Raw genomic sequence first — 69,568 nt, 5'->3', positions numbered from 1 at the left:
GCCCGGAGCGCCGGGGAGCGCTGAACCTCCCCTTCTTCCCCTTCCCCTTTCCCGGGCAGGGCGCGGCTCCTGCCCGGTCCCTGTGGGAGCATCCCAGCCCGGGAGGACCGAGCGGGACACCGGGAGCCCAGCAGCGAGCACGGCCCGGCCGAGAAGGACACGGAGGGCCGGAGAGACGGGAACGGGGCTCCGAAAGGGGCCGGAGGCTGAGGAGGAGCGGGGAGGGAGCTGAAGGGGCTGAGCTTGGAGACAACGAGGCTCAGGAGGGACCCGATCGCTCTCACAGCTCCCCGACAGGAGGGTGCAGCCAGACGGGGGTCGGGCTCCTCTACCCAGTAACAATTCACAGCACGGAGAGGGAATGGCCTCAAGAGGCAGCGGTGGAGGTTTAGATTGGATACTAGGCACAATTTCCTTACTGAAAGGGTTGTCAAACACTTGAACAGGCTGCACAGGGCAGTGGTGGAGTCACCATCTCTGGAGGGATTTAAAATCTGTGGCACTTGAGGACACAGCTTAGTGATGGGCTTGGCAGTGCTGGGTTGATGATCTTAGCGGTAACTCCCAGCCTCACATTCCATGGTTCTGTGAATGCCAGCGTGACTTTTGCCCCAAGCCCATCAGCAGTTGTGCCTGAGGACAAGAGGAGCTGGTTTGTGGTACTCTCTGTTCAGAGGTACCTGCCTAGACCCGTTCTGCTGGCGGCCAAGTCGTATTTAAGATTTGACAGACTCAAATAATTAAAATGATTGCCCATTGTGTACCTCAGTGTACTTACACTCAGAATTTACCTAAAATTGTGGCCACCATCTGAGGATGGCAAATGGCCTCCATACATCAGTTCTACTTTCAGTTTTTGAGGAAAATACAGAGAGATCAATAGATTGATATATACTGATGGTCTAAGGGATTCTGGCTGTTTCACTAAAGATCAGCAGGAACATTAGATCTACAATCAGGCAAAGTACAGTTTTATTTCAACCTTGTGATCTGAATAAGCCAAAGAAATTTATTTAAAACACTGCTCATACCTCTCTGATTTAAAGCACTCCCTGAAATATGCACAGCTCCATTTAGCTGCAACCAAGAGCCAACTACTCTGCCATGCAAAGTGAATTTTATTAACTTGATTCGGAGTCTGTCACTCACTTTCCAACATCTTACATGTACCTATAATATATGTCATGGTTAATCCATTTGATGGACTGTGTTTGTGCTTCTCTGATGAACTCTTGGCAATTTGCCTGCCAGTACACATCCTTTACAACAACCTATTGGGGACCAAATTAGCAAAAAGGCTTTATATAGCTTGCTTTATTAATAAGTAAGTAAAGAAATAAAGGCTACAAACTGTTTCTCTGTTTCTGCTGTCTATTTAGGTTAGCAAGGCTGCAGGCACTGATCTTTCAGTGTGTAAATGGTGCTTGGTACAATGGCCATCATTCACCCCAGCCTTCCTGGGCTTCCCAGTGCAAATCCAGTAACAAAGGATTTTTTTAGAGCAAGATTCACCTTATCTATCAGCAGTTGCACAAAAGATAAGTATCTCCTCCACACTAAATCATCAAAGCTTTCTCTCCAATTAACATTAAAAGCTATGCATAGACAATTTATCAGCCTTGTAATATATCTTTTAGGATAAATGGAACTTTTTATCACCTTTTTTTCTTCCTCAAAAATGAAATCCTGCCACATTACCAAAAAGGTATTATTCTTCCCCAATTTTCTGTAATGAGTTCTTAAATTCACATGGCAAACTTTTCATGTTAAGTATATTTCTGGTAATCAAAATCCAGATCTTTAACAAAGCCTGCAATTATCAGTTTCATGACTAAAACTATTTCTCCCTTCAGCAACTGACATTTTCAGACTTTAATGCAGGGAATAAGAACATACCATATAGCAGTCTACAGTAAAAGATTAAAACAAGGAGCAAAGGGAAAAGCATTTTATGTTTAATTCTCACTATCACTCTACAGCAAGTGGAAAAAAATTGCCTATTGTAGGAATCAAGGCAAGGTTGGCAGAACATTTTTGGCCATGGCCAGTGGTCCCACGCTCTGCTCAGACAAAGCACTACCATGGAGCACAGCCAGACAGGCTCTTGAGGTGGTCTGGCTGCAAAGGAAGAATCTGGGCAGCATTTTCACACTGTGTGAACCTTCAGTGTCTTCACCTGCTGGGCAAGTGCTCTCTCACGTATCGCCCGCAAAGTCCCCACAACCTTGTGAGTCAGGGCTCCTTCAGGCATAAAGTACAATTTCACTGCATGGGGCCGAAAGTGGATGCAACCAAACAAGCCAAAAAGGGCAGTACTGAGTACTGAGAGAATCACTGCCTTCATGGATCAGATTAGTGTCAAGGAAGGGACAATGGTTTGGAAATTTGGTTTGGTTTTGTTTTTTTTTTTTTTTTTTTTTTTTAATCTCTCGACCTTGATCATGTTCATAATAATAAAGTGAAATTACTATTTAGAAGGAAAGACATATTTAAAGCAATACAGCTGCAAAGGAAGATAGCTCTGGATTACGAGGGGCTCAGGAAATGTAGCACCAGTTTTCTCCAATATCTTTTAGGAAGTCTGGACTTAATAAGATCTACAAATATTACTGGGTTTGCAACAACAGACACCAGGGCCCTTCTAGCAGATATGACAGAACCCTACAAGGCAGGAGGCGAGGTCACTTTTTATTTTTTACTTCAAATGCAGGCCATCTGTAGCATGATTAAGTACATCTTAGGGAATATTCTAAGCACAGGGCACTGCAAGAGCTTTTCCCAGATCAGACCAGCAAGGTCATTCCAGACTCAGGTGTGCTCCCAGACAATGCAGACAGCTATTTTAGCCACAGGCCTGTCATGAAAAATCACTGGACACAAACCAAATTCTGCTGTGCCCTACTAATAAAACACAGCTCTCCTCTCTCCACAAGAATTCCATGGAAATCAGTTAATTAACAAATGAGAAAGAACATAATTACAAGATTGTAAGGTATCCTTATCCCTACAAATATGTCAGCATATTTACCACTGTTTCCTGTCACAGCATAAAAAGATCATGTCTTTAGTGCAGTTAGTGTAATTTACAAGCTCAAAAATAATAATGTCTCACCTCTATTGACATTTCTAGAAGTTATTTTTGCCTTAAAACGTCACCATGTGGGTCTGTGAGGCACATTACACGTAACAGCTTGAGGCTTTTATCTGCCTAAACAACCAAATAATGGTGTTAGAAAAGTGTCTTTTCTGCTCCCAAGCATGTTCAGAAGCAAATAACACAAAGAAAAAGAGTGACCCAGTTCAGCAGTGTAAATACATGTCACCTCACTGGCTTTCAAAGCATAGCTGAAATAACGTTCAGCTGCTGCAGCTTCAGACAGCAAAGTCCATAAATATTCCCTATGATTAACAGGACCAGATAAAGAGGCAGTGTGCTGGTTTTGGCTGGGGTAGAGTTCTGACAGTCAGATCACTGCAGGGGTGAACTGACAGAGGTCACTCCAAAGGCCAGGTTCTTATAGCTGAGGCTTTGCTAGGGAATCCTATGAGCTGTATTTCAGATGTCTGCATGGCTTCAAGCAGCAGGTCAGCAAGAGGCACTAAGGAAAGACTAATAACCTCCAACGAAATCAGCATCACCAGAGTGTGCAAACTAGTCCCAAAACCAGCCCAGAAATAATCCCCCTACATTTGCCTAAGAAAGCCACTCCAGGTATCTTCAATTTCTTCCTAACAGAATCTGTCTGCTTCACCTGTGCAAGTTATTAAAAAAGGTTATTAAAGCTGTATTAATTTAATTCATAAGGCCTTTTCCTATAACTGTACTGATGAGACAAAGATGACCTGCTTTTGATGTGTTTCATGTTTCTTTTTTGGGAACAAGCACCACAATGCCTTTGAAAACATGGACACATAAGACCTGCACATGAGTCTGAGGATCCAGCAGCCCTCACACTGTGAAACAGCTGGAAAGGACTTTTCAGTCCTCAAAACCTTTCCATTTCTCTACAGCTGTTTATAATGAGAGTAAAGGAACACATCTTTCCAATCCAGCCTGGATGATTAATTAACCGATGCAACAGCAACGCTGCAGCTGCGTTTGCCAAGTTATCATCCTCAGGACCATAATTAACACAGAGGAAGTTCCAGTGGGAATCAGGCTTGAATGACATCAGTGGTAACAATTAAAAAGCTTCTGAAGTTTTTACGGCACTTCAGAGCAGCTTCTTCTTCTCTGAGCCACCCTTCAGTTCTGCCAAATGCCTCTTGGAGGCAGCTAAGGCTCAGTTTGTTTTCACTAGACTCCAGGATCATTCTGGCCAGCAGAAACCTCTGACCTAAGGTTTTGCTTCTGAAGTAACAGTGCCTTGATTATACTTCCCCTTTATCCCCATTTCTTTCATGTAAGCAATGAAAGCACAAGAGGAAAGTGCACAACTGAAACAGCAATTGGGGCAGATTTCTCCCTTCAGCCTGCCTTTTGGATTTTATCCTGGTGAGTTATGCAGTTCAGGAGGCAAGAAGCCATAAAGCTGTCTAACTATGCTTAGCTTTACCCCAGTGCAGTTTTGGCTTTCTTCTGCCCTCTCTAAAACTTCATGGCTCTGAGCTCTGGATATTCACACCTCAGGGCATAAAACCCAAGCACCAGACTGAAGCAGTTTTATTAACATAATGGATTTTAATATTTTTGTCTTATCTAGTGGAGATATTCCCATTTCCACCCCACTGCACTGACCCAGAGTGCAAGATTTCCCAATTCCTCCCAGAGACATAAGTCTACCCACAGACAGCAGCTCCTAATGGGGCAACACAGTTTCTCTCTCTTTTGAAACAAATGCAAAGAGAGGACATCCTTGATCTTTTATTACCTAAGTGTTTCTGGTGCAATGATCTACTTGCAGCTGACATTTGAAATTTGAAGCTGCAGATGGGATTTGAAGGTCATCCAAACACAGCTTTAAACCTGCTCTATTTTGCTCCCTAACGTAGCCTCCATGCAAATCTCTGGTTGTAAATTATCCTTAGTAGGTTCTTTTCCTCCAAGTTGATCATCTGTTATATCAATTTGTGACTGGGTGGATAAAAGCAAAAATACTTTCACAGAGATTTTCCTAATTATGTCTCCATTTAAAGCAGTAAATGTGGAAAACTCAATTTTGTCTTTTGACTTACACTGTTCAAAGAAAAAATAAAATCTCTTTTTCCCTATAACCACATGACATTTTGATATAAATAGACTTACATCGTGAAATGCTGTGGTTAAGTATCTGTTGTATCTTTTCAGGAAAGTGTGTTCAAGATGTTGTGACATTCCCTAGGCTACTAAGTGGACTTAAAAGAATTTGTATTTCTAATTCAGAAGTGTAGGTTTTTATACCTATCTACATTTGAGTAAAAAGGCTACCTATGTGTTTGGATAAAAAACTGACTACGGTCCCATGCAAAGGATCAGCCCACATCTGTATGACACTTCAGTCCTACTTAGGCCTATTCAAAATATCATTAACATTCTTCTTATACAAATAAGACAACACTGCTCTGGATTAGGTCATGGGAGACATGCTTAGTGTGCTGCACTAAAGAACAGAGAAGGAACAACTCAGCATTTCTAGGTTATGCTATCACCTGTGCTTTCTACCTGCCTTGGATACACCAGCCTCTTCTTATATAACCTCTCCCATGTCATAGCCTGCACCTGCCCTCTTAGATCATGCTAACCACTGGAACCTGGAATGCTGAGCCCCAGAGCTGGAGAGAAGCTGTAGCACCAAGGAAAGGCTGAGTTGGCCTGTGCTTAGCAGTGGAGCATCACAGAGCTAGGGTCAGCTCTGACTGGCATCAGAGGCAACACAGACAAAACTTCCCAACTGTGGTGCTCTGAATGCCATTAAACACGCTCTCAATGACTTGCTGTAAAGACTTATTTATTTTAAATTACATACTTGCTTAGTAAAACATAAATTCAGGCTCACTTATCCCAAAAATCAAGTGATTCAAGACTTCACACATTAAGCTCCAGTATGAATTTAAACCATGAGAGAAAATGTTGCCAGACAAGGCCTTGAGCCACCTCATTTGTGCCACATCCTCTGCAGGCAGTTCTGTTCACTGGACAGGCTTGACAATTCACACTCAAAGGAAAAGGCCAACTTACAGGTGACAACAGATGGCCGTGATGGGGAGAGGCCATGTTCAAAACGTGTTCCATGACTGCTGTCTCAAATTATTTTCATTCCCCTACTTACTGATTTCAAGGCATTTGCCATTACCCAGTCTGACAATACCATTTCTGATGGTACATGTAAGCCTCAGGAAATGCCTGCTGACCAGATACTTGACAATGGATTTCTCTAACAGTAGGACAGGTGTCACCATGTTTTCTTACTGATTTTGTATGTGAGCTACCTCTGGAATTCTTCACCTCCCATAATTTGCACTTCTTAACATTTCTCCCACAGCAAATCTGAAAATCTTGGAAATACCAGGGAGGTGACTTTGCAGAGCAGCTTCTGCAATGTCCCTGAACATTTCTCAGAGCAGTTGAAAAGGGAAGTTGTTCCGCAGCTCCTGACCCCACCATATGGCAGTGGTTAAACTCAGCCCTCAGATCATCTGCACAGTAATAGAAGCACCTGTGTCAAGTCAAGAATGGCTCTTTTGGACATCAGGAAAGGCAGAAAACCACAATGGGCAATCATTTTAATTATTAAAGAATCTGGTCACCAAATGAGGGAACATTGATTTAACAAAGTTCCTTTACTGTATTGTGCATTAAAATCATTAATCATCAAAGCTCTGTAAAATGGACCAACACAGCTGTTTGTGAGCAGCTGTCTTCAGCAGGGAAACCAAAAGGCCAAGAGGAAAGAAAGTCACCAGGTGTTAGGTAAACTACATGTTAACAAAATCAAGGTAACACCTGACACTATATACATTTATAATCCTGCTGGTTTTCATTCTGTACAGCTATGCCACACATGGAGAAAATGTTCTGTGACAGGCTGGACAGCACACTGGGCAGCAATTTGCAAGAATGCAACCAAGAAAGATAGAGGAATTCTGAAATTAATCTCAGGGGCTTGTCTAAAACCACATCAAAGGCATAACCACGGCATACCCAAACTCCTATTGAGCCTGGGAAATAACAGCAATTCAGTCATGGTGATTGGGATTTCAGCTTAGCCTGTTCACCAAAACACACAGGTTCTTTGCTGGCAGTTGAGCCACTGTGACTTCCCTTGAACTGTTCCCCAAACTATCCCAATTAAAGATGTTATGTCATGTGGCATATGGCAAGTTACAATCACACCCCTGATGTGTAGACAGCAGCAACAGAAGGCTTTGATTCCTGCATACCTGGACTGCAGCAACAGAAATGCAGTTCACACTCCTGTAATGGCACCATTCCCAGTCTCCTAATCAGACTCTGTCTTCAAGCAACCCCGACGGTCTCTTTCTGGTTCTATCAAAACACTCATGGGCACAACTTAGTAGAGGTAAAGCACTGTTAAAGTAATGTTCTGCATACATGGAGATAGAACTGAGACACAGCATCGAGCTCAAATGGCTCAGCCCAACTCAAAATGGAGAAGAATACAAGATTCTCTGGAGTCAGCAGATTGCAGACACAAGCCCATCGCTGCCTTGCCTCCAGGAGGTACAAAATGCACTTATGGGCTGTTCATGTGACCTAGAGAAAAGCTGGACATCAGAGTCATGGAAGGAGGAAATCTCACCAACAATAATGCTGTGGAATATACACCTTTGTCCAGAAGTGTGTTGACAGCCTCATTTTCAAGGGGAAAAAAAAGTACTGGTGCACAAGGAGACTTGTCCACTGCATCTAATGCCACCCCCTGTACCCAGGACACAAAGTCAACTCACAAGCCAACAGTGAATCAATCAACCACCTAAAACCACTGTATTCACTAACTTCTGATTTTGGAGCCATCCCTTCTAGAAAAGCTGGGGCAGAGAGCTACAGGAACACAGTGCTTGGGGAGATATCTAGGGAGTAACACATACCATAAATGCAGCCTAAAAGTATAGGCTCTGCCGGTACTAGCTCTGGGCCATTTGCAGGTCCCAAGTGCCTTACAGAGCATTACCAAGAGAGAAATACTTATTATTTAGTTTAACCAGGATAGAAACAAAACTGGAAATTATATGACTGGTGTGCAGCGATTTAACCCAGGCTTCCAGGCATCTTCACACCAAGCTCCCTCAGTGCTGAGAAAACACCAAGGCATTTCTCAGCCACCTGACTGACCCAGTGCAACCCTAATGTAACTTTGCTAATTCCACTGTGCTGACTTTAGAGCTGGATCTGTCCCCTAGATGCTGCATTGCTCCACTTCACACAGCTAACGTGTGTGACTAAAGCTCTGCTCAGCTCCAGATGGCCAAACGTCAAAGAAATTGAAAAACAGCAATTGCCAAATCTCTGCTGGAAAAAAAAAAATATATATATATATACATACAGAAGAAATCAAAGAGGGATCATGAATTCAGCATTTGAAAACCTAATGCAAGGTGCTGTCCTCTGTTTTGTAGCTCAAGTTATATACCTTGTAAAAGGTAATGAAAAGATGCAAAGGTCATGAAAACTTGCAATAAATCCCTTCTCCTGGCTACTGAACAGCATCTCAGCTCTCTTCATCCTGCTGACAGTGTTTATGTCCTCCAAGACACAAAGCCACCATGCTCTAGATTAGGGGTAAGACCTCCATGCCCCTGCTGGCACACGAGCAATTCTGAAGAAGTATTAAACCTAAATAACAACTATATTCAGATACTCCATGTTCTTGAAAGAATATAAGGCATGACTACAAAGCAAACTATGCACTACACAAAAAAGGGGTTGCCTGTGGTTTAGTCAACTGGATAAAAGCATCTCTATACAATTTGGGGAGTTCCTCGTGGTTTTAGCAGTTTTCCAGTATGCCAGGATGGCAAGAGAATTCATTGGAGCTACTCAGTTCAGTGCAGGAGAGAGGAAAGGAGAGAGGGCGGAAGGGACAGCAATATTTTGATTAATATACAGAAATGAAACTCATTAAGACTAGGATCAATTTCCAAGTTTTATACAACTTCTCTGCACTAACCTACATCTGACATCAGTCATAACACCCCAGAAACAACTTAAAGTAATTTTCACACCTTCCTTCTAGGACATCATGTCCTAGATCAGATAAAGCAGATTCTATATGCAATACAGATTTTACCTAGACTCCTGTAACTGCCAGGATGAATGACTCCCCAAAGATCACAATGCCCACTGTCGTTCTTTCAAACAGGGGAATGCTTATTCAGCTTCATGTAGCTTATGAATCACTGTATACAATTAATATTAATTTAAACATTCCAAAGTATAACTACCTTCAATATCAGCTGAATTTTTTAATGATTATATATTCCTGAGGTTTTCTGTTCTGCTCACATATATAATGAATGTGCAAACTCCCCTTGTTTTGAAGCCTCCAAAACAGGGGCTCAGACTAAACACACCTGAACAAAACTGTATGTCCCTTAGCACAGAACCCTGTGTAGTAACAGGGCACTGGGTTTGGCTGGGGTAGATTTCATTTCCTCATGGTATCCAGTAGGAGACCATGCTTTGGATTTGGTCTGGAAGCAGTGTTGAAAACAGAGAGATATTTTCACTATTGCTGAGCAGTGCTCACACAAAGTCCAGGCCTTTCTGCTCCTCACCCCACCCCACCAGTGAGCAGCCTGGGGGTGCACAAGGAGCTGGGAGGGAACACAGGACAGCTGACCCCATCACCTTCAGTACAGAAAACTGAGGGAAGAAGAAGGGAGGGGCAGATGCTTGGCAGGGTGGTGGGATGCCTTCCCAAGTCACCACTGTGCATGACTGAGCCCTGCTTCCCTGGGGATGGCTGAACACCTGCCTGCCCAGGGGAAGCACTGAATAATTCCTTGATTTGCTTCACTTGTGTGTGTGGCTTTTGCTTTCCCTATTAAACTGTCTTTATCTCAACCCACGACTTTTCTCGCTCTCCCTCTTCCGACTCTCTCCCCATCCCACTCGGAAGGCAGCGAGGGAGTGGCTGAGTGGGGATGAGCTGGGGTTAAACCACAGCAATTACAAACTGCTAATGGTGAAATGGCCTTAAAAAGGCGGTGTGCCTCGTCCTGCCTCCAGGCAACTGTCCCTACAACCAGTCCTATGCTCAGTATCTTCCTCTGCTTCATACCATACCAAAAATCTGACCAATTCCTCTCTCTGATTGGCACAAATCTGGAATTATTCTGCTGGCCTCCACAGTTACTCCAGATTTACACAACCAAAGAGAATACAGCTTGTCTTCCAAGAGCTCCACCACCAAAAATTAGTTTTTGCCAATATATTCTTTGCCTATAAAATAAGCATTGCAGTTTCTAAACAGTTTTTCAGGCAAGAAACAGATCAGAAATAAAATACATGCTGATTATATTTTGTAACACTCAGGAAAGATCAAATTGCTGTGTCTGCCTCACCCCCAGATACTGCAGAATATGCTCAAATGTAAGCACAGTACTGCTGGACATTTTCAGAATGGGAAAATAACCATTTCAGAAAAGCTTTTAACTTCCAGTTCCTAGTGCAAAATGAATTTGATACCAAACATTTGTGGTTGTCCCAAGACCAACTCTTAAGAATAGAATGTTACAAAACCCATAAATACCAGTGGTAAATAATGTTGGATAGAATGAAAAGATGAATTAAATATTTCCTACTGGATTATTTTGCATTACAGAAATTAAGGAGGGTGGGGCAGAAAATTAAACTTAATAAGAGTCCAAAAACTATTTCAGTCCATAATGAGTATTGTTTCTGGAATTCAATCTGGGAAAGAAACATCAATTTATGTTTTACTAAGGACTCCACACGTTAAAGAAATTCTGAGTGGGCATAGTAACATGAACTATAAATGCAGCAATGCTCTCCCATTGTGGTGCCAAAACATTATTTTTTATCCTAGAATTTGGAAAAATCTCAGACAAACAACATTTGCTGCTGGAAATCAGAAAATGGGAACACACTAAGTAAACTGAGCTTTCCAGCCAGCATGAAGGAAGAGAGATTCTGTCTACAACTGTTAAATTCGGAACTGATAATAACATTACTGGTGTTTAGGCAGCAGCAGTGATTCTTGTGGACTTTATTTTCTCTTCCTGCTATTTCTTCTGTCTCCTCAATTTCATTTACATGAAGTATATTTCGTAAACAGAAAAACTACTGTTACTCTCATGGAAACACTTTTGATCAGTTTTGACTGCAGGTGTGGGTGCCTTTAGACAAGTCAGAAATCCGAAGTACATATAATTAACCCATTCCCAGTGAGTTAACACAGGACATCTGTTGGTGTATTTTCTAATTTCTTTACAGGCCTCAGCTCATGGGTTCTCCTCATTGCTCTAGGAAAACTCTTCATACTTCTGTCTGAAACAGCAACTTGCAGTGCAATGAAAGCATTAGTAGAAAAAAATTAAGTATGTATTCAAATTCAAGATCTTACTTTTAAGTAGACTGTGTAATTCAGGAGGATAGAAACACACCAGGTCTGGAGCTGTTGAGTCTCACTTAAGATTAGCCCTTTGCTAGGAAACATGGAAACATGACACCTAACTTAATTTTATCTTTTTCCCCCAAAAGTCATATGCTTGCACACGTGCTCCCCACTCCCTTTCCAGGCCCTATGCTTGTGTGGTACTGCTAGAAAAGCGTAACTTCATAAACCTAATTGCTTAAAAATAGGATCTGGCAGAGCACCAGCTCCTAGATCAGTCTGTGAAGCGTTCAGAGGTTTTAGGCAGCAGAGAATTTTACCTCGGGCTATTACATTCCAATACTTCCCTTCACTCCCTTCAGAAAATCACTAAAATATTTGCAGCAATTCCAAGGACAGTTGCTCCAGCACACACTCCCCTTGACAGACCGCTAGGCCACTTGGGGGGCCCAAAAATAAATAAAAACAAAAAGCTTTTTGACACCAGAGCACTTACAACTCCTTTCTGTAACTCTCTAAATGTTCTCTATTTCCATTTCTTTTAATCTTTTTTAGATACAGAGCCATTCTGTCTGTGTCAGTTCTGCTTCTGTACCAGTTCAAAGATGGATTTCCACACACACTCTCTTGCCTCTCTTACTTTAAATATGTTTATTTTGCTCACCATTCTCAGGTGAGCTCTTCCACTCTCCACAGCTCATGAGATCTCCGTCATCCACTGCTCTCATGGCTTCTCAGCCTCCAGAGGAAAGGGCAGGAAGCAAATTTAGTAGGGGTAGAAGGCTCAATCTTGACCTTCTTCCTTGGAAAACTGAGTCATAATCTAATAGCAACATACAGATCTCGCTGGATCTGTAAATTTGGAGGAAAGGTTCAGCTGTGGAAGCTGAGTATCACAGAAAAAACATTTCATGTAACTCCACTAATCTTTCAGGAAGAAAAATTGTGTGCAACAGAGCATGAACTAATCTCCTCCCTTCCTTCAAACGGCTGCACAGGTGGGTCCAGTTTCTTTAGCTGTTCTCCACACAGACTCCCACTGGGGCTGTGTGTGCACTGTCCCTGCACATGCACACAGCCACCAACGGGGACTCTGCTGGGGTCACCCCTTCCCTGCACTGCCAGCCACTGGACCCGTTAGTTCTGCCTGGCTGCTCCTGACCTACCCTCTCCTCTCCCAGCCATTCCCTTGGGCTGCAGCACCAACAACCTTTACTAAAAATACCTCCTGAGCATCATAAATAGCAAGATGGTAGGATTCTTAATCCCCCTTCAGGCACTTGGTCTTTTTGCTTTTGATAAATATGGAGTGGCAACAATGGACAGAGAATAAAATGCATCTTACAGTACTGGTCTGCTTGGTCTGCTCTGCCTTGCAGAAAGGAAAAATGAGGACTCCCAGTATCCACAAATGCTGTCAGCAGAGGACAAGAGAAAAAGGGGAAGATTGCTATTGCAAGAAGTCACAAAGTCTCCCAAACCTAAATTTTGAATGTTTTTAACTTAACAGGATTTATTGACCAAACCACAAGACCAGTGTTCCTAAAGAAAACCTCAGATCTGCAGAGTACCTGCGTCAAGCAGCGAGCCAGTCAGCAGGAAAACTCAAAGGAAGGGAAAGGTTGGCTCTTGCCCTGCTGAACTTTTGTACCACCACAAGCTGTACAGAACAAGCCAAATGCACAGTGCCAGGCCAGCCTGGCAGAAGGAAGGGCAAGATACAGCCCTTTCATGCCACTTGACTCCTGAAACACTTAGGCAAATGCTACAGGAACCTCTCTACACCCCTGCCACACAGATCTGAAAAACCCCTGCACTTCCTAAGGACTGAGGTCATGCTGTATCTGGTAATAAAAAACATGTTAAATAACCTAAAATAAACTGTCATTTGAGTTTAAGTTTTTAGCCATTTTCCTTATTGAATCTATTGGGGTAGAAATTCAAAAGTTCCAAAGAAAGTCTGCAAGCTTTGCTGTCACCTCTAATTCTAAATATTCAAAAATTCAAAAATCCCGACATACAATAAAATATGCTAGATGGCTTTTTTGGTTTTTTTTACATTCTCCTACAAGTTTTATAATAATAAAGCTAGACAATTTTGCCCTTTCCAGCTGCAGCTCTAAAGCAAGGGCATCGCAAGTGCTGTTTCCTGCATAAACATGTAGGAAAATATTTACTATGTTGCAAGCATGAAAACAAACATGGTATCACTGTGGCCACTATAATACAGTCATAGACACTGGCAAGTTAAAAAATTTCAATGGCATTTTCAGAAAGATAGAAATAAAGACACTGGTACTGGAATTTTGTTGCAAATTAATAAAATAATACATGAACATAATTGGTTAACCAGAACCTTTTTCTTTGAAACGTAAGACTCCAAATATGCACTGCACATCTAAGTACACAAAACAGTTTTGTCATTCATCCCAAATATCAAAACATCTGGCAACAGAAAATAGAAAAAAGTATTTATAGACATTTTTGGACAGAGATTACTTCAGGTCAAGTCCGAAAGCATCTTAAGCTGCAATCACCAAAATCTTTTATCAGTGATTTTGGATTTAGCTAGTGTTACTAGGAGAGAAATATAACATAGGCTTTTTATAGCAGCTGCCAATTCAACAATGATCAAAGTTTTATTATTCTTCCTTAGATCAAAGTCTGGACTGAATAATTTTGGGATTATCTCCGGCTCATAAAGTAGAATAAACAGTTTATTATATAACAATACAGTCTTCTTGCAATAACTTTTGCTCTTATTTACACATGCCACAAGTTTTTAATGGATTGGATTATCATTTAATTATTTTATTGGCTTATGAGGATAATAAAAGAGAAATTTATACACCAGCAGCAGCAGAAGGCCATAGAAACATTCAAATGGTGTCTTGTGCATCTACATTCATATGCAGAAGACATTCATCAGAAGAGGTGAAACCAAGATTAGGAAAGTAAGACTGGGCATACTTCCAGTGAGAGGTAATAGGTTTTACATCTCTGCTCATTATAAACCACTCAAGACATCGGGAGATCTCCTCTTGTGGGACAGTGGTATTCACACACACCTTGGCACAGCCTGTCCACACCCTTCCAGCTGGGATAAGGAACGTCCTAGGTAGAGAAAATCAGGATATTCACATTGTGTTGGCTTTCATTAGCAGGCATAAAATATTGCTACATGCTCAGCACAATCAGTTTTGCAACTAAACTTAATTGTGAAGGTGCTTAGATTTGAGTTTCACTTGAGTGTGCTTACAGTCAAGAAAAATAATGGTTTTCATGCTGAGAAAACCATTGATTTCCACACTATCTGTTGACCACAGTCTCAGTTGTGCTCCTGTTCCACTTATCAAGGTTTTTACTGTTATCTTCAGTGACACAGCCAGTCTTAAATTCACCTCTTCTTTTACACCCTAATTCTATGAAATTCATTAATCTTTCACAGTCTTTCTGGCAGTCAGCTCTCCCACAGGTGTTGATTAAGAGAAGCAGCATCCCAGGACACCAGAGAAAGGCATTACTTTGCCATAAACTGTTTTACAGGTTCTGTAAGCAGGGCCAAGAGTTAGAGCTGGAACATCTTTTTCAGACTTGTTTTATTACAGGCTCTTAGCTATGTTTCTTTATCATTAACTAGGTTTCAGCTCTTATATAACCTGGTTGTCTCCCAGACTTTCTAATGCCAAAAATAAACTGAAAGCTTTCATCACAAGTTAAAAGGAAACTGTAATTTGAACAGCAGTTTTGCTGACTTCTCTGTTGATCAAAGATGCCTCATACGAGCCTGATGTAATAGAAACAAAATCAGATTTATAATAACAGTAATTAAAGCAGAATCCTTTCATTGAGTGAAATCTCACAGTCCTTACTTGTATAAGACTTACACTGGAGGAATAGATGAAATGAGAGCCCATTTATTAAGTTGAGATACCAGTTACAGCAAAGGGAATGACAACTACTAAAAAAACGTTACAAAAATTGCTTCAGCTTCACACTTTTTATTAAAATGTGTCCATCTCTGCAACAATACATATGACCTGTTTTGCCATTCCAGAAACAGAATAAAATATATTTATTAGTGAGGAAGCAGTAAATCAGAACATGATTTCCTGGGGCATAAATCATGCCCTCCCTGTAGCCCTCTGTGCTGTGACCACCCCTCTGACTGACCTCCAAAAGGAACATTTCTTAGTGCCATGGCAATAGATTATCAGGAAAAAAGTCTGTAAGAAATAGAAAAAAACCACTGTTGGCTTCATCAATGAACAGTAGCACGTACTGCAGTCATCAGCATGCTCCAAAGAGAGCTAAGCACAGGTCTAAAGGCTTCAGAGAGTCTGAACCTCACAATTTGCTGGCTGGCTTGGACTGGTTTTCTTGTATCAGCCTCTCAGATGAAACTGCAATTACACCACAGGGGATAAAAGCACCTTTTGCCTCACCTTTGAGAACATCATCTTCTCGACGTTTCTATTTCACACTGCTGTTCAGAGTGCTCTCAGTCACAGATGCACAGAGCAGGCATCTCTCCATGGACTTCTCCCTGCAATCCTACCAGCACAGCAGGAAAATGCCAGCAGCCTCCTCTCTGGAGGCAGAGAGCATACTGGTGCCCCAGAACACTCTGGCTCATCACACTTTTTCATACCCCAATCTTTTTTTACAATTATGAGACCAGATCCTCCTTCCACTTCAAAATGTGGCATTCAGAGGAGCAGAGTAATAGTTTTCAACATGAAGTGCATATGAACTTTTCTATCCATGAAGAAATAACTCCAAGGATATGTAAGCTGGCCACAACAAACTTTGCAGCAGCACAGAAACCATCACAGGCTGCAGAACCCACACAAGAACTTGGGCAGGTAGTCAGAGGTAGCTCCTATTCAGCTCTCACTAAAGCTCTGCATTTAAACTCAAATATGTGCATGTGAACAGCAGGCACTGCACTGTGGCTGCAATTCATCAGTTACGTAGAGCAAAATGATTTGCCAAAGCCCTAATTCTGGATTAAATTCTGGATTGAAAATAATAAAAGAAGGATGTAAAACAACCCCATCACACTGGTGTACTTTTTTGGAGCCTGTCTGGCCCAACCTTGTTTACAAACTAAGTATTTCTCTCCACAACATATGGGACTCTTATTTCAGTGTGAGTTTCTTTTTCAGAAACTTTACTTATTTCTGAAAACATGACATAATAAAGGCTGAGCATTTTAAAAAAATGCATGTCTAACAGTTTTTCTCTGCTATTGCTGTATCATGTTTAGGAGTTTTCTTTAGGTTTTAATGAAGAACAACACCTAATTATAAAGATACTTTTGCCTAAACAGTATGTGGTAAAAAAAAATTAAGGCTACTTGCTGGTATCAGATCTCACAGGCAAAAGTCTGCTTTCCACAGTGTGACTCTGCCTTAGCACTGCAAAACTAAGAAATACCACCCCAGTCATATGAACTAACATATGTGGCTTTCATCTTCAATTACTAACAGATTAGATTAAAAAATAATCTGAAGTATTAAATTCAAACCTATTAAAAGAAAAAACAGAAATCCCCTTCTTGTTTTCAGAGACTGAAATGCATGAGGTTCTGGTGTTCTTCACTAAGAACAATTTTGCTGCTTTTAAACTTCCATAACCTGATGCTTATTTTCCTTCTTTGCAATTCCTTTCAAAACCATGCATCTAAAATAGACTCTACCTCATTGTCCCAGTTTCCTCTTGTTGTTGCCATTAGTCTATGCAACTTTTTCCATGCATTCAGGACTAATTTTCATTAATCTCAAAGCACAGACTAAGCTTTGTTGAGGGGGAAAAAAATTGGAAAAGGCATCAAACCTTAAAAAGAGCTTAAAAGAGATACTGCTGTTTAAATCAGATACCTCTGTAAAATATTCTTCTTTCCCACTGAAACAAAAGCTCTACCAAGGCCTAAAGATTCGGGTGCAGCTACTGGTTCTCATGTACAGACACACACTGCTTTCAGTGATTTGACAATCCAGGTGCTGATTCTGAGCTACTCAAGCCATTAAATTGAGGCTCAGACCCTAAAATGAGTAGTGAAAAAAGCATAAATCATCACATGTATTTAGAAGAAATAAACAGAAAGTACAGACAGGATTAAATAACAGAACAAAATCAGCACGAAAGAAATCTGAGGCAAAAGCTGAGAAGAGAAAAGCTCTCAGAGCCAGCTCCATATTCTGCCCTGCACAGGTATTCCGAGTGGGAAACAGCTGTGTTGGCAGGACTGCACACACAGCCTGCCTCAGGTAGGGCTGCAGAGCTCCAGAGCCTGCCAAGAACACGTTCCTTCAGGCTATGGAGCCTGAAAACAAGGAAAATGGGGAAAATCACTAGGACTGGAAGCATTGAAACTACAATACTTAACTACCATAAGCATGCTAAAATTCTCAGCTTCTAAAATGAAGGAAATGTCCAGCCAGCTCACACTGCCCCACTCTCCAAGTCACTCAGCCTGAGAGTGTTTGGTAACAGCCATGAAACAGTCACATCACAAATTAGGGACATCATGACATGCTTGAAGGAAATACCTCTGACAACAAATAGAAAAACACAGCACTGGATTTCAGAAAAGGATACAGCAGCCACCTCTTCAGTGGCTAGTTCCTTTAGATAAGAGCAATATTAACCTGAAAATCACAGACCATAATAAAACATTGACCAGAAGCTCCCAGCAGCAAGTTTTTAAATCACTCAGCATAGACTTCAATCAAAACCATTGCTGCCAGCAACAGCAGCCATGTCTACAGCCATCTGAGGAGAATGAGAAGATTTGGAAAAGAAGAATAAACACTGTTAATGGTAAGAACTCCAAGATTTAGTATGCAAATTTCTCATTGAAAATTTGATTATTTCTTCACACAGAAGTTCCCAACTGTGAGATAGATCAACCAAAAAAAGTGTAGTGTCCAGGAAGAAAGAATTACTACCAGAGCACAACATAATGAGTTGAAATTTCTCATCTGCTGTTAGAACTCTATTATCAACTTGTGTACGAACAAATGAGGAGCCTAAGAAGAGGCCCAGAAGGCAGAAATTCCCCTGTTCTGACCTGACCCTCAGACTCAGAGAAAAGAAAAAAAAAAAAAAAAAAAAAGAAAAAAAAAAAAAAAAAAAAAAGCCCAGGATTTGTCTCACCTGTAAAATGAGGACTCTCTCTCACTACTGTCATGGTGATTTATTTGTGTGAAATGAGGAGTCTTTGATCTACATTTGTTTAAAAATCATATCCGAAAAGACAAGGATTGTAGTATAAAATAAATTCCTAAAATAAAAAAACTCTACTACTTTGACTGTTGAGCAGGCTAAAAACTGCACCTGCCTTCTCTACAATACCCACATTAGCAGCATCAGGGTAGCATACTCCAACTTACTAAAACTGGACAGCAATAATATTTCTTCAACACTAGCTTCTGTCAAAATTCATTTTACTTACAAAAAACCCACACCAGTCTTCATAAACCTATTTCACAAGTCTTTGTTTTCTTGAAGTAGTTGCTACTGGATTAAGTACATCTCATGCTAATTCTTTCAACATTTGGGGAAAAAAATTAGCAAAGATCTTTGTATTTGATCACACCAAACATTCTCATTTGTGCCTGTTTGCTCTAGCATAACTGAAGATTATAATACTTAAAAATAGCCATTTTTCCATTAACTTAGACCTTCCTGATAACAAGTAGTTTTGACAGTTTTTAAGCAGTGTGAGATAACATGCACAAGTAGGTCACAGTTATACTTGGCTTTAGAAAAATGTCTTTCATCCAGGGAATTTACAGCTCTTTGCAAACAAGCCCTTAGGTAAGCAACAATCTATAAGGCTTACTCCAACACCCAAATTCACTCATGTATGAGTCCTAACAGCAACTACTTAACAACAGCTGAAAGTAGAATATTAAGCCTTTTGCAAACTGCAAAACTAAAAAGCCTGACTGACGTCAATGGCAGCTCTCCACTGATCCCAACAGGCTGTGGAGCAGGACATGAAAGTGCCCTGGGAAGGAGTCCAACTTGACAGGGAAGAGAAAAGTGATTTTTCAAAGTTTGTTTCAGCTCCTAGTTCAGTCACAAGATCTCCAAAATGATTATTTGTTCAAGCTTCTGGGAATACTTGTCTGTGCTGCTTCATCTGGCATTTGGTCAACACATCTGCTAAAGCCATACTACCAGGAAAGTGGTGGAAGAGTGCTAGAGACCTTCCATTTACATAACAGGAGGTGAGAGACAGGTGTGAAGGACTGCAACAACAAGGTCTGTGAAGAGTGGAAGAAAAAAAGGAAGGTTTCACAAAATTCACCTTAAGGCACAGGTAAGACATTGGTCTTCAAAGCAGCCCCTCTGAAAAACTCAGCTACTATTATTTCCTTTGTACAAGTAGGGAAGCATAAAACTATTTAATCCAGAGTTCTATTTAAGGCAAAAATACATGAATTTCTATTATTAGTTATAATTTATGTATTGATTTATAATGTGTCGGAATTTCAGTGACTATAAGGGTAGTTTTGGTTAAATAACAACACGGAACTAGAGCAGGAAAGTTAAAAGGAATGGTCCAAAAGTCATGAGGTACTGGTGGATTTCAGGAGTTTCTTCTGTCATCTGTTGCAGTCAGTTCACTACACCATGCTGCCTCCTGGAGCAAAATAGATGAATGGAGAGCTGCACAGATTGAACACTGATAATACAGTGAGGTTTTTTACTATCCTTTGAATATCCTCTGCAGTTTAGTTAGAAAAATGACACAGGTGAAAGTTTAACCCTTTTGCTATGCTAGTTATGCTTGGTATATAATCAACAAGGAGACAGCTCCAACTGCTTGAAGCATTCAGAATAATAATGATCACCTTTGGACATGTAACACCACATAAAATATTAGCAATCAATATTCGCTGAGCTTGCAGACCATAATGATACCGTGGTTTTAATGTGACTGCATATGCATGAGGTAATCTGCCTTCATGAAGCACAGGGTCCCTATCTGGCATTTAAAAAAAGCCCTAACCCCATAAACACTCACTTCTTACTTGTGCTACATTCTCCTGAGTAACCTCATGAAGACCTGTCATATCACTTAAATGTGTAAAGTAAGTTTCTATGTTGACTTTTAACGGCAGTAGTGTTTACAATTATTAATAATGACAATGGTCTATAATGTTTCACACACAAACAGCCTTTAGTCAGCACTGAATAAATCTATTTCTTTACCCAGACTCACGTATTTTCCACATAAATCTACTTGTTTAACTTTAAAGAGATATATTGATAGAAATTAATATCTTCATCTGTTTCATGAATCTTATTCACTACTTCCCTAAAGACCTATGGACTGTCTTACTCCCTCTCTCCCTCTCCAATTAATTCCTTTGAAAAAACTAGATGGCACGAGAGGGACTGAGAAAAAATTCACTTTTCTTCTCCAGGCAGCTCTCCAGTAGAATTAAGCAGGCATCAAACATCATGTGCTGTGCAGATGAATGTGAAAGAGGGACAGTGGGGGAGAGAAAAGGGAAATATGGCCAGTGGAAATGTTCCCTGGCTTCCCATTCTGTATGGTTCCGTTTTTGTGAGTCCTCTGCACAGCTGAAATTGCAAAGTTTTTATGTCACTTTTTCAAATCCAGGCACCCCTTCAATAACAAATCTGCTCCAGGTTATAAAGCTTTGCTGGGTGTTCCCCACAAGTTCTAATGCAGCCTTAGCACAGCACTGATGCTCATAGACTTAGTGTTCTTCCAGAAATGGATTCTTTGGAGACCAATATAGTACATTTCTCCCTAAAGCAAGAAATCTTCTGTTCCATGAAGAATTATGCCACTCTAACACCATTTATTATTTATATCTAAAATGGGTGTGATGCTTTAGGAGTATGGTCATAGCCACAAAATGCCGACAACCTTTTAGGAGTCACACAATGCCTTCAATGTGCATGAAGCTCCTTTGGATGTCAACAGCAATCCAAGCAGATGGAAGAACTGGTCCATGCTGAGCAGTATTCATGAAGATGCAGATATATCAAAGTATGAACAAATAAGATGCATCCTTACATTCAGGGGTTTGTCAATTTGTAATATATCATTTTTATAAAGCATTTGTTTCAAGTTAGAGGTAGCCAGGGAGTGGTTTCACCTGTCATTATTGTGCAGATAATTGTCTGTCTTCAGGAGATGCTTACAAGTATTTCTGCTTTGTTATGATAACATTCAGAAAATGCTTAACTTTATGTCTCCAGTCCTTTAATTTGTAATTATAATAAAAGTAATAATAAAAACCCTAAAGCATCAGTCTTTGTGCCACACCTGTGCCAGTTTCTCATATTGGAAGCATAACTTTGGGACAAGATGAGATCTGCAATCAATGAGGCTGATCAGTTCATCTCCAGCCCAGAATAGGCAAACACACAGCCAGAGTTTACACACAAATGCACGCAAAAGACAAAGGCTATTCAAGTTTAAGCCATAATGTTACAAAATGCAAATCTGAAGTAAAACTCAAAACGTTAATATCAAGCCAGATGCAAATGTCCATCAGAGGTACAAACCGACGACTGGATTTACCACCACACCCTACCAGGAGCACTTGCGTTACCAATGACAGGACAAGCCGGATGCCTCACTGCGCTCACCAGACACCCAGCTCCAATCCGTTACCATTCCCTGAGCAGCAACACCGGCCGACGTCTGACCCTACGCCCACCCTCACCACCACGCTCCTTTCTCTGCATACACCTATACATTCCCACCGTCACTTAACGCGTACCGAGCCACCGCACTTCCCCGCGCCCCTACAGCCGCCCCCCGGGCGCCGGGGAAGGCGGAACGGGATCCCCCGCGCCCCCGGCAGGTGCGGCGGATGCCCGGCCCCGGAGGATGCTCTGCGGCGTCCAGCCCCGCACGGCCCAGCTGCAGAACGGTACCGGCAGGCGACGGCCGGCGGGGGATCATCCCCTGGCCGCCCCCTGCCCCGACATCGCCGGCACAGCCTCGGGGTGCGGGGCACCGCGGCGCGGCCGGGCGGCAAGGTCAGCGCGGCTCCGCCGCCCGCGCCCCGGCCGCCCGCGGGGACGCGAGCCCGGCGCTGCCCCGGCGCGGCAGAGAACCCACCTCTGGCAGACATGGCTCAGGCTCGGGCTCGGCAGCCGCGGAACTGCTGCTGCTGCTGCTGCGGCGGCGGCAGCGCACGGCCCGCACCGCCCTGCGCCCTCCGCGCCGCGGCGGCCGATGCGGGGGGCGGCGGCCGATGCTGGGCCGGGCCGGGGCGGGCGGGTCCGCACCGCCGCCGCGCTCCCCGCCTGCCCTGCCCTGCTCTGCCCTGCCCGCCGCGGTGCGGGGCGGCGCCGGGGGCGGCTCTGCGGGGCGGGAGCGCGGCTGTCTGCGCGGTGTGTGCGGGCTCTGTGTGTGTGTGTGTGTGTGTGTGTGCGCGGGTCTGCCTGTGCGTGTGCCAGCGCGGAGCGGCTGCGGGGCGGGGCAGCGCCGATGGAGCCACCGCGGCCGCGGCCGCTCCCGGGCGCGGTGACTGCGCGGGGAGCGGCGCCCGGCGGCGCTCGGGTGCGGCGGGGCCAGGTGCGGGGCGCGGTGCCGCAGCGGGCGACAGTCGGGGACAGCCGCGCCGCCGGCAAAAGCCACAAGCGCCAATGCGAGCAGCGCGGCAGAGCTCCAGCTCCTCGGAGTGCTGGATAGGCGTGTCTGCTCCCGGAGACACTGACAGCGCCGTGCGACAGCTGCTCTGCTCGTTCGGGACCTGGCGCTGAAGTCTGTGGCACAACTTAAAATTCACGCACCGAACAGCAAAGATATACCTGCGTAACTGTATGTAAATTGAATTTCTGCACAGCAATCATGGCGTTAACACACAGAAAAGAGCACTTAGCTTCCTCCTGGCACCTTAATAAAAGTAGCAAGCGACCAAATGCAACGCACCAGAAAAACAAGATCATTATCTGGTGGACACCTTTACCCAGCCTCCAGCCTAGTGAAGCCAAATATTCCCATGCCACGCTAAAAAGAAAACCCCTACGCCACCAGATTATTAGATGGTGGCAAGAGTTAAGCAAATCAACAATCTAGTTTGTCAAGAATGACAGGTTAGAAGACCACATCAGAATAGTGCAGTTAAAACATTAGAGCAGACTTTTATCAATTTCAGAATGGGCAACTATGAAGTCAAAAACAGAAAGCTCAATCTGTGATGTTCTGCAAAGAGCCAACACGCAAACTGAATGACAGGAAAGACTGAATCACACTCCTCCACTCTGATCTACCATGCACTACACATCTTCATACTAGCAAGAAGCCCACACAGTTTTTCTATCAAAAAAACCCCACAATTACCAGAATCATATTTAAGAGAGGTGGTAAAGATTGCATGATCACGTGGCCACAGGTCAGGCAGGGAAGCTGTTAGGAGCTGTATCATGGGTTCTCACTGCTGTCTGCAAGTGCAGCCCAGCCAGTGCCTCTGCTGTGTCAGATCCAGCCTCTGGCACTGCTCACCTTCCCCCTCATGCCAGCCGAGTAGGGAAGGCATTTGTGTAGGAAAGCATGGAAGCAGCAGCAGGATGGGCAGCACTCACGTGCCCCCTGATCAGGGGATACAGGCACAAAAGATGAATTGGCACATGCATTTGCCTGAATTTGTGCTCATGCTCACACGCTGCAAAGACTTTTAGCCACATCCAGCTCTGCCATGGATTACCCCGGTGTTCAATACACTTCAATTCAATCATATTCCTTATATCATTCTGTTTTCTTCCCCCTTGCAAATGTTTCTGAATCTGGCAGCAGGAATAAAATAAATCTAAAGTTTTTCTTCTCTCTCTAAACTCTTATGGTATTATTCTTAGCTGGTGATCTGACATCCTTGAAAAACAGTTATTTTCCCTGCTCCTTTTCTGAAATTAGAAGAATTTTCCACTTACAAATAACTCAATTTTTCTTTCTTGTCCAAAAGAGCCAAGGTTTTGCTCAGTCAATGTAGTATGACAGCATTTTGTATTTTTGATTAAGTCATTTCCTATTCACTTCCTCAGTGAGTTTCTGACTAGCACCATCACAGGTTCTCCCGTGTGGTACTTAATAGATGGCTTTAAAAAGAAGGTTCAGGAACATGCACAAATTAGCTTTTTAATTAAGAACTTCCTTTCTTTATACTGCTAGGAAGTAGGAAGGGAAAGGCTTGTACCTTGGGATTCTATAGAACACAAAGAGTTCATTCCATTCATTGTGTAAACTCTCTGTGGCAGAGAAGTTGAACAGACATGTTGACCAGAGAATACTAAAATGGGTCAGATACAGCACTCATTTATTAAAGTGAGCTTTTTAGCTGGTTTTCTTGAGGACCTGAGGCTGATGGAGTTCTATTTTCCTGTCTGTCCCCTCCACCAAGTCGTCTCCAAGAATTTTCAGATTTGGATATGGAGAATTTCAATTCAGGTTGACTGAAAGGTATAATTCAGAACAAGTTCTACATCCCTATGAGTTTTGTAGTAATTAACACTTAAGAAGAAAAATTAAAATAAAGGAGAAAAGCTGCAGTGGAGACAGTTACCAGTTCTGGAGGCCACATCTTCATTAGCCACAAGTGCCAGTTGGGCAATCTGTATGTGGGCAGCTAAATCAGCTCCTGAGGCTGCTGTCTGAGATCCTGTCAGTATCTAGGGAATGTGGAAGGAAGCTCAAGATGGTAGAAAAGGAAGGTACAGAGAAGTGAGACACCATTATCATTATTTTACAGGTGAAGTTGAGTCAGATAAGATGGACAAGGCAATCCAAGTCTTGCTCACTCTCCTATGCACTCCCTCTTCTCTCAGTCCAACCCGTGTGCTCCTGCTTCCCTCACTGCAGCGCTGGCTTGAGCCTCACAGAACTACTTTAGCTCATTAATTAACAAAGAGTTGCTCACTTTCTGTATCCAAATTCCCTACATTTGCTGTCTGAACCAAAGGCTCAGATAAACACTGGAACATGACTGAAGGCGAGTGCAGAACTGCACAGCCAGGAAGGGTGAGGAACCATTAGAGGCAACAGAGAAGATCCTTTTTAGCAGCAGCAGCTGTTGAACTGTTTGATTGAGCCATTTCCTGACTACTTTAGAAGTCCATTAAGGAGCAGTGATTGACATTGTTTTATTTCAGGCATCTACCTGAGGCTTCTGAATTAGTCAGCTGGGAAGTAGGATCCTATCTCCTGCATTTTGCCATTGACTGTGCAGACTAAGCTTCTAACTCATAGTGTAAAACGATCCATTAAGGTAATTTTTTAAGGTATTCAGGCTTCAAGAGATCCAAACAGGCACATCATGATGTTTTAGACATGGCCAAATATTAATATATTTTACCAAACAATAGGCGTTTCCAAGTCCTGTCTCAATGCCCTTGAGGAGCTAAGTGTGTTGTCCAAGGTCACAGGGAAAATCAATGTCAGAGCAAAGCATAGGACTTGCATCTTCAAAGAAAAATATCCCAAATACTGGACTGTGTTCTCTGTGCAGCATACCTTGCTGTCACTTAGCCTTTGTGTGAATATAAACCAGAAAGTTCTCCTTTAATCACTTTTGAACCAGTTTGTCTCTATAAAGTAGAATAGTAGTTTTAAAAGTAATTAAGACCCATCAGTGGTATGTAAATCTATTTTTTCCATGAAAATCAGCACAGAATGACAGAGGGAATAAAAAAAAAAACAGGTAAAAGTCAGCATTGCATCTTTGTCTGATGCAGATAACTCATCAGTCAGAGTATACCTATTTTTGCACAATGCAGGATCTTTCCTCTTGAAAATCATTGTGAGAAAAAAATCAGAATTTTTTTGGAACAAGAGACAAATTCTTACAGAAGTAGGTTTCCAAGAACAATTTCTGTGGGCAAGGCAAATGGTTAGGATGGCCAAGATTGGTCTGAATAATGATGGGAACTATTGGATTTTTCTAAAAATTTTTCCTATATCTTCCACCATAATTCCACTGCCTTGTTTCTTAGGGAAATCAGACCTAACAAAATCTAGAGCATTACTAAGCCTGATAATTTAATCAGAATTTTAATAAGCTCAGAATAAATAGTTTCCTGTGACATGAATGACAAGAAAGCAAGACAGTTCTCTTACTTTCAATATAAGACTCTTACTAGAATTTGCAATTAGTCAGTAACGGACGAGATATTAAAATAAATACATGGCCTTTCACTCATTACACTGAGCTTCCAGGGCAGTTCCTACTAATCTTTTTGGAGAAAAGTTCCTTTTTATACATTTCAAAGGAGAACTGAGCTCCAAATTACCAAATATTAATAGAAATCTTTGCTTAAGTTTTTCCTTTTTTTCCCAAATATCCCACACACATATATATAAAAAAAGACTTAACCATGAAAAAAAAATTCAAAAAGATAGGAAGTTCTCCTGAGTGAGATAAATCCCAGAGTCATCTTCCTGGTTTCTTCTTTTTCTGGTTTTCTTAAAAAACTCCTTTTTTTCTACATGTTATTCAACCCTCCATATTGTTCTGTGGAATATGCACTTTCATGGCAAAAGTTACAATATTGAACTTACATTATCCTGAGTCAGTCTTGACTACCAGATTGAATAACCCAAGAAGTTTTACACAGATTATGTAAGATGGTGCTATCACATAAATACTATAGGTTTTATATAAGCCAGAAATATTGGCAATTCTGAAAAACTATGGAAAAGCCCTCAGATAAGCCTGTGAATACCTACTCTATATTGCTCTTCCATCAAAATGACTGCTGTACCTGTGGGAACTTAGGACACAAAGGCCAAAATGACAAATTATTTTCTATGTCATCTAAATGTTGGGCAGCATTTACTGCTGAGGAACTTGTGCATCACCCCTGTGTGTGAACCTTACCAGGAAGATGCCAACAAAGAGCTCCGAGTCAGGAACTTTACCAGGCTTTGCAGCAGGTTCTCTCAAGGTCATGTATGAAGTATGTACTGTGAGTAAGAGCTGTGAGCACAAGTCTGTGGGAGATGATGAGATGCATCCCAGAATCCTGAGGGAATTGGCTGATGTAGTTGCCAGGCCACTCTCCACGATATTGGAAAAGTCATGGAAGTGAAGTCCCTGGTGACTGGAAAAAGGCAAACATTGCTCCTATTTTTAAAAAGGCTAGAAATGAGGAGCCTGGGAACCACTGAGCCATCAGCCTCACCTCTGTGCCTGGGAACAGATCCTCCCAGCAGCTCTGCTAAGGCCCAGGGAGAACGGGGAGGTGATTTCAGAAAGACAACGTGGCTTCACCAAGGGCAGGTCCTGCCTGACCAACCAAGAGCCCTTCTGTGATGGAGCACCTGCACCAGTGGTTGCATTCAGGACAGACAGAGACAATCCCACAAACTGCCTTTGTTGCTGTGTTTATACTTTTCAGAGCTGCATCAAGTAAGGGCATTATCTCACTATGTGCCCTCATTTGCCCTTTACCCTAAAGAATTTGCTGTGGCCAAACTGAATTAAATTATGCAGTTAGAATTTGTTAAATTTGTGTTTTTCCATAGAGTAGTTTTTACATCATGTAAAACATGGCAAGCATTTCCATGGTCAGAGTTCACTTTAGCAAAGATAGTTATGAATAACATGGCAAGAATAACAAAGAATATTCTGAATAAGTTAGAGTCAAAATCTTTCAGCACTGCTATACACAGGAAAGTTTGGTGAATCAGAGAGAAATTTCACCTATGGTTGCAATTACAATGAGCCAAACTCTGAGAATGTACATTACATTCTGCTGTGAACAGCCAGATTTGTGTGGGGTAGAAAGTCCGGGGCCAAAAAAAATTAATTATCTAAATCATCATGAAAGTACCTCAGTTGTGTAATTTGATGTCTGATCATAAGAGATACTTAGGTTTCTCCCTGTACTCCTGACTTCACACATCACTGTCTTAATCTCTCACATGCTATTTTCTTTATATGTATTTTCTATCCTGAGCTCTGTATTGCAGGGCCCTCTGGCTGAGAAGTATAGAATTGGACAGGCCTCCCTTCAGAGCATATCAAGATCATTCCTTAATTAGGTGGTGGATGCAATTTGATTTGAGAGCACAAAGTACTGGCTCTTTTTCAGGAACTGAATGCCTTGTTCCTTGTCATACTAAGTCAAGATATCAGCCCCTGGTACCCGACCTGGCACTGATCAGTTTTATAGCCAAGGCAAATGCCTGCATGTAGACACACCCTCCTAGACAAAAATCTCCTGGAAATTGTGATGGCTGCATCGCAAGGACTCAGGACACACTTGAGAAAGAACCAGCCAAAAGCACAGTCCTAGAGTCATGGCAACAATAAACTCAAATTCTGAAAGATTCCTGAAAATATTTTGAAAAAAATCCCCAACACTTTTCCTGGTAGTCTTGCCCAATATGTTCATGTACAGAGGTTCTAGGTACTTTATTTCTCTTGCCTATTGACATATACCAATAAATCTATCTGTTATTCATGTAATGTATTTAAAGCTCAGCTCTAGATGAGTTTTCACATGCAATATTTTTCTTTCAATGTGTTAAAAAAAATACCAAACCAGAAGGTTTAATTCAGTCATGCTTTTTTTTTTTATATACTTTTGAATCCATTTGAGCTTAAAGCTGATGCCAATTCTCCACCACATTCAGTTGTTTATTCCACAGCAAGTCACGCCGACAGAGATGCCAGCAGATGACTGAATTCCCTAGTTAAGCACATCACTGGAGTAAACACGGGGTCGGGCTGCCCTCTGCGGGCTGGGATCTGGATCTGGGACAAATTGTTTTGCAACACCACACAGAAACTGATTATTGTGAGTACAGGATTTCGACATCTGAACACAGAATTTTGATTTATGATGTACACGTAATGCCAATATAGCAACTGGCTCTCTGCTGCCTGGTTGCTGCTGCTGCAGAGGAAGAAGGAAATGCAGACTGCAGGTGTCTGAAGCAGTAGTCAAGCACTCCAGGTACAAATAACAGCTCAATCTACACCACCTGGGACTTCCTGGCAGACCCAGAGGATAACAGCTTCTGAACATAAAACCAGAGAAACTAAATGCCTGGAAATACTTCACTTGGCACATGAGCTGCCAGGCAGGAATCAAGTACAGTGTATTACAGCACCACTCCGAGATCTAATCAGGAACAGGTTCCTTTATAGTAGCTATATTGCAGACACAGGTCTGCTTACTTCAGCATTTCACAACATGAGGCCTGAATGTCAAACTAGTCCAAAGCAGCCTGAGGCAAGAGAACAGGGATGAGCAACAGAAATATTCCTACACGATGCTGGGTCTACTACAGGCTTCATTTTCTTTGCTCATTGTCAGTAGTGCCTCCAGCTCAGTTCCTTAAAGGCTTCATCTAACTACAGACACTCGTTCCTACAGGACTGATGACTCAGAAAGAAATTACAAAGGATTGAGCAGTACAGACTTTTTCTGGAAATGGAGTTCGGCTCAGAGTATCACTTCTGAACATTAAATTCTACCAGGAAGTGCTCAGGTTCTCCCTCTACCCCCACCAACAGGTAAAATAATGCAATGTTGATATTTACGCTCACTCTCCCCTCTGTGGGTACCACAGGAGAATTCAGTTAGTTGTCAAGAAGGGCCAGTCTTTAAATAGAGGACCCTTCTTAAATTCGTTGAGCTTTAGTTGTAATGAAGATGACACAAGTATCAAGTGGGATGTGAGAGCCACAGGGGCTAGTCAATGTCTTTGTAAACTCAAACCAGTCCTGTGGCTTCAAATAACACCATCCGGGAGCCAAGCAGGACAAGTGAACTGCTAAGACAACGGGCTGTCAGGTGTAGCTACCAAAGCTTTTACAGTCCAAGTAATACACAGCAGTTAAGCCCAGAGGTGACATTACTAGCTGACAAACCAATTCCTTCTATCCGGGATGCACAGGGATATTTTTTTCCCGAAAAAAATAGTGCGAGAGATCCGCTCTGAAGCCTTCGTTGGTCCCAGAGGTGAAGCCCGGTCAGCTGCGCCCTCTGCTGTCGAGAGCTGGGACTGGCGGGAGGCAGTGGCCTCTTCCCGGTGCAGCCCTGGGAACGCCGCTGGAATTTCTCATCGAACTCCATGGGCAGTGAACGCTGGAGCGCGTTGTGGCACTAGAGTTTGGGCCTGCCTAGGTAATTGTGCTATCAATAATTTAAAATTAATCGCGAAGCCACTACCGAGTGGGTCATAAATATTTCAGACACTCGCTTCAAAATTAAAATGTTTTACAGCGCCAACATTTAATGTCAGGCTCCATGAGAGATTTCAATTATACCTCAGGATAAAGATATGCGAATTTAAAGTATGACAAAAACCTACTTTTAATTGTGGACTAATGAGAAGGAGAGCTCTTCTGAAAGCTTCTATACCAGCACGGTAGTAATGTGCCTGATTTAATTTGCATAACTCATATGGACTATCAAGATCAGCTTTTGCTTATGATTAAACAGATTATCTGATGAAATTTTAGGGATCAACAGATTATAGTCCTTAATCCAAAGATATAAGTAACAATGAAATCTTATTATGCTTTAGAAAACAAACAATGCAGTCAGAGCTGATCTGAAAATGACTCAGAAATCTCTTAGTAGGGTCGAGGCTAAGCACCTAAATTCTCCCCAGAAACACACACAGATTCTGACTTCCAGATTTCCCTCTCTGCAAGTACTCAGACAAAAGACTGAGGGAACCAATTTATATCAGGTAGACCTCTCAATTTTTTTCCCCAGTATTTTAGGGCAAAATCCAGTTTTATGTTTATTTATACCACATTCAGACCCTTGCATTCATTACAGTTGCAATATAGCACAAACTGAGTAGTTTATATTTAATCTCCTTGCTTTGGCTTCCACTACCACAAAAAAAAAAGTATCCTTGTGCTCCTGCCAGCCTGCGGTGAAATTGGCTAAACTCTAACTGAGGGTATTTTATCTGCATTCAGTAATTTATGATATGCTAGCACTTGCAGATACTGTATGGCAGAACATCCATATATTTACTTATAGAGGAAAGCCTGGGTTTTAATGCTTCCAGTGAAACAGAAATACTAGAGGAAAACATGATGTGATTAGAAATGTCTCATTTTACTGACATGTTCTGACCTCCTAGTGGTCTCCTTTACAAGCCATTACATAAGGTAAAGCAGGGTGGTGCACAGTGTAACTGAAGCACAAACAAGGAATAGCTGCTGGGCAGGCAATATTTGCCCAGTGTTGTGTCCTGCATGGCAGCAATGAGTGCTGGTGTCAGGAGACTCTTGCAGATGTGACAGGTAAGCATTCAGACAATAGATGAACGACTGGGAAGTGTGTAGCCCAGCAGAAGACAATGTCTCCAGAGAAAGAGCAGATGTGCAGATGTGGAACAGAATGCACAGGCCAGGAAATGCCTGAAAATGGGATTTATGAAATACTGCATGAGCTGATTACATGGAGCTGCAGGCGAATCAGCAAGGAGGGAGGTGATGTATGCAGCTGAGAGCACGGAACCAGAAAATTCATGACAGAAAATGACTTCACTTCCACTGCATGCTCTTCAGTGTGCATGTGCAGCATGCTTGTGTTCTGTAGTAAAGCCCAGCATCAGAAAGGTCAGAAAATGATGTTAAATATCTCCTTAGCCCTACTCAAAAGCAGAGATCATGCTGAACCACTAAAACTTCATTCTTTATTTCATCCAAGTAGTCACTGAAAACATAGCTATCAATCTGATTATTAAAAACACAATAAAATCTTGCACAGAATATCAGCAGATATTTGGCATAGCACTAACAGGAAAATTTTCATCTAGGGTAAAAAAATTCACCAAATCTTCAGGCTCTCTGAAGCAAAAGTCCAGACTGCAGGAACTTCTGTAATGTAGACAAATGCATCCATTAGACATTGGCCTGGTGCCATCAATCCAAATAGCAGAGAGATTTTCAGATAAAAAGGCCAGCACATTATCTCACTGTCACACACCATCTAAATTGATTTAATCTAGACAATTTCATTAATTTGTAAGAAAGGAGAAAGTTCCCAAAAGCTCTATCAATTAGAACAGCCTCACTTTCACACTTTCACTTCTCACATTCAAGCAAAACACTAACTCACTGCATGTACTTTTCCAAAAAAAGAACTGCTTTGCCAAAATAAAAAACCAACCCCAAGCCAGCTGAACTGTGCTCTCAAGGGTACTAAAATAGGTAGTAACACTTGTGTTTATTTCAGTGGAAGCAACATCAAGCATGAGCAGGTGAAGATGTATTGAAGATGTATTGTTGGACATGACATCCATAACTGCAGCATCTCCAATTGAATCATCCCAAATGAGAACAAGAAGAATCCAAACAAAATGTAACCTCACCTGAATTCTTCTGCACTGACACTGGTGAAATCATTCTTTTCCATTAGTTTCCAGTCATTTCATTACTATTGGTTTGCCAGTATTTATCCAATATTCCCAGCAGTGAGAAATACGTTTGAGAAATATGGTTGAGAAATTAGAGACTACTTTAAAAGATCATTAAAAAAAAAAATCTACAATTTGCGAGACATATAAGCACCAAAAACTGGATTGTGCACTATGGCTACAAATTCAAGCCCAATCTATTGGTTGGTAAATGCAGGGTTATATGCAGAGATTCAATTTGTTTAATAGGCTTAGGAAAAATAATTTACATGTAATATTTTCTTTCTTCTTTTCCTTTACTGCAAGGCATTTCACATTGAGAAATCTTAATAAGAAGTCACTTTTACAACTAAAATCTTAATTTCAACCACAATGAACTGTTCTGTTTAAATAATAATGCGTTTATACACATTAGTCACTCTTAGAATAATAAGAGGCCCTCAAGCATTGCAAAGTTTTACCTCACCATCTGTGATTCTGTGATTTATGATTTCATAAATTGTTAAGTACGATTAGGAATACTCTCACAGTGATAAAACTGTCTCCTTTTATATCTTTATGATATCTTACTGTTTCTTTATTCATTCTGCTGCTTGGAGATGGGAAAGGCCAAGCACATTTAAAAGACATTTTTGCAGGAAAAAACAGATTGCAAAAGCATCTTAAATGACAACATTCTCTTAGACACAGATATGCAGGCACCTTCCAAATGCAGCACCTGTCCGGTTAATAATCACCTAAACACAGAGATGTTTCATCATATGGCTACCCACATAGAAAATTTACATTTCCTATGAACATCTACAGAATATAAGTTGACAAATAGAGAAAAAGCAGATTTTAAAAACCCAACATAATTACCTTTTAAATTGATATTGACATATTGGGACTTCTGGATTTTTGAGAAGGAAATACCTCTGCTCTTTAACAACTGCCACAAAGGTATCCACATACAACTAGTATTTACTCCCATAGAGTATTTTGGCTGTAGCTCTCCATGCCTGCAAAGCACAGGGGTAGAAACAGCAATCAGTACAGCAGAATCATTAGCAAGACTTCATCACAACATCGTTATAGACTTCCCAGATGACACAATTTCAAGAACAGTAGTTTTGTCTTGTCTTTTGATTCATCTCTCTCTGCATGCTCCTAGCATATGAGGAAGCTGGTGTTGATTCCTCTCCAAAAATTAACATGGAAGCTTCCCTTCATTTGGTACTACAGGGTCCCTCCCTTTCTCATACTGGTCTGTCACCTTCCCAGCATTTCACTCTGCTACCCAGTGCCAAAGCCATCCTGTTCTCCTATGTCAACTTGCCCAGTGTCCAAACATTTTCCCAAACCATCATATTGCTTGCCAGCTACATCTATAACTTCTGCTCACCCCACTTTACCTCTGCTTTTCCTGTGGCACTGCAAAATGGGAGGGATGGTCTTTTTCTCTGAAGTATTTGATTCAGACGTGAAATAAAGCTCTCTTTGTCTCCTTTTCTCTGTGTAGGAAAAAACCCAACAAACAAACAGTGAAATGAGCAATGTGCACATTGCCACAAGCCCTCTCATCTGTGGTACTCTGCAAGGACCATGCCACCCACACCATCAGCCTCTCATCCAGCAGCAACAAGACAGGATCATTTACTTTTAGAAAAGACCTCCCAGACTGTCAAGTCCAAGCTTTGAACTAATGGCACCATTCCCACTGAACCATATTGCTAAGTGCCACGTCCACTCATTTTTTTGCACACTTTCAGGGATGGTGATTCCACAACCTGTCACTGACTTTCTGAGCTTATCACCCTTACACTGCTTTGTGAACAGTAATTTCCTTGAGGATCTCATCGCCCCTGTGGATGATGGCAGACCCAAAATGTCTCAGCAGACAGCAAGCTGGGCCTTTTGCCATACTTGCCAGGATTGTTCCGTATCCATGCCATGCCAGGAGGAGGGTGGAGGCAGCCCAGCTCCCCACCCTCACTGAGGGACCCCGGAAACCTTGGTGGAAGTCTGATGGCAGCCTCGGGCACAGGAACTGTGGAGGTGGGCACCCCTTCCCTCACCCGAGACAGTGTGTGCCCAGGTGGGCAAGAAGGCCAATGGCATCCTGGCCTATCTCGGGAATAGTGTGGCCAGCAGGACCAGGGACGTTCATGTCCTTCTGCACTGAGTACTACTGAGGCCACACCTCAAGTGCTGTGTCCAGTTCTGGGTCCCTCAATTCAGGAAGGACATTGAGGCGCTGGAATTAGTCCAGGGAAGGGCAAAGAAACTGGGGAAGGGTCTGGAGCATGTGTCCTGTGAGGAGTGGCTGAGGGCATGGGGGCTGCTTAGCCTGGAGAAAAGGAGGTTCCTGGAGGAGCTTATGATTCTCTCTAGTTCTCTGGCAGAAGGTTGTAACCAGGTGGGGATCAGACTCTGCTCCCAGGCGACCAGCGGCAGAAGAGGACACAGTTTTGAGCTGTGATAGGGGAGGTTTGGGTTAGCCGTTAGGAAGAATTTCTTCACACAGAGGGTGATTAGACATTGGAACGGACTGCCAGAGAGGGGTGGAGTCAGCATCCTGGAGGTGTTTAAGGAAAAACTGGACATGGCACTCAGTGCCATGGTCTGGTTGACATGGTGGTGTAAGGTCGAACGTTGGACTCAATGATCTCAGAAGTTTCCAAGCCAAGTGGTTCTGTGAGTGTGATTAATTTCTCAGCCCGGAGTTGCCCGCAGAAGCGGGGGCTGGCTCGGGGCACGGCAGTGGCCCGCCCACAGCCCGGCAGTGTCGCGCACTGCCCACGTCGCGCCCCGCCCGCCCCCCGGGGCCGGCACAAGCGGCGCGGCCCGGCCGGGCCGGAACGGAACGCGGCGCTCCCGGCTGGCAGCGCCCGGGACCGGGCGGAGCGGAGCGGGGCGGGCAGAGCCGGGCCGAGCGGCGTGCGGGGGTGGCGGCCCCTGCAGGACACCCGGAGCCTCGGCAGCCGCCGCCGCGCAGCCGGCGGTGTCAGTGCCACGGTGTCCGCCGGGGAGCGAGAGGCAGCGCCGGCGCCCGCCCGCCCGATCCCCGCGGCCAGGCCCCCGCATGCAGCCCTCACCCTGGAGCGGCGGCGGCGGCGGATCGAGGAGCTCTCGAGGTCCTCCCGGCAGCGGCTGCTGCAGTCGCGGGACAGGATGTTCTCCAAGTTCACCTCCATCCTGCAGCACGCCGTGGAGGCGGTAAGGCCGCCGGCGGGCCCGGCCGCGCCGCGCCGGGGATGCGATCCGGGCCTAGCGCCGAGCGCGGGCCGGGGGCTCGGACCGGGCCCGGCGCCCCTTCCCCGCTGCCCCCCGGCGCTGCTGCCGGCGGGGCCCCGCAGGGCGAGCATCCGCTCCCGGCTCGACTCTCCCGCGGGCCGGAGAGGCGGAGGCCGAGCTGGCCGGGCGGGCCCCGGAGGGAGCACGGGAAGGGAACGAATCGCTCCAGCGCGGCCCTGGGGAGTCGGGGGGTGCCGGGGGAGGAGGGAGCGGCTGCAGCCCGGGCGGCCCCGGCGCAGCCTCCGGCTGTCACCGCCGGGCACTGCCGGTCGCGGTGCCCCGCGCCGGGCCTGAGGGCAGCCCTGGCCCGGCCCTCAGCCGGCCCTTGCCCGGCTGTTTCAGCGAGACAAACAATAAAGGAGAGGAATCAGGAAACTCCCCAGCATTTCCATCTCGTCGTGACCAGCAGACAACAGTCGCCGTCACCAGTGCTTTTGCGGGATGTTGTCAGTTTCAAAGCGACCCTTTCCATCCCTGGTTTATTCTGTAGTTGTGCATGGGGGTCAGGTTTGCCGGGGGACGCGGGGCTGTGGGTGCAGCGAGGTTTCCTGACGGGGACTGGGCAGGGGAAACGGGGCCTGTTCGCGAGCTGCCATTGCTAAAGGCCGCGTTCGGCACTGCCTGGCCACACCATTTATTTTTTGCTTTTCAATGAGGCGGGATCTTGGTAGTAATTCCGTGCCTTTCAGAGCCTCTCCCAGTAAACCAGAACACCCAGGGGACTTGAGTGTGAAGAGGTGATAAAAATCGGCAGGGAAATACTGAAGTGAAGGTGGAAAGTGTTGAAGAAAAAAATGTTCAAATGGTTGAAGAAAGAGCTTACAGGCCAAGTCCAAATAATTGAAATAAGAGCCTGCATGCCAAATCCTGCCTCATCTGAGGGGCAGCCTTTGTACATTAATGTATGCTTCGGTGCTGCACTTGAGCATATGCCTGTCTTTATATGAGCCTGTAGTTCTGCAGGAGTATTCAGGTTTAAAAGTTAAGCATGTATTCATTAATTGCAGGTTCCTAGTTTGCTTTTTTTAATGGTGTAGTGGCATTTGGAAGAAAACATTTTAAATAATGATAAAATGTTTTACTTGAAAACATTCAGACCACATGTGAATGCCTTCAATAGACAGTGCTTTCATTACAGAGGAAACAGAAATTAGCATCTGCCTGACTAAAAGAAAGTTTGTTGTGGTGAGCTGTGCCACATTTTGAATAACAGAAATAAGAGTGGATGACAGAGGGATGCAGGAGTGGAGGAAAAGGTATTCTTTCAGGTCTACCAATTCAAGAGATGTAATAGAAGTTATTATTAGGAGAGTGTTTACATTATTGATGTGTGCAAAAAATAAACTAAAAGAACTTCATTTAGTTGAGATCCAGTAAAAAATAGGAAAAACAAATGAGCTGAATGGAACAGGAGAAGAGTAGAGATAGTAGGGACTAGGCGCTCTTTTTTGATTAAAAAAACCCAAACGAAAGTACAGAAATATATTGATACCATCATTTTGCGAGTGAGCGCTATCCAAAAACATGCTGTTTGTCCTTGCTCAACTCTGGTGTCCCTTTTAGAATTGCCTCATACTGCTACCACCACTGTGGTAGATCTCCTGATAAATACTACACTATTGCATTTACAGGATTGTGACAAATACTAGGAATGAAACATGGGATTGCAAAAGCAAGAAGATACTAAGAATGTTTCTTTATAAGTTTGACCCACTAATACAAAGACAGAACTGTGAAATACAAAATTTTAACCAGTTTGGTGGCTGTATGTGGCTTTGTTTCATTCTCACTGTAGTAATAAGATGTGGTCTGCTTGGCTTTGCTATGGGGAAGTGACAACTGTTATAAATACTAAATATTAGCTCAGTCCACTTTGATGCCACCTGTTTTCAGAACCAAGAGAATTTGGAACATCATTTTTGCTTACTGTTTTTGCTAGGGAGCGAGTGTAACGTGGGCAGCCTCAATTGGATTCTTAACCCTGAATATCAGCAGCAGAACTAGTAAATAAGTATCAGTTCTCAAAAGTTTTGTGTGCCTACCCCAGAGCAGGTAGAGTTGCAGTTATACAGTTTTCAGCTGAGCTGGACACTTAAATGCACTTGAAGAGCCTGGGTTTAGCTCTCACGGGTGGGACTTCCTTAAATCAGAAAGGTTTGGGCAGCCCTTCTGCCCTGTCCTTTCTCCTGCACATCACTTACATAATGCTGCTGCCCTGCCTCGGGGCCCACAGGTCTGCAGACTTCAGAGAGTGCATTTAAACAGTAAGGGTTCCCATGCTCTTAGATAATCCTTGTTATCTTACTCTCAATGTGCCATCCCTCTGAACTCTGACAGGAGTTCCAAAGGTTGACAGTCTGATAGACATGGCAGTATTTGCCTTTTACTTGTTGTCAGTGTATCACTCTTGGACTGACTGCCCTTGTAACAGGACTGTCCTTGAGGCAAGCATAAGGGATCAGTTGCTTTTTACTAAGGTGTTTTCTTACCAAGTTTTTTTCCCCAGAGAGGTTGTGGTGGTGTTCAAGACTAGCCTGGATCGGGCTTAAAACAGTGTGGCCTAGCAGAAAATGTCCTGCCCATGGCAATGGGGTTGGAACTAGGTAGTCTTTGAAGGTATCTTCCAACCCAAGCCTGTCTATGATCCTGTGATTCTCCTTGAATAGCTCAAAACTTTCAGTCTCTTCTGACTAAATTGCCCAAGTGTTTGAAACCATATTCCTAATTTTCATTACCATTGGATTCTAGTTTTTTTGCAACCTCTTATCTTATGTCAATCCTGCCAATATCTTAGATACTTTTTGCTTTTTGGATTTCTCTGCAGCATCCAGATGAGCAAGCACCACTGTGTTACCCTGCCAACAGAGCATCCTTAAATTGAGTTGGATGTGTTAGTAATAATGGTGGATAGGACTGCTGTCTTTGTTCTGTTACTTCAGGGCAGAATAGAAATGCTGTTGCTTCATGGGGTTCATACTATTAAATCAGTGACAATTTATATATGGCTTGTCCTCAAGATGTTTTCTTTCTGCTATGCATTTCTGATACACTTTCATCCCAAAGGGCTATCCATGAGCACTACATTGTCAGCAACAAAAAAAAATGTAGTGTACAATAACAAAGCAGCAAGTTAGACTTATTTTGCTCTTATCTTGTGTTTTTCACTCATGTTTCCCTAGACAAAATAGCTTGTCTGTGAGGTGGCTACTCAGTGTTCAAAGGACTTTCGTTTGTGTTTGATTTGGGCTTTTGGATGTTTCACCTTAATAGTCAGTTCAAAGGGATATTTTTGAGCCGTGTACCTTGCAGGAAATACATCATTTTGGTTGGCTTGAATTTTGCAGTTTGCTGTCAAACAGGAATGTTTGTACCATGCAATTGAATGAATGAAGATTTGGTGCCTGGTGCAGATTCTCAAGACCCCCTCTCAACCAGCCTGTTATTCCACTTTGTCTCTGACACTGGTACATTACCATATTTTCAAGTAGCTTCTGTTTATATTTTGAAGCAAAACTCAGCTTTGAAAGAAACCAAGTTACTTGGTACAGGCAGTGCTCCAAAATCATGAACTGCATAACTGATTAGAACAGAATTTATTCCTCTTGAACCCACTTTGTTTGATGTAATGACCTTACCTTACTTGTTGTTTTAATGTTGTGCTGGTATTAACAAATTAGATGACAAAATGTAATGCATGACTTGCAAGCAGTCTTAATTTTATATGTGAGAGCAGTGGCCATTATAAACTCTGTGCATTCATCAACTGAGGATCAAGTAAACCTTCAAGTATTACTCCTTTTTCACATGGTCTCTCAGACCATTCACACTGGTACAGTAGAAAGACTGAAGAAAAACATCAAGTGACTGTGTCAGTCAGGGCAGTGTGCATGCACTTCCCCTTCCTTTCTCTTTGACCCAGTTTCTGCTCTCTGTTTTTTTACTCTGGCATCTGACCAGACAGTACCTGTTATTTTTTTATACAGTGTTCTCTTTCCTTTGTGAATTTGCCCTAAAGATATTGAGGCATAATCCCCAGCTTCTGATGTTTCCATCCTTTCCAGTGTTGAATTGCACTTCTGAAAAGCATACATGAAAAATATGACTGATTTTTACATGCACAAAAGATTTGCTGTTAAATGCTGCATATATATAAGTTTTTTTGCTCTTTATGTTATTTTTTCCTGCCTAAACACGAATTCTGTATGCTTTGGAAAACAACATGGAATTGTATTTTGGACAGGTTTTGTCATGAGCAGGCTGTACATCTGGTCAAAGATCTGTAGCTCTCCTGAGAACAGCACTTTTCCTGAAAGGAGTGGGCTTTGATTGTTTGTTACATATTGTCACCAGAAGGATAAGGCAGCATGTGTTAAGTTCAGCTCACTCCCAGGAAGCCCAACTGCTGGAGCTGGGCACCAGATGGAAGATCTTGCTAATCAGTGGCTGCTCCAGTGGGCTGCAGTTCAGTGGTGTTCAGTGAATTTTAGCTATTTCATATACCAACACCACACTGCAGGCATGAAGATCATGGGTTTTTTTTTCCCCCAGAGGAGGAGAGCTTCACTTTGAGATTGGGAATAACTAAGAACATATTTAATTACATCAGGATTAATTACAGAGTCACAGAATATTCTGTGTTGGAAGGGAACCCACAGGGACCATCAAGTCCAATTCTTAAGTGAATGGCCCATACAGGGATCAAACCCACAACCTTGGTGTTATTAGCACCATGCCCTAGCCAGCTGATGTAATGGGGAGAAATAAATGCATTTTTAAGGTATAGCCTTCAAATCAGACAGGTAGCAGGAATTAATGGCCTTCACAAGGAATTCTGCTTTGCTTCAGAATCTCCATAGGAGTACTTACACAGTAGAGTGGTTATTCAGGCTGGCAGTTGTAACATGTATTCCATCTTGGCTGATAGCTAATAATTCATCCTAAAATAGATACTATAACCTCATACTAGTGCCACTGGTCCTAGTAGGGGTAAAGGATGTCAGCCAAGTGTTATCATTTCCTAATGCTTTCCAATGCTTGGCTTTGTACACATATAAGCTGGTGTCTTGGTCTTGCTTTTGTGTCTGAACAACTAAGTTAAGAGGATTGTTTGGGTTTTTTTTTTGCTTTATGTTTGTTTGTTTGTTTGTTTGCTTGTTTTCTTGCGGGTTTTTGTTGGGTTTTTTGATCAGTAAACACCTACCTTAAAATAATTTTGTTGGGGTTATATCTCTAGTTGGTGGCAATGCTGATGGTGTGTTCCCAATAGGCTGCACTGCCCAGGTACACACCCATGCTGATGTTATCTCTGCTATGTCTGGCTTGCAATCCTGGTCAGAGGAGACTCTGAAATCACTGGATATTTTAATTTGAAAGGGCAGGACCTGTCCCTGAATTATTTTTTCACCTCTGAGAAGAGTCCCTAGAGGCATTTGTTGGGAGGGAGAATGTCTATATCCACAGTTCTCTCCCATGGTGGATAAATTATTGACAGTGCTGAGAAGTGAAATCCTTTTCCTGGCACTGATCAGAGGCACTAAATTCATCTTGAGGCAGATGAGACGAGAAGTGGAGAGGAAAATCACATCAGCCAAGGATAAATCTTTAATGATATCTATCATGTGTTACTTTGGAAATAGAGTGGTCTGGGAGGCCTGTATTCCTCAAAAGTTGTCCCTGAGTTATTCATCAGCTGGCGTTGAGGTTTTGATACAGCTTTTTTTTTTACAGAAATGATCATTACATTGCTTGAAATACATATCTAGTGCAGCTAGTGTGACACAGAGAACACAATATCATCTTTTCAGTCTTCAGTTTGTTTGGTTATTCTTCTGAATTTTAATAACCTAGTAAATGTCACAGTAAAATAAACTGCTTTTATGCAGTGTGGAGTGTTCAGATACTCTGTGGTAGCTGCTGTGCTAATGTGCTGCTCTGAGTGCCCAGCCGTGGAACTCAGTGAGTGCACAGCCTGTCAGGGACAGGATAAGCACTGTCAGTTTGATTTTCCTGGTTGCCATTTCCAAGGGCACATTTCCACCGGGGATGGAGGCAGAGATAGTTGCCAAGCACCACTACTTTTCCGGAGTCTTGCATTCCAAAGTCCTGTGTAGAAAGGGTCATTAACAATTAGCATTGCACTTATCTTGGCAAGGCATACTGGTCATATACTGGGCTTTATAACTTTACCAAGATAAATTTAAGTGTCATTAAATTCAAGGCAAAGAAAAGACTGATGTGGAAAACGTCCAGAGCTTTTTCAAAGAAACCAACAATACCCAGTAAAGACCATATGAGGCTATACAGTACTCGGCTATATATGAGCCCTATGCCCCTGAGCCCTTGTTTGCCCAGGAACTGAGACTGCACTGCACATTTTAGACCCTAGAGGAGTTCAGAGTTATTGTTCTCAAATGTGGTATCTGCAGCTCCTGCGGAGAAAACTTCCTTCAGTTAACCTTTCTCTGTGAGGTTAACTGACCCCTGGCACAGGTTCCTGGAGAGGCTGTGGAGTCTCCATCCTTTGATATATTCAAAAGCCATCTGGACATGCTCCTTAGCAGCCAGCTCTAGGTGACTGTGCTGTAGCAAGGAGGCTAAACTGGATGGTCTCCAGAGGCCCCTTCCAACTTCAGCCCCTCTGAGATTCTGTGAAGGAGTGGACTCCATATCCTGTCAGGATGGTTCAGCTCCTTACCCTTCCAAAACAGACAGACCAATTTATACTTGGGACTCTTTCTGTTTGCCCACAGGGCTCATCGCTGCCATTCTGTCAAGTGATAATTCCCTATTTCAGGATGGCCCGTAAAAGAATGACTTGAGGACTTGATGGTCCAAAAAAAAAAAAAGCCTCAAGCAAGTAGAATTAGTCCTCAATAACAACAGATCCTCATGTGACCTATTGAATGGTTGAGGTTTTCCCTATAGGATTCCTGATTTTACCAGCTCAAAACATTCAGGGGCACAAATTCACTGCTTGTCTCAGCTCTCACTTTGGAGAGCAGAGTGGTGAAATGATTGTGGTCCTTTTTTCACAGGCTGCCTGTGGTGTAATGGGCCACAGGCCGCCTGTGTCTCAGTGGGGAAGGAGCAGTGCTGATGGTGACTGCATAGGGCTGCATTTCCTTCTTGCATGTTGTTATTCCTGGATGCTGCTCACGCCCAGCCAGCCATCCCAAACTCCTCCAGGAAAGAAGAAACTTCCTTTTCTTGCAAAAATAAAATAAGAAACATATTTGTTTAAAAAAAAAAAGGAACAACCCGCCAAGCTTTTTGGGTATGGGCCTAAAAAAAAAAAAAAACAAACCAAAAATTTGAAAAAAAAAAACAAACTGAACCTAAAAACTGAACAAAGATCTTTTAAAAGAAGTTGTGGCTAACAGGAAAAAAGGCATGGTAAAAACTGGATAAAGCAACTAATTGGTATTTTTAAGGGAGCAGACAGCAGACGGAGAGAACAGAGTGTACAGAAAAGCAAGAAGACATCAAGAGCAGATGTGAAAGAACATGATTTTTTTCCTACAGGACAAAATTGTGTTCTAAACAATACAAGCATACATTTCTAGTGTTGCTTTGGTATAGGAGCAATTGCTTTTGTTGCTTCAAATAGATTGTCTGGTGATAGAGGCATCACAGAGGTTATTACTGATGTTTACAAGCAGGCAGTGTGGCATGGGGCTCAGCCATGAATAATGAATGTAGTCCTTGTTAAAGAGCAGAGAGTAACAACTGTAGCACTATCTGCAGCACTTTACTTCCAAGTATAAGATAAAATTGAATTTAATCTCTGAGCAAGTATGTTCATTCCATTTCTAACTGGTTTTTGTTGTTTTTTTTCCCCATAGCTCGCACCTTCCCTTCCATTACAAGAAGATTTTGTTTATCACTGGAAAGCAATCACCCATTACTACATAGAGACCTCAGGTAAAAGAAAAAAGCACTCTGGGTTTGTCTTTTTATTATGGAAACTAGAATTCACAATTTCAATGTTTTTATAAAGTAAAGATCAAGAAATACTAATGTGAATCATGTCTTTAATCAAAATACCAACAATAATTAGTAATTAAAAATATCATGTGCTTCCATCCGTAAAAGTAGGCATGAAAAATGGTTGAAGTCTTGTTTCCTGAGTACCATGTAGAGAACTGCACCTTTTTACGTCTGACCCAGTTTCTGTCTTCACATACTCTGTTTAATCTAAACAGACAGCTGCAGAAATGCAGTCCCTGCTGTTAACATTTTTATTGCTTTGCATCAGGGATTTTCTTTTTCTTCATAAGATTTTAACAAAAGTAATTTTGTGTTCATAGATTTTACCAGACACAGATAGATCCCTTGTGCTCAGTATTAGTTATTTTTGCTTTAGTGTCTTGTCTCAGTGTTAAGTATTTGATAGCACAGACAACAAGTTTTATTAAACCTTACTCACATGTTACACTGCTCTTCTTAAAAATAGATATTATGATGAAATATTGCTGTAGTTGCTTTTTTAAAAACTCTTCCCTGGTTTGGTTTTTTTTTCAGCAATTATGCAGCATGTAAATTTTTAATTTTGGACCTAGTTATGAAACAGTTATGGTTTAAAAATGAATGTTGCCATGCTTTCCTCAAGCTTATTAGTTCTGACCTTCTGCTGGAAGAGCTGTTGAGTCTGTGTTTGTGTCTGATGATCTTGTTTATATCAATATTTACTCATAAAACTGCAACGTGACCCTTGGTTCCAAATACCCATCTTTTGGAACACTATGTGATGTTTCCAAAGGTGGAAATGACAGGGTGGCAGGGAAAACTGACACCTGCAGTGACGTGGTGCAGAATAAAAGCTGACCTCTCTCCCAGAGTTTCAGAAGTGTTTTGAAAAAGAAGTTTCCACTCGGTGGATATATTTCTGTCCTCTGCAGTAGGAGCAGAATTATGTGTAGGAAATTCAAGCAAAACACTCCAGGCTAACTGGAGTTTGTGGCAGAGACCAAAATCACTCTGACATGGCAGTTTCCCTGTGTGATCTTGTTGCCAGTTGCATGCAAGTGACAAGTTATTTTTAGACTATTGCGTAAACAGTAGTAACCATTTCCCTAGGATAGTTGTTCATGTAGAATTCAACTGAAAAACATAAAAGAGGAAAATCTTCATGTGTGGATATGTTCCACAATATGTGAATGCCAGCTCCTACTTCCAGTAGCATAAATCCACTGCAGTTTAATGACTTTAATATAATAAAATCAACATCTTACCCTTTCCTTCATAAAGTTGGACTGAATTCTATTTTAATGCAGAAAGTACAAAAGAGAAATTTAAAAGCTTTTGGAGAATAAACAGCATAGAGTTTGAATTTTCTTTGTTGTATCAGCAGAAAAGCCATTTATTTAGTTATCTAGTTTATAAAGGAACTGATCAGCTGCAAATTAAGCTGATGTTGGAGGCCATTCACAGATTTCAGAATACTGTATGAAGGGTCAAAGAGGAAGTTATCAAGACCTAGTGCATACTAAACAGAAGATTGAGAGTTGTACCTTTCTCTCCCTTGGCTTGCTCTCTGGCAGTAGAAATTTTCCTTTTTTGACTGTGTAATTACGGCATGTTTTGAATTTTGGCACTTCACCTTTTCCCCACTGCAAGGTCAGATATCTGCCCAATGCATATTCCAGTGTACATGTTCAGGTACAGTTCTGAAAGTTTTCTTTAAGACATGTTAAAAACTTGCACTGTATATCAAGTTCTTTAAGTGGATGTCACGTTTATAAGTCTTAAATTTGGAACTGAACTTAAGTATGAGGGCAGTTTTTAAATCATTCTTAATTGCCTGTTTCTTTTATTTAGATGACAAAGCTCCAGTGACTGATACGAACATTCCCTCTCACCTGGAACAGATGTTGGATATTCTAGTTCAAGAAGAAAATGAGAGGGAATCAGGTGAAACAGGACCATGTATGGAATATTTGCTACATCACAAAATTTTGGAGACACTCTACACACTAGGAAAAGCTGATGTATGTATCTCTCAGCAGAACAGATTCTCTCTTGTGTGAGCTCCTAGTTGTGATGGAGACTGAAGTTCTACAGTAGGTGGTAGTGTGGGACACTGAGCTCTAGCAAAGAGCTGCGTGCTTATATTAAAATATACCAACATATGTTACGAGCATATTACAAATAACAGCCTTTTGCAGGTATGATCAGGGTGAGACAACCCCTGAGGTGCTGGCAGTGGTGAGACTCAACACTCTAATAATGCTGATGGTGAAAGTAGAAGTAGGAAAAACATTTTTGTTCAGTCTAGAGTTTTTCTGGCTACTGCAAGACAGTATTATCCCTCTCTGTCCTTTGTTAAATGTTCAGAGATTCTTGGGTGAAAAGTGCTATGTTTGATTTGTTTGAAAAGTGCTATGTTTGATATAAATTTTTGATTAAGTTTTCTGAGTGTGTTGAGCTGTTGCTCAGAAAGACTTTGATATCAGAAAGCATTAATTTGAGTTGACCCCCAGACAGCTTTCATACCTTAGCAGTGTTGTCTGGTTCTTGATGTCTGCTTTGTGGCACACATGAAGTTACCTTCATGGTGTTGGTCCATCCTTGTTGCTGTCTGTCTTGGCAGACTTCTGAGCTGAAATGTGCGGGGTTGGGTGGATCATGGGGTGAATTAGCTTGGCAGCCCTGGGGGTAGAACGTTTTGTATCACAGTGCACACTCAGTTAGGGGGGCATGGTTTGTCCTGTTCCAAGGATAAATGGAGCTGTCCAGGGTTTCCTTCTCAGTCAATCTTCTACGCACTTATAGAAGTTTTTTCATGAGTTTTTAATCGATTTTACATAAACAGGCAACACAGGACAGTGGCTGTCTGAGCCTGAGATGTTCCTTGCTCTGGAAGGGCCAGAGATCTGCAGTACCTGTTACTGTACCAGCTGTCCTACAGTCAGGCTAAAATACCTGCTCCAGCTGGGCTTAAAACCACAACACTGCTGTATTAAAGATACTTGCTCAGAAACACAGCTCGTTCAGTAATCTCTAAATGTTGTCAAGAAACCAAGATGAAATGGTAACATATGTGAAGTGGGTAATTAGTAGTAGTGTTTCTAAGAGTTGAGAGAAGTCATTCTGTACTCATACAAATATGTCTGTACAGGCAATTCTTGTACAGCCTGTCTTTACACTTTGCCACTTGTGAGTTGATACATCTGAAGTAAACACACAGTTCAGTGCTTGCAAGATGTTGCAAAGATCTGGTGCAAAATCTTTGCACAGTTCCGTTTCACAGCAGTCAGTTAGACTTACTGCATTACTGTGGATGTGCCCTGATGGTATGTATCTTGCCATTCTGTTCAAAGAATTGCTTGACAACTCAGCAATGATTAGGTATTAAAAATCTAGAGATAATGATTTAGAAAGGAGAGCCATGTTGCATTTGGGCATGCAAATGAGGGCAATTATGTGGGTTAAAATTAACAGCATTTATTAACATGGTTAATAAATTAGTTATTAACTAATTTGTTTGGGGGAATTTAGCTAGGAACAAAGGTACGTAAAGACCCACAAGCCATCAGATCTCCTGGAGATAGGAAGGTGCTTTCATGTGATGTGGTGCATTAGGGACAGTAGAACAAGGGTTTACATATTCTACAGATATTTGTGGTTTATATTCTGCTCAGGGAAAGCAGCAGCTTTCTCTTGTCCTGGACCATCTGTGCATTTATAAACACTTTAGCTGGCTAAGGTTAATTGCTCGTGACTTTAAGAAACCTTCTGTAGGTATTAAGATTTTTATAGTTTATCATTCTGTATTTGTGTGTACTGACTCACTGAATTGCTGGATTTTGTGGCACAGTACCTTAAAAGACATCTGACCTGTAGCAAATTAATTCTGAGTTAATTTCCCCTTATCACTGTAATGATACGGAATATTTTCTGGAAAGATTGGTAGAAGTTTGCCCTAGAGCAATTAACTGAAAGAATGAATAATTTGAAAGAGAAAACAGTAATGAGATACAGCATTTTTTATTGATCTCTATTAATATTGATAAAAGTAAAATGTTAACAATTGATGACTGTAAAAATACTTCTGGTTAAATTAGTGCTGTTTAATTAGCCATTCTGAGTAAAAAAATTACATCTGTATTTTTCTCCACATTTGTTGTATTTTTGTTATTGTTAATTTGTTTTTGTTTCAGTGTCCTCCAGGAATGAAACAGCAAGTTTTGGCTTTTTATACAAAACTTCTTGGAAGAATTCGGCAACCTCTTCTTCCCCACATAAATGTGCATAGGCCAGTGCAGGTACTGTTCAGATTTTAAGGAAACTATATTTTTGCATGACAAGTTTCTTTTATTCTGCTGTAGCTAATGTTACTTTTAATTCTTCCAATGTCAAGTGAATTAAGGAAATTGCTTGGGTGCCAGATCAGTTTGTTTTTTATAATGTGCTGATGATTAGAGTCTTTGACTGGCTCGTCAGTGCAACAGTGCAAGTCATAAATAATAAAGAAATCTTGTTCTCAGCAGTCTAAATCCAGAGCAAATGTTCCAGTCAATACTCATACATAATTGTAGTGTGTATATAGAAAAAGAGTTCAGTCTGTTATTCCTAGAAAAAGCAATAACTTTTTGTGTTAATTGTTCACTTTATGTGGCAGAAATTAATCAGGCTGTGTGGTGAGGTTCTGGCAACACCAACAGAAAATGAAGAAATTCAGTTTCTCTGCATAGTATGTGCAAAGCTGAAACAGGATCCATACCTGGTCAACTTCTTCCTTGAGGTGAGTAAATAAATTCAAAATTTGACAGGTGTATTTACTGTGTAATACACAAAATCTAGTGGAGAACTGGTGGTGTCACATTGTGCTGCTATTTTTTATCCTGTGATATTAGAAGTCTTGCTGTTCGGAATTTTTTTTCTCCCAGAGACTTTATACATCTGATTTTCGGAAGAATTTCATTCATGGCTCACAAATACACCTGCCCAAGGTCCTTTTCCTTTGGAATGAAAGTGCCTTTAGAGTAGGGATATGAATTGCAGTGTAAAACACTGTGTGAGGGAGACCTTGGCCTTCTTGTGTTGTTTCTGTCATCCTAATGAAGACCAAGGGACAGATTGCAGGGGGCACTGAAACCTTGCAAGCTGCTGAGTGTTCTGCAGGATTGGGCCCTTATTTGGTAGTGGCACATGTGTTAGAGCTGCAGTGCCAGCTCACAATCTACAATACAACACCATCTTCTATCTGTAAGACAGCCTGTGTATTTACTGCCTCCTTGAACATGTGGCATTATGAAATCAGAGTGGGAGAATAAACAATATCTAGACTGACTTTCAATTCCTATTTAGAAGAAGCAGAAAAAAATTTGGTTTATAAAAGTTCATTTAGAAATGCCTTTTGCTGCCATTTTGCTGTTTCCTGTGGTGACACACATACTCTATTAAGTACGTGATATTTAGCTGAAAAATATTCCTTCAGGACTATTTTACAAGCTTTCCACAAACAAGATCTGTGACAGCAGAGACTGCTAAACTGCAAAAAGATGTTATTTTCCATTAAGTATGTAATTATCATTTGCATGTCAGTAGTAAAGTATCCATCTTGAGTTTATTTTTACCTCAATTAAGTATTATCCTGATTGCCATTGTATCCACTGTTGTTGTACAAGCAGCAGAAATGGTATGAGGATTGAAAAGTTAATGTTTAAACATTAGAAGCACTCAGAAGCAAACAACTGCATATATTACATGGAAAATATGGTAGAATTCTAAACCAGGATTACTTTTTGTGTTATTTTTATAAGTTGTATGGTTTAAGCCTCTTAAATAGTGACCTTGCAATCAAACCTGAGAACCTCAGTCATAAGAATCACAAGTGTTTTGTCTCATTTTATTAGTGTTCTCCAAAATAACAAGATTCCAATATTAAAAAACAGACATTGAGAAACAGATGATTCCAAGTTTCAAGAGGGTCTCTAGTTTCAGAAAATGCTGGCTGTGGAGTTCAGGCAAGCTGGCAAACGTTTCTTGTAGCTCCTGTTACTTCACAGTATTATTGTAGGTGTTGTAGCCTAAAGCATTTGTCTTCACAACTTGTGATGGTTGTTTCCAGATCAGCAATGTGGGGTGCAGAATTGTGCTTCATTAGAATAGAATATTCTGGTTGTTCACATTTGGCCTCTTAGAGGTGCTGTTGTGACTTGATCACTTTCAAATGCATGAAAGGGTACATTTACAGAATTCTCACCTCTATATTTCTCACCACAAATTAAGTAGAGATTCTCATCAGCTGTGATATCACTTGATGTTTTCATAGAACTCTTTCTAACTCTAGACATGGCATCATCCACAACAGATTTTAAAACTGATGTTTACAGATCACAAAAATACAAAAATGTGGTTTTCTATTACTTGCTCTTTGGTAATGCTGAGTACTTTGTTTAGAAAGCACTGAATATGTGTTTTATGTAACCTTTTCTATTAGGTCATTCAGGATCCTGTTTTGCACCTTTGCAGGAGGCAGGTGAGCAGCTGAGCTGCAGAATTGCATGATTAAACAATAGGAAGCTTAAATACACACACAGATTCTGCCTGTGTGTTATTCAATGTACAAACTGCTTTGTGTCACCTGCCAACATAGGACTAATGAGCTATGGACACATTTCTAGGGGCATTCATACATTTATATATTTTAGTTCTCTCATCACTGCTTTAGCTAAATAAACAATGGCCTTTCATATGGCAGAAGAATCCAGACATGAAGTAATAAGCCACTGTAAGATGAAATAAGTATTTACAGAATATTGCTCAGTTTTTAAAACAAAAAGCTCTTCCCTTTAACAACCATGCCTGCAGCTTGAGTGGTGCCAGCAACAGTGTTAAGTGCAGGATTGAAGTGCTGTTCCAACCTTTATGTGCAAGGGTCACTGTTGTGATTCAGCTGTTTCCGTGTATTGATGGGGATATTGAGGATATTGCTACTGAAGGACTGCAGAAGCTCTGGGGACAGGCAAACTTGGTTCAGGCAGACACCTTTTTGTTGCTTTGCCAGCCTTGCAGTTTTCACACTGTCAAACAAAAACAAAGAATATTGAAGCAGTCATTTTTCTACTGCATTCAAAGATCCTCCTTATTTTATAGCATGCAGTCGGCTGCTTTTACCGCTGGTTTGCTTCTCCAGGGAATTGGTTCTGTGAGTGCATCACAATGCCCAGTGCAAATTCCCCACAATGAATGCATGGCTCTCAAGCAACTGTTCACAGCAGCTCTCCAGTTTGCTGCCTCACTGTCATGTACTCAGTCCCTGCTGGTTTGTCTGTACTAAAATCCATTAACCCCAAATGGTTAGTCTTTTAAAATATTAATGCTTGAGATATATTTGTAATAATTTTGGTGTTATCATAGAGAAGGGAACTGTTTGGATTTATAATCTCACTACAGTTCTCACTTGAAAGAAATGTCTTGTGCTGCATTCTAATTTATGATTCCAATAAAGTATTCCTCACCTGTGCTTATGCCAGAAGAACACTGAATTCTTGCCTTTCTGTGAGTTTCTTCGTGGTATTACAGAGCACAAATTTAAATGTGTTTTTATGTGCAGGAGACAGATTTATAGGGAGACAGTTGGGTTGCTTTTTTTCAGGCAAAGCAGAGAGGGTTTGGAGCTTCCAAGAAGGTTTTCTGTGACCATTTTAGAGTATCCAGTGCCCAATGCTAACTTCTAATACCTTTGTCCATTCAATTTACTCAATTTTTTTTCTTGAGAAACACAATTTGAGAGTACTCTGCTGTCAGAAAAGCTGTTTCTTTCCCTTTCCTGTTGAAGGTAAAATCTCAAGAAATTTAGAATTATTTTACTTGGGTGATTCCAACTAGAAATAGGGTTTCAGACATTAGATGAATGTGAGGCCTTGGCACAGAAAGGAATATTTTATAAAAAGTGCTAAGTTCTAAAGGTGTCACCCATAAGATAAATTAAAAACCTCTATCAAATTGTGGGTAAATCAAGTGAGTATATGCCTTCAGTAGTGAAAGAAAAAGCTGCCTTCCTTTTGTAAATGGCATATTCAGCCTTGAAGCAAAATATATAGGGCTTAAGAGAAATTTAAGCAGATTTAAAAGTGTCCTAGGTTTATAAAACACCCACGCTCCCACAGGCCTTTACGTTTTACATGGTTACTGTATCCAGCCTTGACTACTTCAAATGTTGATGTTGAAAAAATTGCTTTTAGTAAACTCCTGCTTCAGGATGAACAGTAATATCAGCTGTGTAATTCCTAAAAATGCTTTGCAGAGTAAGTTAAAAGCAATGGCTCTCCAAGGATCAGCAAGTGTAATCACAGAAGACATGATAAAAGACCAAGAGTCCATGACAACAGACACGGGGCAGCCTGGCCAGCCTGAGGAGACGCCCGGTGCTGCCGGAGCTGAGCACATGGAGAAGGAAGATGAGCTCCCACAACAGGCAGAGGAGCTCTCTTTCAGTCTGGATGAGCTCAATGTCACATCATCACCTGAGTCCTCCACTGCTTGTCCAAATCAAGATTATAACTTAGTGAATTCTCTACTAAACCTCACTAAAAGTCCTGTGAGTTGGTTTTTTTATTTGGTTTTTGGGGTTTTTCCCACTCTGTGTGATAAAATGAAATAGTTGGATGCTGTGTGAAGTGGGCAGAGGTGAATAGACACACTGTATTTTAGCTATAAAAAGTGAAATGAGAGGTTTTTGCAGAGACTTTTTTGTAAATTGGCAGGTTTTTTTACAAATTCAGATTAAAGTAGAAATACTATTTTAGAAAATTAATACTAAGCTTGTTGATGGTAATATAAGTGGGCCTTTTAAGAAACTTGTATAGGGTGGTGTATGTTTCACAGAAAAACTACACAGGATAATCAGAAGGCTAAATATATCACAAGAAAATGTTTTTAAAACTACAGTCAATTGTTCTGACTTATCCAAACCCACTCTCTTTGTAATGGCACTGAGCTATCTCTAGGAGTGGGTTTTCTTTTAAAAAAGCCTGCTGTTTGTCTTACCCAACTCAATCCTCAAATTCAGACTTAGATTCTTTCAAAAAATTTAGGAGAGTTTTGTGTAAGCCTGTAATTGCTGCAGCAGTGCTGAGAGCAGAAAACCAAGTCTACCACTGTACCTCATTATTACATGAGTTTACAGTATCTTGGTCTCAAGCTGACCTACAGTTCTAGTTCTGTCAGCTGGAAGGTTGCAGCTCCCATTCTTGTATTTCACACAAAATCAAGTGAGACTCTTTATTTTGTAGCATCCAAATTCACTAGAGTTAGTGGGTGAGAAGGCAACAAAAATAAATGCATTCAGTCACTGTGGGGGAATGGAGAGGTTTCATTTGGAAGGTGTTTGCTTCTTGATTTCCAGTGGCCTTCGTTCACCCTCTGATTAATTCTTCCATGCCCTTCTGCCAGGACGGCCGGATAGCAGTGAAGGCCTGTGAAGGTCTCATGCTTTTGGTGAGTTTGCCAGAACCAGCAGCTGCCAAGTGCCTGACTCAAAGCACTTGTTTATGTGAATTGTTGACAGACAGGCTGGCCACCCTCTACAAAGCCTTGCCTCAGTCACTGGATCCCTTAGACATTGAAACAGTGGAGGCAATTAACTGGGGGTAAGAATTTTATTTTTGTATTTAATACTCGAAGTGACTTTACACCCTTCCCTGAAACTAATTTGATAGGTAGATAATGTGTATGAAATACTCCCCCACACACACAGGCTAAAGCCTCAAGGGCAGAGCTGAGATAGAGCTGTAGCACAGTGGTGCACTTTGGGTGTCCAGTGTACCTGTGATTTCTGACATGGGGCCAGGTCTGCCTGCCAGTCCCTGGCAGAGATTCCTCAGGGGGCAAGTTTTTCCACTGGATTATATCAGCAGTTTCTAGTGGTGTCACTGTAGCATCAGGTGTGGATTAATATTCTCATGCAGATATCAAGGATTTAGGAAGCATAAACTTCTCACTGTACACAGTGGGCATTGTAAGCTGCTGTGAGGGGGCGGGAAGGCTCTATTTGTTAACAGGCTGTTGCAAAATTTTTGCAGCAAAAAAGAAGAAGGAAAGAGTTGCTCCATAAGTCATCAGCATGAAGCAAAACATGCCTGTTATCTTTAACTGCTTGTAATTTAGATTCTTAAAACATTTTATCTTCCCCACTCTGCCTTCATTATTATGAATTGCTCCTGATCTGTTAGTACTGAAACAAAAGCATGTATTTGCAAAATGCCGAGCAAAATTTCTACTGGTTGGAGTTTGAAATTAGAAGGGGAAACCCCACAACTTTAAATTGTGGGATAAATAAACAGTGGAGTTTTTTACCAAAGAAAGTGGTGTATTTGTTATTCCTTACAGCCCTTAAATTGAGATAGATGTTTCTTTCTGAAAGATACAGTCTAGTTCAGGTATACGCTGTTTGGTTTTGGTCGACTTGCCTGAGGTCACTTACAGAGTGGAGAAGAACAATTGCCTTCATTTTATGGTTCTGTGACTACAGGAGTTACTGATTCATTTTCAGTAGTCTGTGTATTCTGGGAGAACAGACTTGTGATCAGTTTTCCCTTCTGACTCCAGAAACACTTAACTTGAGTTGCTGTGCTGTACATTCTGTGTTTCCTTTAGCATGCACTGGATACCTGTGTTGTGATGGCACTGCCAGATCCATAGAGATCGGCAGAAAAGCTTTTTTAATGTTCCCATCATTACAAGTAGGTAATTAATTATTCTGTTAGGTTCAATAAGAATAGAGTCCAAGATTTTTCAACTACTTGTAGACTAAATAAATATTTTTTCTCTATGTGCTCTAGTCTGGATTCCTACAGCCACAAAGAAGATGCATCTGCTTTTCCAGGGAAAAGAGCATTGATTTCATTTCTTTCTTGGTTTGACTACTGTGATCAACTCATCAAAGAAGCGCAAAAGGTTTGACATGTGTTCAGATAATACAAATATATTCAGAAAACAAGTAGTTCCAGTTGTTTCCCAGCTTCTGAGTTTGAGACACACCATTTTGTACTTTTGTTTCAGACGACTGCTGTTGCTATGGCAAAAGCTGTGCGGGAACGATTCTTCATTGATGTTATGGAACCTCAGCTGATGCAAACGTGAGTAGCATCCTACAAGACACAGCAGAAGAGAATCTGAATCAAACTGATCTTTGGGGAGTGGAAATCCTCTCCACATCTGATATGAAAATGTTTCATTCAGTTCAGAGATTGGAATCCTCACATCAACTGCACTATTGCACCGCATTGTTCGTCAGGTGACTTCGGATGTCCTGCTGCAGGAGCTGGTGTATTTTATACTTGGAGAGCAGAGAGAGCCAGAAACACTGACAGACATCAACAGGCATCCATTGCGGCACAGGCTGATCGAGCACTGTGATCACATTTCTGATGAGGTGAGGGCTGACCTGACACAGGAATGTCTGCTGACCAATTCTGGAGTGAGTCTGTAAAGATACTGTTGTGAGGACTTCTCATATTTGTGTCCAGTAACATTTTTTCCCCAAGAAAGTATTCTGGCTCCTGGCCCTACAAATTCCCTTTAGAAAATGAAGTCAAGCTGTTTTCTCCACCTAGCAATATTTCTTTTTTTTTTTTTTTTTTTGCTGAACATTTTTTGATGAATTTGTGTGCCCACTATGCCTATCCAGTTAGCCTTGCTTGTCTGTAAGATAGAGTGAACTGAGTTTTTGTAATTGCATTTTAATTTGTTGCTGTTATTTTCAATGTTGTGTCAATTCTGTCTTATTATCATATAAGATACAGATAAAAACTTGGAGTTTATTTGTGGTTGGAGGATATATGCAATGCCAATTAAAAGATGATGTGATAAATTTAAGCTCTTTACACACACTAAGCATCATTAAAACAATTTACTTCCCTCCTCAGAAGCTGCTTGTTTCATTTTTTCCATGAAACAACCTCAGCCCTCTACTTTTTCAAATAAAAACCAAGCTTGCCTGAAATACAAATCTGTGCTTTCTCATATCCATTTTTTCAGTATGCCTACCTGCTCACCCTGTCAGAATGAGTTATCTCTGTAAATCAGTTATCTTTGCAAAGCTAAGCACTCTCAAGCAGTCTTGAAAAATTGTCTTTATATTGCTTAAAGTCAGTGTTCCTTTAAAAGCCTACAAAACATCTCCATGTAAAAATCTTAGCCTATAGATCTAGTCACAATATCCCAGTATTACTTCCTTTTTTTCTGGGTATTTATTACTAACTTTAAGTCCTGTTGTGGGTTTCATTTGCACAATGATAACCATCTTCCAGCATGGATCTAACTGTATAACAGAAAGCTAAATTCTGAGTTCTCTGTATGTTCTTGTATCGTTATTTTGACAGATTTCAAAACAGTTTTTTTTAACAGGAAAAAAAGCATTCCCACATTGATTTTTCAAATGTATGTGAACTCTTCATCCATGTTTATACCACAGGTAGAATCATAATTTCCTATTTTTTTCCTTATGATTTTTTTTCCTTCCATAATGTCAGGAAGTGATTGCCATGTTCTTGGATGGACAAAGCAGATAAAAGGCAAAAAGCACAGGGCAGCAGTGCAGCTTATTGAGTTTTTATTCTTTCTGTTGCAGATCAGCATAATGACTTTACGAATGTTTGAGCACCTTTTGCAAAAACCCAATGAGCACATTCTTTATAATTTGGTTCTGAGAAATTTGGAAGAAAGAAACTACATGGAATACAAACCTCCCTGTCAAGAAGATAAAGATGTGGTAGAGAATGGACAGATTGCTGGAGCAGTGTAAGTTTCATTTTTAAGATAACTTTTCACAACAAGTAACTTGTATCTTTATTTTTAGAACAAAACAAGTTTTTTTTTTTTCCAGTAATTGAAAGAAAAGTGAGCCTGGAGAGCACTTGAGTGCTCTATGTATTAATCCATATCCGTAAAGTGATGCAGAAATTCCTACATCAGCAACTTATGGAAACTCTTAGAACAGGAACAGAAAATCTAAAACTACCACAAGCCTCTTTGCAGAACAATAGACACTCAGAGGTCTTTGTGTCTCAATTTACTTATGCATCTACCAAGCTTAAATCTGTGCACATCTTATTGCTATTCTTGCAATCAATAACTTCAGTGTTGTGCTTACATTTATGTTCCTAGTCATTTTTGATGGAAGAACATTTCTGAGGCACTACATAAAATAAATAAATAAAATACTGAGGCACTACATAAAGTGTATATGCTAGGTAACTCTTACTAACTCAGTGTTTTAGTGAAGAGGTAAGGACTGACCACACAAACCATTTTAGTCATCTAGAATAATTTAAATATGTTCTGGAGTAGAACTCTCTCATGTGAAAAATGTAGCTAAGAAGTTTTAAGTGACTTGATGCAGTAATTTTGTCCAAGTCAAAAATGTCTTGTCTGTTCTTTACATTGTTGGGTATTTGCAAAGGTTGGTATTTCTGCATATTAATTACGTAATACATTGTGGATATTGTTATGTTCTGGAAAACATCCTCATTGTTCAGAGAAAAAAACAGCTTGCCTTGTGACCCAGAGATTTCCCTGCCTTCCATAACATTGTGTGGATGATTATGTTTTTGTCTGATGTTATTTCACAGAGATCTGGAGGAAGATCCATTATTTACTGATCTGTCTCCAGATAACACATTGTCAGCTCAGGAGTGGCTCAGTGCTTCTCCACCTGTCAGTCCAGAACATCCAAAAAATGATGGGAAGACTGAAGTTCATAAAATTGTAAATAGGTGAGTTGAAACAATGACTTGAGGAAATGTCTGAATGTGTGGGTGTCTGCACACACTGTGCAAATTAAATCTGTACTCTGTAATGGATGTTATTCTGTGCCAGCTGGGAAAATGACTCCACAGAAGGAAATTGTGGCATTTTATCAGAAAGCTACTTCTGAAAGATTAGAGCTTGCATTAATTCAACATAAATGAGAAAAATAGAAGAACTTTGCAGCTAATGGTTGAATACTCAGAATTCACAGTGAAAGCCTTGTTGATTATAAAAGTTGCTTTTTACAGAAATATTTGCTGTTGCAGGACTTGACAAGTCTGGGGAGTCTTGCCATAAACCTTTCAGGGGGGAAAAAAAACCCTCAAACTTCCTTAGAACTTCAAAGTTCCTTAAAAACATGCAGAAAAGGAAATAATTGCCATGCTAGAGATAACCTTCTGTTCCCTGAAAGTCAGGGGGCACCTGTGTCACCTGTGACATACCTCAGTGCCTGTCAGACTCATTGCAAATTGGATATCACAAAGAGGCCAAGCTCTGCTCTAAGCAACTTACTGATGGTAATTCTCTTAGGGACTAATATTAGGACGAGGGCTGTTTGCTCTGTCAATACTTGGTAGCAGAGCAGCACTGGTGTGTCAGTGCTGACCTGTCTGCCTGCCCAGAAATAATCAAAGGTGTTAGCCAAAGGAAGCAAACAGCCCAGGGACAGCCAGGACTCAGTGACATCATCACTTCTTGCCCTCTTTCCCCCAGTATTGCTATTTATGGTGGACATGGTTTGGAGCAAAGACACAAAGAACACTCTCTTAAATTCACCTCCTGTAATCTGCATCAGGGAATAGAAATGTTTTCTGATTTGCAGTGTCCTGCAAATTTGTATTTTTTGAGATAAACTCCACATGAAAAGTCAGCTACTACATATTTCTGCATATAAATTCTACAGGAATGTCCAGCAGTTCTTCAGGTATAATGAAGGCTGAAATTTCGAATCAGGGTCCAAAGACTGGGTTTTATTTTGCTGTCCAGAAATTTCAATGGGTTTAGTTTATTGTTTTTAAAGTTACTAATATTATTCAGAATTTCCTGATACATTTTACATCAGATATTGGTGAAGTAATAAGGACAGACTATTTGACTACACAACTGGCAAAGACAATTACAGTTGTAACAGGGACATTTCTATGCAAATACTCATGGTGTGTCTTAGATGTTCATTTTTTTACCACAACAAACTGGTAAATAAAACTACCTATGAATTAGTTTAAGAGAATTTTAACTGTTATTCTTCTTCCCTTTTGGCTCATTTATTCCCAAGTATATTTTGTTTTAGCTCTAGTAAGATGGAGTCTGACCTTTAGCAAATACTTGACCTATTTATGAATATTCCCTTTAATCTCCATTCTGTCTACTGATTCTCAGAAAATGCTTCCACTGACAACTTTACCTCTAGTGCAAGATACAAAAGTTCTCAAGTAAATACCTTGTTATTACAAATAGTAGTTGGAATAGGTAGGCTTAAATAGATTTTGTGTTCTCTGTTCTTCACATAAAGTTATGGTAGAGTCCGTGGATTAATTGGCCAGACAGTTCAGCATTGTGTGTACACTGCTACAGATGATGAGAAAGTATTGATCCTGGTGCTCTGTGGAATATAGTCATTAATGTACTTTTTTTCTCTTCAGTTTTCTCTGTCTTGTACCTGATGAAGCAAAGTCATCATACCATGTGGAGGGTACAGGTTATGATACTTACCTCAGAGATGCCCACAGACAAGTAAGTCAGTGAACTCTTCCTTAGTCCTTGAGAATTTGAAATGCTGGTGAGAATATACAAATGTTTCTGTAAATAGTCCTATTAAATACATCTTTTGGTAATGGAAGATGGGAAAATTCAATTTTCATTTTTAATGAAAACTTACCTTTGGTGATCTTTTGATGATGAATTCACCTTGTATTGTGCTAGTGGAAATAATGGATGACATTAAATGCATTAATATTCATATAACAAATACAGTGAGAGAAAACCTGAACTGCAGATAGATTCTTAATTTGCTTCTGCATTTATCTGCATTCTCTTGGAGAATTGCCTGCCAAGCTGTTTGAAAGAACTAAAGAGAAATTAAAATGCTGCATAGGAGTTATGCAATCTGGGACTTTGCAAATAAAGGCTCATCACAGGGAACGCACAGCCTAAGGCATTCAGGTTTGAAGTTGGGAGGTGGGGTAGGCAGGGAAAGCTTTATGATTTACTGTTTAGAAATAAATGCAAGTTTTGCTTTTTTGCAAATTTCTTTGGTCAGAGGACGTTCACTGTTTGTTTGCAGCTTTCTTAATGAAACCCTGTGAATCTTCTAGAACTAAAAAATTTATGCAAAGGAGCAGAGTAACTGAGAGCTATATTTAGTAGGTAATTCAAAAATTTCATAACCTTGGAATTACGTTATCAGCTGCTAAAGATGGGACATTTGGAATTCTGTATTTATATTGCTTCATCTGTAGTCTCCTGAAAAGAAAGGGAATAGAAAATAGAGAATAAGGAAACAAAGGTTGATGTAAAATTCCCCTATGTTGTATTCTTGGATGCCAGAAACCACTTATCATCTTCGTCTTTCATTCATGTCTTGGGAAAAAGAGTGTACTGGGAGTTATTAGAGAGCAGAATTGGTTTCTGTCACTTCCTGATGATGATATGGCTACTGTTAAAATATTTGTCCCCTAAGAGTAGCCCTGCCTGTTGCTGTTATTACATCCAAATAGCTGTTCTGCTTCCTTACTGCTATTCCTGGAAGCACAGGTAGGTAAGCTACAATCAGTGCAGATTTTTTGAGTCTGTTTTCTGGCTCTTTTGCTTCCGATTCTTCTTGCGTTCTTTATTTTCTCTGCTTCAACTCGTGCTCCTTTCAAGGTGTAATTCCTTGCAAGTGAGGCATCAGGCAGTACAAAGCAAATACGGGGCAAGGTAGAGAAAGATTGCCAGGGGTGTTAGGAAACAAAGAAAGGGAAGAGGAAGCCCTGAAATACTTTTAGTTTGTGCGTTCTGCATGCACACGTGCCTTTCTTGTCCTGGGAATTTAGAGAGCAGAATGGTTTGGATAGCAAGATCAGCTACACATAATGCAGCAGAATTGTGGAAATCTACTCTCAAGAAGGTGGTTAAGGATGCAATTCCACCCTCAAAAGAACCCTGATTAGGTTGTGTATTGTTGGTGTTGCTTTGTGCTTTGGCCCCAGCTGCTTTTTGGGAGCTCTGTTCTCCATTCACTGCTTCTCAAACTACCCTAGTAGCAGGAATAACCCCAGGAGAATGAGGTGCCTGCTGATAGTGGTTTTACTGATAGTGTTTACTTCAGAATGACTGATCTTTTTGAGCTTAGATTTATCACTTAGCTACAGATGATGATTTTAAGGTGTATGGACTATCAAAGGAAATGAAATGGTTTCCATGGAGATTGAAGTCTGTTTTCCTCACTACTTTTTTGTAGTTCCGGGATTATTGTGTCATTTGCTTACGGTGGGAGTGGCCTGGATCGCCCAGATCTTTGGAAAAGTGCAATTTAGAAGCGTCATTTTTTGAAGGACACTTCTTGAAAGTTCTGTTTGAAAGAATGGGCAGGATTCTTGATCAGGTAAGAAAAAACAAGTTAAGAATTCCATTTCTGATACTTTCATGACTTTTAAAGAGCTGATCCACCATCAGGTCCTGTGAATTCCCATCATTCTCTATTATAGTCTCATGTTATTGTGTAATGTGCCATTTCCTGGTCATAAGCCTGACAAGAGCCATTTGCACATATAAATGCACAGGGAACACGTGCAGGAAGCCAGGAGTCAGCTAGATCAGCTCTGTGAGTGTTCATGGGAACACTCTGTATGAATCTGTGATACCAGAAAGCTTTGCAGAGGTGGTAGCTCTCACTAACCTCATTTCTGACAGAAGATAGCTCAGGCACACGAGGGAAGTAACTTGGTTCAAATACCTCAGGTACTAGACACTACCTTCTTCCTCCTGCTGGCATTACAAATTTCTGTAGAACTGACTGTACTTTAAGATTTTTTTTTAATTTCCTGAACTTCAAATTTGCTGGGTTTAATCTTTTTAGCTAGAGGGATTTTTTTTTAGAATTTATCTGATATGGGGCCGTTTAACTGAGTCTGCTGACATATGGACAGAAATAAAAGCTCTGTGTGAAGAAGTAGCTTTCTTTAATGCTCTCAATTAGTTGGAATCACAACAGCAATCTGTCAGAACAATGCAGCACGTGTTACTCCTTTGTTTCCTTCTCCTCTTGTGAACACCAGATAATGCTCATACCTCCAAAGCTTCCTAATGAATTGGCTGACTCAGACAGCTCTAAAGACCTTCTCCTATAGTTCAGCTAGGTAGGCAGTGAATAGATTTATGGAAGGAATTTTTGTCTCTCTCTGCAGAGTAACTCTGCAATAATAACTCAAAATGTAGTGATCTCTTTTACCTGTAACATCTGTGGTCCAGGGGCTGAAAGCTTCATTTGTTAGGAGATTGGGATGAATCTATTGCAGGAGTGCCAAGTACAGAAATAACTGCCACTGACGGGAAGAAATAAGTGCTTTCATTTCAAAAGATTTATGAGGCAACTTTGCAATGCAACAGTGTGTGGTAGCAAATTCAAGAATAAGATACCTAAATCTTACTTATGTGGACACATGTAGTCAGTGGAAATTTTGCCAGAGCAGCCCCAGTAGTCCCTGGGGCTCTTAGGCTGAAAGGCAAGTAGGTGTCTCTTTCAGTGCAAAGTGAATAACCAACTCAGCTTCCTTTACTCTGTGGACTGAAAGCTCCACTCAGGTGCCTGAGCTCAGGTATGTGTTGCCATTTTTGTGGTGTTCAGGATATTCCCAGAAGTTTGTGGTTACAACACAGATCTTGCAGGATCCACCCTCTATGGAACCATCAAGAGACCAGCAGATACTTAAGAGCATCTGAGACAGCTGGAGATGTTTGTTTGTGGGCAGGTGTATGAAGTGTCAGATCTCTGGTGAGTCAGCTAATGAGAGCTTAGACATGTAGACATGGCTAAATGTATCTGTCTTAATCTGAGGCTGAATTCATCCAAATCTCCCAGATCTGAAAAGGGGAAGAATCTGTTCTCTTTTTCTTCATTGGGATGCTAACTTGAGAGCATAAAGATGAGAATTTGCGGTGATTAAATCCTCCTCTTCTAGGTGTGATGATGCCAGTGAGGCATACCATGCAGTCAGAGATTAAATGAGGGCCCTGTAATCCACTTAGATCAGCAAGATTGAATGACACAGTGGTGTACCAAAGGAATGTCTGTCCCTCTCTTGTCAACTTAGTCTGTTCTGCCATTGAAATAATGGAAGGTGGTTGTTTTACTGGGATGATGAAATCAAAGACAAAAAAATAGTTTTGAAACATAAAGAAGCCATGGTGAAAATGCATGCTTTTATGTAAATAAGTTTCTTACTAGAATGGTCAAATCTTTTAAACTAGGCACTTGTTTTTTTCCTAGAAAATTAGATACTGTTTTATTCCTTATGACTGATAAGCTTTATCCAGCATCTGACAGTGTTGCCTCTCCTTTTTGGTTGATTTGAGGAAGGGAGTAGACAAGAAGCTCAGAATTTCCCAGCCCAGGACTGGTCCCATCTCCCATGGGTTGCTGCCACAAGATGGCTAGGCCTTCTGCAGTGGTTTTTTTCCCAGAAAAAAATAAAGTAGAAGAGAAATAACATATTAGCTGTAAACATGGATTTGTCTCTGGCAATTTCCTGAGCTCATATACTTTACAATTTCCCAGGAGAAGCAAGCAGATGTTTAATCTAGGCTGATTCCATGCTATTTCTTTAGCTGAAGAAATATTTTACGGGAAGAGGACTTGGCCTGCAATAAACGAGTGTGCAAAGGCTTCAAGTGGTTGTAGCAGTGATACAGATAATAACATGTTATGTCCAACTGTCATATTCACAGCACTGCCATTGTGAAAAGCAGAGGTTGGGCCTGTCTTCTAATAGAACTTCTTATCTTTATTTATTCATAACCCTGTGTAAAAAGTTCTAGTAGTTAAATAAACATGAGATGGATGAAAAGAAGCCAGCATGAAAATAACTTAAGTGCCGTGTTTCCCTCTTTTTGCAGCCCTATGATGTAAATTTACAAGTTACGTCAGTGTTGTCCAAACTGTCCCTGTTTCCCCATCCTCATATACACGAATACCTTCTGGATCCTTACGTCAACCTCGCCTCTGGCTGCAAGTCTCTCTTCTCTGTGATTGTCAGGGTGAGTAAACACAGCAATAATTGCACATGGCTGTACAGCAGTAATATATTTAGTAACTTTGTTGTTAGCGGTAGTAGTTGCTGGGTATTTTAAGTTGGTAAATGTTTGTCATTGAAAGCTGATTTTGAATCAAGATTGAGCCTAGATGGGTATCTCTGCTCATACTGGGTTTTTTTTCTGATGTAGGGTGTTCTTGACAGTTAAGTCCTGGATTTATCAGAAGTCCCTTTCTTCTCCAGTTCCATCTCTTCCTGCCAGACTTGCATCCTAGAAGTGCTGGCTGAGTGCCTGTCACACTGCAGTGTCCTCAGTCAGAATCCCTTGCTTACCCCACGCACCAGCTGTTGTTAAGCTGGTCAGGAGCCTGTTAATGATGCTTGCCCAATAGCAACAGAGGGCTTGGCTCCCTTTCTCCCCAGCAGCCCTCCCCATTCCAAAATACAGCCTTCACTCTCTCCCCTTGCGCTTTCCCTAGGCCCAGGAATTCACTGGTTGATTATCTGTGTCAATATTTAAAAAGACAAATTAATCATTGATGTAATTAAAATAAGTAATGCCATCTGTGACAAGAGCAAGTAAAACTTTTGTATTTCTTTACTTTCTGCAATCACTCACCCTCTTTTTGGGCAGAGCAGCCTCTCTGCAGGTTGTTCTGTGAGGATGCTGAAGTGGGCACTGAAGCTGCCATTGAACCTTGCTGCCAGGCACTCTGCAGAGTTGTTAACTTTGTGTATTGATGGCCTGGGCTTCACAGGTCGTCGGAGACCTCATGGTTAGAATCCAGCGCATCCCAGATTTCACTCCCAAACTTCTGCTGGTCAGAAAACGCCTGCTGGGCTTGGAGCCAGAAGGGCCCATGTGAGTAAACACTTTGCACGTTCTCCGGGACGCGTGGCTGGGTTTGTGTGTGCCAGTCCTGATTCCCTGCAATTCTCTTCCTGTCCCAGCATTGACCACATGACGTTACTAGAGGGCGTGATTGTGCTGGAAGAGTTCTGCAAGGAGCTGGCAGCGATCGCCTTTGTCAAGTACCACACCTCAGCCACGCCTTGAGCAGCCCCGGGCCGGGAGCCACCCCCGGAGGGCCACTGACAACACCCAGAGACAAGGTGGTGCCTCCCGGCAAAGGGACAGGGGATATTGAGAAGACAAGTTGCTTTCACCAGATGTTGAGATTGCAAATGGACTTGGAATAGCAAAGGCATTTGGGGAGAAGCCAATACACAGCATTTGTAGACACTGTGTGAAGAGCTGCAAAAGCTGCATGAAGAACCACAGATATCAGACCTTGGTTATTCTGATGACAATGTTTAAAGAGTTTGGGCTCTTGTATGTCCTGGAGCTCACATGCACCAATTTGCTCTTTGTGACCATATTACTTTTAAAAAAGCAAATTAATTTTATAACATTTTTATGTCTTAATTGTTTTTCTTTTCAGTTGGATATATGAAAGAAAAACACACCTATAGTTGCAATGTATGTTGTTAAAAATGAAGAAGTTCCAAAAAATCCACCAATCCATATACAACAGGATATGTTAATGAGGGATCATTTTGCTCTTGGTAGATCTTAAGTACAACTCTGAGCTTGATTCCTCAGTGATTTACTCCAAGAAAGCTATCAGTCTAAAATCAATACTAAAGAAATTAATCCTGATTCGGCATCAGATCCATAACAAATATATCTGAAGTGTACATGTTTGTAGCATGTTTGTCTCTGTCATTCCAAGTGATTGATCGATCTCCAGGTCATCCATGTAACTAGATTTGCTTTAGCTTTTTACATGGAAACTCTAGTTGTTTGACTCACGTCACCTTTACATTATAGGTTAATTATAGGTCATCAGTAGTTGTTGCTGAAACAGTATTTTTAATTTCTTTTAAATTGGTATTAGTCTGAATTAGTTTAAGAATCTTTTGTGCCTTGAAAATTGGCAGCATAAACATTCTGTTATTTTGAGAGACATTTTTATTGCTTATCTAACCATCACAGTGATACCAACTCAGTTAAAGCATTGATAACTTATTTAGGACCAAAATTTGCACCTGCTTTTCACAGTGCTGGGATGCAGGAATGCCTTTCAGTGACTCCTTTTCCCTGGGAATGCCATCAGCCAGGGCAGGCGCTGGCATTGCAAGCAGAGGCCACTTCAGGGTGCTTTGTTTCTGCCCTCCAGAGGATCCTCACTGCCAGCAGCCTGTGCACTGGCAGGCAGCTGTGCTGGACCTTGCAGTCACACCCAGTGACCTGTCCTGCCCCCCACACAAGGGTAGGACCCCTTTCCCCTCCTTTGAACAAGGCCAGGTAGAGCTCAGCTCCTTCTGTTTACATTGCCTTGCTCGTTTGTCTTTCCTGCCCCTGTTTGCTCAGCTAATGCCCATTTCAGATGTCATTGCTCATATGCAAACATGGACTAATTTATTCAGTCACTAGAATTCCTCTGGATTTACGTGGCTGTACCTAGAATCAGATTCTGCTCTTTTTCCATGCCTTTGAGGTCTTGTTTTTTAATATTTATGGAAGCTGGATGTTGAGACTTTTTAAGTTTAGCAGGTTAATTAGAGCAGTGTCACAGTTAATGGGCTAAATTTATTCTTGTCAGCAGTGAAGAGCATCCTGCCGTAAAAGCTTCCAATGCAGGCTCAGCTGGAGAAAGCAGTTCTGGAATTGGGGAAACATTTTGGCAGGTAAAATCTGAATTCAGTGGCTCCCTGTACTGGGACACTTTTGTAAAAACTGTTGCATTTCTCTGGCAAACAAAAGCATGTTTTACTTCTTCACCTGTTGGGGTTTTTTCTGCATTTTTTTCCAAAGTGTTTTCAGGTCCAAGTAGCATAGTAGGACAAAGTTTGAAAAAAATTACACTTCATTTTTCTTCTTTAGACACATACCTTGAATGTAACAAATAATTTTTAGTGATCTGCATTGCAGACAGTCCACGTTAGGAGCTTACTTAATACCTGACACATAGTTTAGAACATGTTGATGTCCACGCAGAGTGATGTTTGATACATACATTTGTTATTTATAAGGTCCCAATTCAGCAAAACAGTTAAACATAAGCTTAATTTCAAGTATTTTTTCCTTAAATCACAGTCTTTTACATTAACAAAGTTAAGCAGTTGAGCAGAAATGCTGATCCTTTACTGAATTTGGGTCTTTGTTGGTTTTGCTTGAGCTTAATTACTTTTTCCTCAAATAATCTATTTTTTTTTTAAAGCATATAATCCAGAATACTTCTAATGTCCCAGTTTCAGTGGAAACTGGGAATGATAATACTACTATAAAGGAAAGTGAGCGAAATGTTAAACGAAACTTGCAAGAGCATTCTGAGTAATATAAGAATTGACAAAGCCATTCAAGAGTTGCCTGATCTCAAATGAAAGCATAAATATCACTTACCTTGTTTTGCTGTTTTCACTGGTAGCTGAACTCATTACACTGAAAGGCTGCAGCCTCTGTGGTGTTCTAATGTAAAACACTGCAGAGCTGCAAACACAGCTCCTTAAGCTTGCCATGAGAAAAATAAGTAGATAGAACTATGATCACTCTTAAATTTAGGCTATGATTGTTCAGTCTCCAGTGACATTGGTGATGTTGTCTTGCAAACCAAATGTTACTTAGTTGCTAAATTTATAAGACATGGATCCATCCTCACACAAGTGAAGCAATCCTTGAAGTTAGTTAGCCTAAACTGCTTTTGTGAGTGCTGCATACAAACCCTTATTATCATACCTGATGACAATGACCTTTATTTTTGTAAAAGTGCTTTAATCTTTCTTAAGAGATGGAACTCATTGAATTATTTTTGTGGTGATATTTTTCATGCACTTTTTTTTTATGGTTAGAAGTTAGTTCAGGTCCATGTTTTCACCTTTTTGATCTATGCATGTCATTAAGGAGCCCATTTTGTTTCTATGTGCATATGTTTGTGTGTGGTTATTTATTACCCAGAGAGGGCCACCAGAGAAAATACTTGGCCTGAAGAGTTCATAGCTTGTGCAGGTCCTCCAGATGTCAGTGGGAAAGACAAGTGCTCATCACCTTAGAGAATGGGGCCACTGGTATTAGATTGAAATACTTGAGATGGGATACTAGAATAAGTTTTTATTTCAAAAAGGAGATCCAAACCACATTCTAATCCTGATGCACATGTGTGTAAATAGAAGCATTGTTTTACCTTTTTTTTTTTTCATTTATAGTATTTGATTTAGAGTCTGATTTAGAAAATTTTGTAATAAGCCATGTGCTAGCTCTGGTAGAACAAGTTTGTCCTTAGTCTCTCCTATGACTGTAATATTCCTGATATTCAGATTCTGTCTGTGTAATGTTCTTACTCTATATTTGTCTGTGCAATATAAAAGCTGTGACTTGATGCACAGCTTGAGTCTGGTTGTACATCACCTATGTATATATATACATATATATATATAAAAGGACCAGAATCCCGAGCTTGCTTACACTATGATTAGTGTAAAGATTGCCACACTTCATTTTACGGGGCACAAGTAATCATGGAATGGCTTTGTAAATGCATGGTAATTTCTACCATAACCTGCTGTGCAATCTCACAGGTGACATTTTATTAGTGCTCTTTGTCTTGCTAGAAGAAATAATAACCTGAAGGACTTGGTGAGATTAAAGGGTCCTGGAGTAGACCTGGGACTACATGGAAAATCCATATGTGATATTGCATATCATACAGGGTTTTCAAACCATGTCCTCGATGCTTTCTGTGCCCTGTAAAATAGTGTAATTATATAAGATATATACTCCTTGTTTTGCCTCCTGCCTTGTTTACATTAAACAGAGGATATTCAGTAAAAATTTTCTATTAAACTTTGTGTAGGTCACTTACTAACAGTGTTGCCAAGGTCTCACAGATATGGGAATTTCCAATGAGGAATTGTTGAAACAGCCACATTACCAGACATACAATATTAAGATTTATGAAGGAGGTTGTGATAAAACTCAACTTTTTGTGCTAAAAAAATGCATGGAGGATTAAAAGGGATATTCTCAAAATAAATTAATTTCAGTGAAGCGACTGCTTCTATTATTACAAAATCTGTAATAATTTTTGTATGGGTGACCTTGAGACAGAATATGTTTTAACATTTTACATCATGCCTTTGACCCTGAAGTCCTCATTTATTCTGTCACTACAGCATCTTCTGGGATAAACGTGTTTCCTGTACTGTGTTGTACAGGGCTTGGACTGAATCAGCATGCTCTTGCCCAGGAAAATGGGAGACCTAGGGAAATGGGCAGGCTGGAGTCATCCTGGGCACAGATTAACATCAGCTCTTTCCTGGGAGCCCTGATATCCTTCCAGAAAGGCTGCAGCTGGTCAAGGCCTCGGTTTTCTATTGCATTTGAGTGCAGAGTGTGT

At 41.2% G+C, this 69,568-nt stretch overlaps 1 protein-coding gene across 1 annotated transcript; it reads left to right on the top strand.

Moving 5' to 3' along the window:
- Nucleotides 1–35,821: 35,821 nt before the first annotated feature.
- FHIP2A (FHF complex subunit HOOK interacting protein 2A) lies at nt 35,822–69,219 on the top strand. Its single transcript, XM_053983585.1, has 17 exons — nt 35,822–36,105; nt 44,025–44,103; nt 46,000–46,169; nt 48,342–48,446; nt 48,803–48,925; nt 52,436–52,729; nt 53,584–53,780; nt 54,972–55,086; nt 55,192–55,268; nt 55,372–55,564; nt 56,762–56,931; nt 57,762–57,905; nt 59,583–59,673; nt 61,382–61,525; nt 64,036–64,176; nt 64,931–65,034; nt 65,124–69,219. Exons 1-17 carry the CDS (start codon nt 36,061–36,063, stop codon nt 65,227–65,229), a joined length of 2,298 nt encoding a protein of 765 aa, XP_053839560.1. The 5' UTR covers nt 35,822–36,060; the 3' UTR covers nt 65,230–69,219.
- The last annotated feature ends 349 nt before the right edge of the window (nt 69,220–69,568 follow it).

Source organism: Vidua macroura, chromosome 8 (genome assembly GCF_024509145.1).
Source record: "Vidua macroura isolate BioBank_ID:100142 chromosome 8, ASM2450914v1, whole genome shotgun sequence".
Lineage (NCBI taxonomy): Eukaryota > Metazoa > Chordata > Aves > Passeriformes > Viduidae > Vidua > Vidua macroura.
This window is presented reverse-complemented; position numbering and strand designations above follow the sequence as displayed.

Coding starts and splice junctions, on each gene's coding strand:
- FHIP2A (XM_053983585.1), top strand. CDS start 36,061: ATGTTCTCCAAGTTCACCTCCATCCTGCAGCACGCCGTGGAGGCG. Junction 53,781..54,971: donor GTGGAGGCAATTAACTGGGG/GTAAGAATTTTA, acceptor TATGTGCTCTAG/TCTGGATTCCTACAGCCACA. Junction 65,035..65,123: donor TTGGAGCCAGAAGGGCCCAT/GTGAGTAAACAC, acceptor TTCCTGTCCCAG/CATTGACCACATGACGTTAC.